Source organism: Tachyglossus aculeatus, chromosome X5 (assembly GCF_015852505.1).
Source record: "Tachyglossus aculeatus isolate mTacAcu1 chromosome X5, mTacAcu1.pri, whole genome shotgun sequence".
NCBI classification, from domain to species: Eukaryota; Metazoa; Chordata; class Mammalia; order Monotremata; family Tachyglossidae; genus Tachyglossus; species Tachyglossus aculeatus.
In genome coordinates, this window is record NC_052097.1 from 15,242,214 (window position 1) to 15,314,302 (window position 72,089).

A 72,089-nucleotide genomic window follows, 5' to 3' on the forward strand; every position below is an offset into this window, starting at 1 on the left:
TCTAAAAAAACCTTTCATACGATGTCTCCCCATTCTTCAAGAACTGCCGGTGTTTACCCAAATACTTCCACATCAAACAGAAAGTCCTTTCTGTCATCTTAAAAGTGCTCCATCAGCTGGGGCCTTCCTACCTCATCTCCCTAATACCCTACTACAGCCCAGCATACACACTCCACTTCTCTAGCAGCAGTTTACTCCCTGTGCCATGATCTCATTTAATCTCTCTGCTGACCTCTTTCCTATATCCTCCCTCTGGCCTGGAACTCCGCCCACCCCCGATATGTGCCATACCTCCATTCGTTCCACCTTAAAAGGTTTACTAAAGTGACATCATCCTCCAAGAGGCCTTTCCCCACTTTGAGCCCCTTTTTTCTCTGACTCCCTCTCCCTTCTGTATCATCCACGCACTTGGATCTGTACCCTTTAGACTTTTGGTTTTCACCCCACTCTCGGCCCCGCACCACTTGGGTATATATCTATAAATTATCTATTTAAATTAATGTCTGTGTCCCCCTCTAGACTGTAAAATCGTTTGGGGCAGGGAACAAGTTTGCCAACTTTGCTGTATTCTCCCAAGCGCTTAGTATGCACTCAATAAATATCACTGATGATGATGAAGATAATAACATCTTATCTCCATTTCACAGATGAGGAGCCCAAGTGACTTGGTCAAATCACACAGTAGGCCAGTGTTACTCAACCCTGGATCTTGCCTCTTTTCCAGTGCTCTATCCTCTAGCCCACATTGCCTCCCTGAAATCTTTTCACCGAATCCCAAGGTGGGGTGGGGGTGTGGACTCACTGAGGACTTTAGGTAGTTGATAGGTTTAAATGAAACAAATGTCAATCACTCCTGCACCCAGAGGATGGTGGTGAACTATTGACGTCTCCCTTACCTCCCCTCACGAAGCTTTTGATATCTGTTTTTATCATTTCTGATATTGAGCAACCATTCAGAGCCTCAGATTTTTATGGTCAAAATAGGGTTGATCTCTAGGGTCCCCGCTAGTGTATGTCACAATTGAACTTGTAATTCACTACCTCTATTCCATGATGCTGAAGGTTTGCACTCCAGGAGAGTGGAACGCCCTCCTTCCTCATATCTGACAGACAATTACTCTCCCCCTCGTTCAAAGACTTATTGAAGGCACATCTCCTCCAAGAGACCTTCCCTGACTAAACCCTCCTTTCCTCTTCTCCCATTCGCTTCTGTGTCACCCTGATTTGCTCTCTTCATTCAACCCCCTTCCCAGCCACATAGTACTTATGTCCAGATCTGTAATGTATTTATTTATATTAATGTCTGTCTCCCCCTCTAGACTGTAAGCTCACGGTGGGTAAGGAATGTGTCTGTTCATTGTTACATTGCACTCTCCCAAGTGCTTAGTACAGTGTTCTGCACAGAGTAAGCGCTCAATAAATGCGACTGATTGACTAGTGAAGCCCCCAGGGTTCAGCGAGACAGTCCTGCTGCCTGGGTGCTGGGGACAGAAGAAGAAGGAAGAAAAGAAGAAGAAGAAAAGAAGAAGAAGAGGAAGAGGAAGAAGAAGAAGAAGAAGAAGAAGAAGAAGAAGAAGAAGAAGAAGAAGAAGAAGAAGAAGAAGAAGAAGAAGAAGAAGAAGAAGAAGAAGAAAGAAGAAGAAGAAGGAGGAGGAGGAGGAGAAGAGGAGGGAGGAGGAGAAGAGAAGAAGAAGAAGAAGAAGAAGAAGAAGAAGAAGAAGAAGAAGAAGAAGAAGAAGAAGAAGAAGAAGAAGAAGAAGAAGAAGAAGAAGAAGAAGAAGAAGAAGAAGAAGAAGAAGAAGAAAGAAGAAGAAGAAGGAGGAGGAGGAGGAGGAGAAGAGGAGGGAGGAGGAGAAGAAGAAGAAGAAGAAGAAGAAGAAGAAGAAGAAGAAGAAAACGAGGAAGAAGAAGAAACCACTGAGAGTTAAATTCACCTATAAATGCATGTAGGAATAACAGTTTTGGTGGCACTGTGCACACATAAATGCTGTCCTCTATTTTTTTAAATGATACTTATTAAATGCTTACTATATGTCAAGCACTGTGCTAAGGCAGAAGCAAGCTAATCAGGTGGAACACAGTCCCTGTTCCATATGGGTCTCACATTCTGAGGAGGAGGAAGTAGGATTTAATTCTAATTTTAAAGATGAGGAAACTAAGGCCCAGAGAAAGTATGTGACATGCCCGAAGGTCACACAGGTGAAAGGTGGCAGAGCCGGGACTAGAGCCCAGGTCCTTCTGAAGCCCAAGCCAGTGTACTATCCACTAGACCATACTGCTTCCCTTGTTTTGTTCCACTTAATATTTGCATTGTCTCTCACTCTTTATGGAGCTTGAGCTTGAAAAGGGCCATTCCTTTCTTGATTGCAATATGCTATGTTGATCTCTCCACAACAACTGACTTCCAGTTTTGAGATGGGATGTAGACTTGTCTGAGGCTTTACCTTTTTTATGGTATTTGAAAAGTACTTACTACGTACCAGACACTGTAATAAGTGCTGGGGTAAGTAATTAGATTCAGCCCATGTCTCAAGGCTCATAGTCTTACAGATGAGGCAACTGAGACCCAAAGACGTTGAGTGACTTGACCAAGTTCACACAGCAGACAAGCAACAGAGTCAGGATTAGAACCCAGGTCCTTCTGATTCTCAGGACCAGTCTCTATCCACTAGACTAGGCTGTTTCTCGTCCTTTTCCTTACTATGGCCTTGAAATTCTTCACCTGCCCTTCTCGCTTTTGATTTTCCAATTTCACTCTCCAGAAAGCAGCTGTTTGTATCTCCTGCTGACCCTCGAATGATCACTTCTGGACTCCCCTTCATTGGAGCTGCGGGAAGATGAGCATAGTATGAGGTTAGGAGACTGACTGTGATTCATAAATTCATTACCCATGATCTGCTCTTACCATTTGCCATTGTGTCGTCCCCATAGGTGGAGGTAATGGAAAGGCTCAGGGAGTCGGACATGCCAGATTGCTGTTTCAGTGGGGGGCACTGGGCCTGACAGAGAGGTGATTCTGACCATGTGCCTCCCTCTAATCTTCCACGAGACCTAATGGGAAAGCATGTAGCTTCCCTAGGGATCCTCTTTCGAAAGAGGAGATTCCCTTTTCCACAATGTCCTTATTCTCTGGTCACTGGAAAATCATCAGGAATGGACTCATGTCTGAGAAGGTAATCGAAAAAGCCACATGGCTATTCACCAGCCATGCAGAATTTTCTTTTCTGTTTAGCAAAACACTGAACATGATGGTCTGTCGTCCATACAGCAGGATGTAGAATACTACCAGGACAATGACCCTCTTGGTTGCCCTGACCTCAGGCATCACCCCGGGGGACCGTCTAGGCACCTGGAGGTGCCGGATCTGCTGGTGGTGTCTGTGCAGGACAAACACCATGTGGCCACTGGCCGAGCTCATGAGCCCTAAGAAGAACAGATACCAGGCACAGAGCACAACTGCATTTATCAGGGTGGTTGCCTCACTGACAGGGACCTCTGCAAAATTTAAATACAGCATAATTCAAACCCTAGAGCCATTCCGGGGACCGGCCACGAACATCGGTGCACCAAAACCTAAGAGGAGATTGAATATCCAGAAGAGGAGACAGGAGGAGAGAATAAATTTTGATAACTACATCTTAAGCCAAGCCCACCAGGAGGTCCCGGGGCCGATGGTGATGACCTGGTAGACGCTCAAGAGGCATGTATTGTAGATGGACAGGCCGCGCGCCACTCAATAGAAGTATGTGGCCATCCTGCATCCGACGTCATCTAGGAAATTCCCTAGGCTCCAAATTTCCAGAGCATTTGTAGTGAGAAAAACGATGATGTGGGCTAAGGCCAGGTGAGCAAGAATGAAGTCAAAGGAACTCAGCTGGTGACTGGCATAGATCTTGTGGGTATAAAACAGGAAGAGGAATCCATTCACTGATATCCCAGTGAGAACCTGTATAAGAATTGCAATTCCAAAGGTGATGTCCATTCACCCAAATTCTCAGGCTGAATTAGAGAGGACCTCCTGCACGGCAACTTCGGGAGAGAGAGCGACTTAGCGTGAAATGAGAGAGACAGAGAAAGAGTGACAATGAAAGAGGGTGCCCTATAATGTCACTGTGATATAAATACATACATGCACCCCTTAAATTTGACCAGCCGTCAAAAAAGAAGATAAATGCACATACTTTTTGTTTCTTAATGCTTCTGACATAATCCCATCATTTTTCCCCAATTCTGCAAATAAAAGATGGAAAACACTAGTTGGAGCTCAGTGCTGAAGGTAGCTCTGGGTTTGGAGTGTTTACTTATAATAGTAATAATAATAACAATAATTGATCAATTGATTGATTGACAGTGCTCAAGACACCTTGGGTGGGTTAAAGGCTAATAATGTCCATATTCCCAAATTTAATTCTGGTGTGCTACCAGGCTGGGCCATCAGCTGAACTAGGCTTTTCCTCTGAAGATTTGTAATGAGAAGGTCATCTTCTACCAAAATTAAAATCCAATGAAAAGCCAACTCGTTTCACACAGGCTTCAATTCGGTTTTGGGCCTTTACCCAACCTGTTCCTATAGCAATGTGTTTGATTCTCAGCATCTCTGAACAACAGTCTGTGCCTTGTGCCTTTTTTTAAGTGGTATTTGTTACGTAGGTAGAGATTGTCTCTGTTGCCAAATTGTACTTTCCAAGCATTTAGTACACTGCTGTGCACACAGTAAGCACACAATAAATACGATTGAATGAATGAATGAATGTGCCAGGCACTGTACTAAGTGCTGGGGGGGATAGAAGATAAGGCTGGACACAGTCCCTGTCCCTGTCCCACATGGGGCTCAAAAGTCTTAATCCCCATTTTATAGAACAGGGAACTGAGGCCAAGAAAAGTGAAGTGATTTGTCCAAAGTTACACAGCAGAAAAGTGGCAGAGTCAGGATTAGAACCCAGGCCCTTCAGACTCCCATGCCCGGGCTCTATCCACTAGGCAATGATGTTTCTCTTAGTATTTCAAGGCTAATCATGGGAATCATTACTGACAATGACACTGATTCTTCAGGCCCCAGGATCAGCAGTCTGAGGGGTCATTTGCTGGAGATGGTGGGAGATCCTCACTCTTGAATAGGTACCTTTGTGAGAGAGGACCGTGACTAGTGTAAAAAGAAGCAGCATGGCCTAGTAGATAGATCACCTGCCTAGGAGTAAGAGGTTCTAGGTTACTATCCCGTATCCGCCACCTGTTTGCTGTGGGACTTTGGGCAATTCATTTCACTTCCCTGTACCTCAGTTACCTCATCTGTAAAATGGGGATTTTTATACCTGTTCTCCTTCCCTCTTAGACTTTGAGCCCAATGTGGAACATTAAATGGGTCCAACCTGATTATCTTGTGTTGACCGCAGTACTTACTACAGCATCTGACACATAGTAAGTGCTTAACAAATACCATAAAAAATATGTAGCCAGGAAATGTTCCTATGTCAATCACCAGGGGAGCCCAGATGAATGTATTCTGTCAGAGGATTGAGGTGGAAGAGGAAGAGCTAATAAAAGATGGAAGCTATGTACATACCTGTAATTTATTTATTTATATTAATGCCTGTACCTCCTCCCCTCTCCCCCGCCCCCCCAGACTGTATGCTCGTTATGGGCAGGGAATATGTCAATTGATTGTTATATTGTACTCTCCCAATTGCTTAGTACAGTGCTCTGCACACAGTAAGTGTTCAATAAATATGACTGACTGAATGAATGAATTAAATGGAGAAGGAAGTTAGCGTGGCAATGGAGGTGATTTGGGATGAGAATATTTAAATCACTCGCTCAGTCAACTCTGCCTTATTGATAATAATAATCATAATCGTGGTGTTGGCTAACAACCTAGGTGCTGAACACTCTGCTAAATGCTGACGTAGATTCAAATCATCAGGTCGGACCAAGTCCCACATGAGGTTCACTAAGGGGGAGGGAGAACACGTATTTAATCTTTGTTTTACAGATGAGGAAAGTGAGGCACAGAGAAGTTAAGTTACTTGGCCAAGGTCACCCAACATGCAATTGTTGGAACTGAGTGGAAACCTCTAGTCTCCTGACTCCCAGTCTTCTGCTCTTTCCAATAAAGGGTTACCCAGAAATTGATTAGAACAGAGAGCTAGGGCATTCATATGCTTGACCTAAATCCTCCTCTTTCATCCCCCATCCTCATCCCTCTTGACCCCTCCAAGCCAACCATGGTACAGAGACAAAGGTCCCCAGCTAACTTCCATCCTTCCTATGTCCATCTGCTCCCAAACACACCCCAGGCCCAGCAAACAGTTTCTGTCTCGGGGGAAACTTCCCCTTCCAGCCTCCTGTCCCTGAAACCCCGTTGTCACTAGACAGAAAGATGGCTCTGTCCTACTCAACTGCCTCCATTTTCTCCGCAGATGAAGGGGTCAGCTTTCTGACACCCCAGCTCTGGTGGAAAAAGGAGGAGGCAAGTATTTATCAAACATTTTTCCTCCTCATCGCTCTCCCTCTGGAGTTGGTTAGTGTGCGGGGTTCAGTGAGTTTGTCATTGAGCATTATCTGCAGTGACACCCTGCCTGGGACATCTATGATTATGATTCCCATCCCTGTTGCGCCTTGATCTGAGACGTTATGATCCCGGAGCTTTCTGCACAATGCAACGAGGTTAATTGACTTAACAGACACGTCCCAGAAGAGACGGGACATGGCCAAACCCTGTAGACCTTAGAAATGAGTTAAATAAAAAAAATCAAAGCTCTTAACAGGCTATTAGCAGCTAGAAACAATACAATATCTAGCCTGACCTGGAGCCTTTGTTTTTTGACTGACTGAACTTGGATTGACTGCTGTAGATACTGTCATATCACAAATATCAGTCCCTTCACATCTGGCCAAAAAGAGCGGTGGGTGAAGGTGGCACTTAGCACATAGTAAGCACTTAACACATACTATAATTATTATTATCATTATTAGCACAAGGCTCAAAAGCTGACTGATCGAAACCCCTCTTTGATTCCTGTCTACGGAATACAAATGTTTTGGTTCACCGCTGGTTGTGGTCCCTTCAGAGGGGAGGCGAAGGGATTGGACTGGTTGTTTGTTTGCAGTGGCATTTGTTAAGTACTTACTAAGTGTCAGGCACTGTACTAAGCGCTAGTATAGATATGAGCTAATTAGGTTGGAAACAGTCCCTGTCCCTCATGAGGCTCACTGTCTGAATCCCCATTTTACAGATGAAGAAACTGAATCCCAGAGACGTGACTCCCAAAGTCACACAGCAGACAAGTGGTGGAGACGGGAATAGAATCCAGGTCCTTCTGACTCCCGGGCTCTTACCACTAAACCACGCTGCGTTTTTGGAGTTTAATGGGGGGCTGAACCCTCAGGTGTACTGTTGGATGTGGAGTACTTGGGTAAGTGGCTTTAGACTTGGGGTGATCTCACCAGGGCTCCAAGGAGACATGGGGCCGATTTACCGAGTTGCCGCTTGTGGGATTTATTATTATTAGTGAATTTATAATTCATTAATTATAAATTTCCAAAGGATTATAAATTTGCTACTAGTTGTAAAACTGATTTTATCCTATAATGAACTTGCTATAACATTTACCCAGCAAAATACCTCCTCGTCTTTTCAACATGAATTTATCAATCAATGGTATTTATTGAGCCTTTCCTGAGTGCAGAGAACTATGCTAAGCCCTTGGGATAGTACCAATAAAACAGAGTTCCCTGTCCACAACAAGCTTACAGTCTGCAGAAGTTATAGGAGATCACTTCTTTCTTCACCATTTCTTTAGCTTGATGTTCACACTGAGACGCACATAACCTCTAGCAGATAGGACTAAAACCAAGAGAGGATAGTGTCAGTGAAGCCAAGGCTGAATAAAATTTCAAGGAAAAAGGGGTGGTCCACCGTGTTAAAAGGAGCTGAGAGGTTTAGGAGGATCAAGAGAAAGTAGAGGCCATCAGATTTTACAAGAAGAAGGGGCACTGGTTATCTTAAAGAGGGCTGTGCCCGTGGAGTGAAGGGGGCATGAACCATATTGGAGGGGATCAAGGTGAGGATTGGAGAAGAGGAAGTGGAGACAGCAGGTGAAAACAACTCTTTCAAAGAGTTGGAGAGGAATGGTAGAATGGAGATGGGACAATAACTGGAGGGAGCCGTGGGGTCAAGGGTGGGCTTTTCAAAAGAACATGGAAGACAAGATTGTGCTTGAAAACAATAGGAAAAAAGCCACTGGGGAGTGAACAGTTGAAGACAGTGGTCAGGGAGGGAAGAAGGGAGGGGGCAAGGTGCTTTGATAAGGTGAGATGGGATGGGGTCAGAGTTCAGACTGAAAACCCCATATGGGACAGGAACTGTGTCCAACATGGTTACCTTGTATCTACCCCAGTGCTTAAATAGTACGTGTCACATTGTAACTGCTCAACAAATACTTCAATTAGTTAATTAATTAATTAGTTAATCAACCTCCAGGACCAATCTATGGGGCAGAAATATCGATCAATCTCCACAACTCTTGCCCGAGTTAGGCTGCTCTCCTTGTATTTCGGCTGTGACTCCCATGTGGGAACTGATTATTAGATATCTCAGTGCACAGTATAGTGCTCGACGCCTAGCACGTGTTTAAAAAACTATTTTTATTGTTGCTAAAATCGTTCCTATCATTATTATTATTACTTAAACCATGAGCCCCAAGTGGTACCTGATTAGTTTGTATCTACCCCAGCACTTAGTAGTGCTTGACACACAGTAAACACTTAATCAAAACCATTATTATTATTATTACTCTCAGATTGATACCAGTTTACTATGTGACAGACACTGTACTAAGCGCTGGGGTAGATATAAACTAATCTGGTTGGACACAGTCCCTGTCCCTCATGGGGCTCACAGTCTTAATCTTCATTTTACGGATGAGGGAACTGAACCCCAGAGAAGTGAAGTTACTTGCCCAAGGCCACAGAGCAGAGACGTGGCAGAACTGGGATTAGAACCCATGACCTTCTGACTCCCAGGCTTGGGCTCTAACCACTATACCATGCTGCTTCCCATACTCTCCCAAACAGTACAATTCTCTGCACATAGTAAACACCCCATAAATATCCTTGGTTGATTGATTGAATAATTCTGGGCTCTGAGCTCATGACACCGCTTAACTCTCCTTATCTCCATCCCTCCCTTTCCTATCTCTTATCTTTATCCTTCCCTGAACCCAGGTTCCCAGGAAGGCCAATCACACTGTCTTTTCCAGTGGGATTAATTAGACTCTGAAAACCCAAGTCCATCACTAGGGCTACTTCCTTGGAACCCTGAGATTAAAGTCTCCAGAAACACCAGGTAAGAGGTCTGATCCTCAGCCACTAAAGTCTTCACCCATGTGATCTTCAAAGGCAAAACAACTGGGTTCATCTGTAGCGCGATCCAGTCGTCCATCTCTTCGAAGTGTTTCCATCTTAGCAAGAGGATGGAGAAGGACGGCCTCCATTCCCAGTGATTTTCATCCTCCCTGCACCGACGGCTTAAAATCAACTGTATTTTCCAGCCTCATCGCTATCCCGATGAGGCTGATAGGATCACTGGGGCAAAGGGAGAGGAAGGGACCTGTGAATTGAAGATCTTGGTACCCAGGAAGGTATAAGGGGGTTAGAAAAAGATTCTGATTCACCACTGCTACTAGTTTTTCAGAGCTGTAGGCGTCAGCACGTCCTATCAAATAAGGTCACCACTACTTGTTTCCAGATGGGGCTTTATGATGTGCAGACAGGTGGGGAGCAAAACGGGAAATTTCCTGATTATTTGTTTGGTTATGAGGTGGTCCAGAGAGTCTTTCAGATCCAAGGATGAAGGTGAGGGGAGACATGAGTCCATAAGAAGTGCCATCACCGGGTCAGACAATTGCTCATCCAGCCCAGATTTATGTCTCTGGATTTTAATTTTTTTAGCATTCTGTTAATCAATCAATCAGTGGTCTTTTTGATAGCTTACTACGTGAAGAGAGCACTTATTATGTGTCAGACACTGTACTAAGAACTAGGATAGATACAAGCTAATCGCGTTGGACACAGTCCATGTCCCACATGGTCTCAGTCCATGTCCCACATGGTCTCACAGTCTTAACCCCCATTTCGCAGATGAGGTAACTGAGACATAGAGAGGTGAAGTGACTTGCCCTAGGTCATAGAGCAGATAAGTGGAGGAACTGGGATTAGAACACAGGTCCTCTGACTCCCAGGCCAGTGGTCTTTCCACTAAGCCATATCGCCTCCACTGGATGTAGCAACAAGAGGCTTTGGGGAACAATAGGAATGTGGAATCCTATCCCACCTGGATTACTTCCTGCTGACCTCCCAGCCTCTTGCATTTCCCCACTCCAGTCCATACTTCACTCTGCTGCCCTGATCATTTTTCTGTAAAAACGTTCAGGACACGTCCCCCTGCTCCTCAAAAAACTCCAATGGTTGCCCATTCACCTCCACATCAAAAAGAAACCTCCTCTCCATTGGCTTTAAAGCATTCAGTCACCTCACCCCCTCCTACCTTATCTCGCTTTTCTCCTTCTACAACCCAGCCCGCACACTTTGCTCCTCTAGTGCTAACCTTCTCATTGTGCCTCCATCTTGCCTGTTTCACTGCCACTCCTTAGCCCACGTCCTGCCTCTGGCCTGGAACACCCTCCCTTATCAAATCTGACAGCAACTCTCCCCCACTTCAAAGACTTACCGAAGACACATATCCTCCAAGAGGCTTTCCAGACTTAGCCCCGATTTTCCTTATCTTCCACCCACTTCAGAGTCGCCCTTTGCTCTTCCACCCTCCCAGTCCCAAAACACTTATGTACATATCTGTAATTTTATTTATTTGTATTGATGTCTATCCCCCGACTCTAGACTGAGCTCACTATGGGCGGAGAGTGTCACTGTTTATTGCTGTATTGTATTTTCCCAAGCACTTAGTACAATGCTCTGTGCAAAATAATAATTGCAATAATAATAATAATAATAGTATTTGTTAAATGCTTACCATGTGCCAAACACTATTCTAAGCGCTGGGGTAGATACAAGGTAATCAGTTTGCCCCATGTGGGGCTCACAGTCTTAATCCCCATTTTAGAGATGAAGTAACTGAGGCACAGGGAAGTCAAGTGGCTTGCCCAAGGTCACACAGCAGACGAGTGGCAGAGCCAGGATTAGTACCCATGTCCTCTGACTCCCAAGCCCGGGCTCTTTCCACTAAGCCACGCTGCTACTCCAAGTGTTCAGTAAGTGCTCAATAAATGTAATTGAATGAATGAATGCATGAATGAATGGACCTCTTTGCGTCTATTCTACACTTTGGGATAGTGGAAGAAGCATGGCTTAGTGGAAAGTCCAGGCTTGGGAATCAGAGGACCTGGGTTCTCATCTCGGCTCCAGTACTTATCGCTGTGTGACCTTGGACAAGTCATTAAACTCCTCTGTGCCTCAGTTTCCTCAGTTGTAAAATGGAGATTCCGTGCTTATCCTCCCACCTACTTAGACTTTGAGCCTATGTGGGACAGGGACTGTGTTTGACCTGATTAATTTGTATCTAAATGCTTGACACATAGTAAACACTTAACTGATACCCTAATTTTTATCATTATTATGCACTGAGAAATTAGGTTAGTTGCTGCTAATATTCTTTGGCCTGTCCCCATAGGAAGGGAGACTTGTTATGCTGAAGGGTCTTCAAGGCTGATGTTCTAACTTAGCATTTTTGAAAATGGTATTAAGAACTTACTATGTGCTAAGCACTGTGCTAAGTCCTGAGATAGATACAAGTTAATCAGGTTGGACACATTCCCTTTGCACATAGTGCTCACAGCCTAGTTCGTGGGAGAACATGTATTAAATATCCATTTTGCAGGTGAGGGAACTGAGGCACAGAGAATTTAAATGACTTGTCCAAGGTCACACAGTAGACAAGTAGTGGTACTGAGATTAGAATCCAGGTTCTTTTCTGCCTAGGACCCTTTAGGCCATGCTGCTTCTCATCAATGAACTAGGTGTTAGCCTAACTCAGATGACAAATATGGTAGGCAGCAGAGTGGGTGAAGTTGCTTCAAACTCTTTAGCTGCCAGAAGAGATTAAAAGTGAATGCGCAATTACTAGGTCACTCTGGAAGAGCCAAAAGCTGATGTTTAATGCTTATTTGCTTTCCTTGTTCAGGACCCTAACATACATGCTCAGAATTGTTTATTTCAAGGAGGACCCTTTGTGCTACAAGACTCTCCGTGAGTTTCCTAGGAACTTCAAGAGTCTCGAGGAGCAGCATGGCTTAATGGAAAGAGCACGTATCAGGGGGTCATAGGGCTTGGGTTCCAATCCATATGCCTGCTGTGTGATCTTCGGCAAGTCACTTCAATTCTCTTCGCCTCATTTCCATCATCTGCAAAAGTGGGGATTCAATACCTGTTCTCCATCCTACTTAGTCTGTGAAACCAATGTGGAACAGGGACTGCATCTGATTTGATTAACTTGTATCCTCCCCAGAGCCTAAAAGAGTGCTTGACAAATAGTAAGTTCTTAACAAATACTACAATTCTTTATCTCTACTCAACTGACCTGTTCTTGGTAGTCTTTGAGGTTCCTGCTCATATTTGTTTGCAGTTTCACAGCGAAAGAAAAGCGAAAAGATTGTTCTCTACAATGCATGCATATGGACTGTAAACTCACTGTGGACAGTGAATGTGTCTACCAACTTTGTTATATTGTATTCTCTCAAGCGCTTGGTATAGTGCTCTGTGTATAGCATGTGCTAAATAAATATCATTGAATGAATGAATGAACATGTTATCTGCCCATAAAAATCTTAAACTCTTAAGCCACTCTCAGGGTCACACCTGGAGAGTTTGCAGTACCCTACCGGTCTTGACTACGGGAGGGATAGTCAAGCAGAGGCACACCCATTCCATTCCTAGCTTGCGAGTGGAATGCAAGTCAAAACTTACCCATGCTGGGCAGCAGCAGCATGGGAGAGAGTAGAGGGCGGAAACCCAAGTTAACTGCGTGGGAAGAGGCAATGATAAACCACTTGCTGAGAAAAATATCTGGATATACTACCAGAATGACTGCAGATGGAGGTGGGCCATTCGGGGAAAGGTTCATTCATTCATTCAATCAATCGTATTTATTCAAGGCTTACTGTGTGCAGAGCAGTGTACTAAATGCTTGGGAAGTACAAGTCGACAACATACAGAGATGGTCCCTACCCACAAACGGGCTCACATTCTAGAAGGGGGAGACAAACAAAAAAAAATGTAGACAGGTGTCAAAACCATCAAAATAAATAGAATTATAGCTATACGAACATCATTAACAAAATAAATTAATTAATTCATTCAATCGTATTTATTGAGCACTTACTGTGTGCAGAGCACTGAACTAAGCTCTTGGGAAGTACAAGTCGGCAACATGTAGAGACGGTTCCTACCAAACAACGGGCTCACAGTCTACAATGGGGAGACAGACAACAAAACAAAACAAGTAGATAGGTGTCAAAATCGTCAGAACAAATAGAATTAAAGTTATATGAAAATCATTAATAAAATAAATAAAATAGTAAGTATGTACAAGTAAAATAAATAGAGTAATAAATCTGTACAAATATATGTACAAGTGCTGTGGGGAAGGGAAGGAGGTTGGGCGGGGTGTGGGGAGGAGGAGACGAAAAAGGGGGCTCAGTCTGGGAAGGCCTTCTGGAGGAGCTGAGCTCTCAGTAGGGCTTTGAAGGGAGGGAGAGAGCTAGCTTGGCAGATGTATGGAGGGAGGGCATTCCAGGCCAGGGGAAGGACGTGGGCCGGGGGTCAACTGTGGAACAGGCGAGAACGAGGAGGTTAGCGGCAGAGGAGTAGAGTGTGCGAGCTGGGCTGTAGAAGGAGAGAAGGGAGGTGAGGTAGGAGGGGGCGAGGTGATGGAGAGCCTTGAAGCCGAATGTGAGGAGTTTTTACTTGATTCGTAGGTTGACAGGCAGCCACTGGAGATTTTTGAGGAGGGGAGTAACATGCCCAGAGTGTTTCTTCACAAAGATGATCCGGGCAGCAGAGTGAAGTACAGACTGAAGTGGGGAGAGACAGGAGGATGGAGATCAGAGAGGAGGCTGATGCAGTATTCCCGTCGGGATAGGATGAGCGATTGAACCAGCAAAGTAGCAGTTTGGATAGAGAGGAAAGGGCGGATCTTGGAGATGTCGTGGACGTGAGACCGGCAGCTTTTGGTGATGGATTGGATGTGTGGGGTGAACTAGAGAGTGGAGTCGAGCATGACACCAAGGTTGCGCGCTTGTGAGACAGGAGGGATGGTAGTGCCGTCTACAGTGACGGGAAAGTCAGGGAGAGGGCAGGATTTGGGAGGGAAGATAAGGAGTTCAGTCTTTGACATATTGAGTTTTAGATGGCGGGCAGACATCCAGATGGAGATGTTCTGAAGGAAGGAGGAGATATAATCCTGGAGGGAGGGAGAAAGAGCAGGGGCAGAGATGTAGATTTGGGTTTCATCAGTGTAGAGATGATAGATGAAGCTGTGGGAGCGAATGAGTTCAACAAGGGAGTAAGTGTAGATAAAGAACAGAAGAGGACCAAGAACTGACTCTTGAGGAACCCCTACAGTAAGGGGATGTGAGGGGGAGGAGGAGCCCGCAAAAGAGAATGAGAATGAACGGCCAGAGAGATAAGAGGAGAACCAGAATAAGATGGAGTCTGTGAAGCCAAGGTGGGATAGCGTGTTGAGGAGAAGGTGGTGGTCCACAGTGTCGAAGGCAGCTGAGAGGTCGAGGAGGATTAGGATAGAGTAGGAGCCATTGGATCTGGCAAAAAGGAGGTCATTGGTGACCTTTGAGAAGGCAGTTTCAGTGGAGTGTAGGGGACGGAAGCCAGATTGGAGGGGGTCAAGGAGGAAGCTGGCGTTGAGGAATTCGAGGCAGCGGGTGTAGACGACTCATTCTAGGAGTTTGGAAAGGAAGGGTAGGAGGCAGATAGGGTGGTAACTAGAGATGGGGTCAAGAGAGGGTACTTTTTAGGATGGGGGAGACGTGGGCATTTTTGAAGGTAGAGGGGAAAGACCTAGTGGAGACTGAGCAGTTGAAGATGGTAGTTAAGGAGGGGAGGAGGAAAGGGGCGAGAGATTTCGTGAGATGAGAGGAAATGGAGTCTGAAGCACAGGTGGATGGAGTAGCACTTGAGAGGAGGGAGGAGATCTCATCTAAAGATACTTCTGTGAAGGATGGGTGAATAGCGGAGAGGGTTGACAGCGGGGGTGTTGGAGAAGGGGGAGGAGTGACTTTGGAGAGCTCAGACCTGATGGAGTTAATTTTACTAATGAAGCACAAGGCCAAATGGTTGGGAGTGAGGGATGGAGGAGGAGAAGGGACAGGGGGCCTGAGAAGGGAGTTAAGCGCTTAATAAATGCCATCAAAAAATGTACAGAAGAGCTGACAGGGATGATGGGCATGAGTTTCAATAAGGGGGGGGGGGAGAAATAGTTTTGCCTGGCAGAGGAGAGGGCAGAGTTAAGGCAGGAAAGGATAAACGTGAAGTGAGAAAGTTTGGCTTGGTGTTTAGACTTTCGCCAGCAGTGTTCAGCAGCTCGATCATAAGAGCGAAGGAGGCGGACAGTGGCAGTGATACAAGGCTGTGTGTTAGTGGTACGACAGCGGCGAAAGGAAAGGGGTGCGAGCTAGTTGAATTGAGTAGAGAGAGTGGAGTTGAGAGCAGTAATCTGGTCATAGAGAAGATAGGGAAGCGAGGTGGAGTGTGAACCACTGAGAGCGATGGATGGGGTCGAAATAGCAGAGGTCTCTGTAAGGTAGTAATATAGATTTACGGGGGAGGAGTATGAGTCAGGAGGCAGGTGAGAAGGTTATGACCAGAGAGAGGGATTTCAGAGTTGGTGAGGGTGCAGATAGTGCAGCGGTAGGAGATGGTAAGGTAGAGGGTGTGACCAAGATGGTGGTGGGCGAGGTGGGGTGGAAGAGGGGGCTGGCAGCGCCAAGGAGAGATAGAAGGCGGGCGGTAGAGGAGTCACCAGGGACATCCATGTGAATGTTGAATTATCTGAGGATTGGAGTGGGCACGGAAAAGAAGAAAAGGAAGTGGGAAAGGGGTGAAAATCGTTATAGAAGTTGGAGGTGGGGTCGGGGGGGGGGGCGGTAGATGACGGCTCCAAGAATCTGGAGGGAGTGGTAGAAGCGAATAATATGGGCTTCCAAGGAGGGGAAGATAAGGAGGCCTCTTCTCCCACTCCCCCAGACTCACCGGAAAAGGAGGCGTCGGTTTTCTTCTCGCCCCCAAATGTCGCTTATGCACTAGCGCTCCTCCCGCTTGCCTTTCCTTCCCTTCCTTTGAAGCCCGCATTATTCGCCTCTACTACCCCCTCCAGATTCTTGTAGCCGTCATCTACTGCCTCGCGCGGCCCGAACTCCATCTTCTTTAACGATTTTGACCCCTTCTTCACCTTCCTTCACTCCTTTTCCATGCCCACTCTGACTCTCCGAGACTTCGACATCCACATGGATATCCCTGGTGACTCCTCTGCTGCACGCCTTCTACCTCTCCTTGGCGCTGCCAACCCCCTCTTCCACCCCTCCTCGCCCACCACCAACTTGGTCACACCCTCTACCTTATCTCCTACCGCTGCACTATCTGCACCCTCATCAACTCTGAAATCCCTCTCTCTGATCATACCGTTCTCACCTGCCTCGTCACTCACACTCCTCTCCCCTGCAAATCTATATTACTACCTCACAGAGACCTCCGCTCTCTCGACCCCATCCATCTTTCTGAGTGCCTCACACCCCACCTCTCCTACAATTCCTCTCTACCCAATCTTGATGATCAGATTACCGCTCTCAATTCTACCCTCTCTTCTCAGCTCCACTTCTTCGCTCCCCTTTCCCTTCGCCGCTCTAGCACCACTAACCCACAGCCCTGGATCACTGCCACTGTCCTCCTCCTTCGCTCTTGTGCTCGAGCTGCTGAACGCTGCTGGCGTAAGTCTAAACAACATGCCAACCTCATTGACTTTACGTTTATCCTTTCCTGCCTTAAATCTGCCCTCTCCTCTGCCAGACAAAACTATTTCTCTCCCTTATTGACACCCATGCCGATCATCCCCGTCAGCTCTTCCGTATATTTAACTCCCTTCTCAGGCCCTCTGTTCCTACCCCTCCTCCTTCCCTCACCCCCAACGATCTGGCCTCCTACTTCATTAGCAAAATTAAATCCATCAGGTCCGACCTCCCCAAAGTCACTCCCCACTCTTCTCCAACCCCCCGGCTCTCAACCCTCTCCACTACTCTCCCGTCCTTCTCAGCAGTATCCTCAGAGGAGATCTCCTCCATCCTCTCAAGTGCTACTCCGGCCAACTATGCTTCTGACCCCATTCCCTCTCATCTTATGAAATCTCTCGTCCCTTCCCTCCTCCCCTCCTTAACTTCCATCTTCAACCACTCACTCTCCACTGGTTCCTTCCCCTCTGCATTAAAACATGCCCACGTCTCCCCAACCTAAAAAAAACCTCTCTTGACCCCACCTCCCTTTCTAGTTATCACCCTATCTCCCTCCTACCATTTCTTTCCAAACTCCTAGAACGAGTCGTCTACACGTGCTGCCTCGAATTCTGCAACGCCAACTCTCTCCTCGACCCCCTTCAATCTGGCTTCCGTCCCCTACATTCCACGGAAACTGCCCTCTCAAAGGTCACCAATGACCTCCTGCTTGCCAAATGCAAGGACCCCTATTCTATTCTAATCCTCCTCGACCTCTCAGCTGCCTTTGAGACTGTGGACCACCCCTTCTCCTCAACACGCTATCCAACCTTGGCTTCACAGACTTTGTCCTCTCCTGGTTCTCCTTTTAGCTCTCCGGCCGTTCATTCTCAGTCTCTTTCGCGGGCTCCTCCTCCCCATCCCATCCCCTTACTGTGTGGGTTCCTCAAGGGTCAGTTCTTGGTCCCCTTCTGTTCGCTATCTACACTCACTCCCTTGGTGAACTCATTCGCTCCCACGGCTTCAACTATCATCTCTACACTGATGACACCCAAATCTACATCTCTGCCCCTGCTCTCTCTCCCTCCCTTCAGGCTCGTGACTCCTCCTGCCTTGAAGACATCTCCATCTGGATGTCTGCCCGCCATCTAAAACTCAATATGTCCAAGACTGAACTCCTTATCTTCCCTCCCAAACCCTGCCCTCTCCTTGAATTTCCCATCACTGTAGAGGGCACTACCATCCTTACCGTCTCACAAGCCCACAACCTTGGTGTCATCCTCGACTCCGCTCTCTCGTTCACCCCTCACATCCAATCTGTCACCAAAACCTACCGGTCTCACCTCCACAACATCGCCAAGATCCGCCCTTTCGTCTCCATCCAAACTGCTACCCTGCTGGTTCAATCTCTCATCCTATCCCGACTGGGTTACTGTATTAGCCTCCTCTCTGATCTCCCATCCTCCTGTCTTTCCCCACTTCAATCTATACTTCACTCTGCTGCCCGGATCGTCTTTGTGCAGAAACGCTCTGGGCATGTTACTCTCCTCCTCAAAAATTTCCTGTGGCTGCCTGTCAACCTATGCATCAAGCAAAACTCCTCACTCTCGGCTTCAAGGTTCTCAATCACCTCGCCCCCTCCTACCTCACTTCCCTTCTCTCCTTCTACAGCCCAGCCCGCACCCTCCTCTCCTCTGCCGCTAACCTCCTCACTGTGCCGTTTTCTCTCCTGTCCCACAGTCGATCCCTGACCCACGTCCTCTCCCTGGCCTGGAATGCCCTCCCTCTGCACATCCACCAAGCTAGCTCTCTTCCCCCCTTCAAAGCCCTACTGAGAGCTCACCTCCTCCAGGAGGCCTTCCCAGACTGATCCCCCTCGTTCCTCTCCCCCTCCCCATCCCTCCGCCTTATCTCCTTCCCCTCATCACAGCACCTGTATTTATGTTTGTACATATTTATTACTCTATTCATTTTAGTTGTACTTATTTACTATTCTATTTATATTATTTTGTTAATATGTTTTGTTGTCTGTCTCCCCCTCCTAGACTGTGAGCCCGCTGTTGGGTAGGGACCGTCTCTATATGTTGCCAACTTTACTTCCCAATGCTTAGTACAGTGCTCTGCACACAGTAAGCTCTCAATAAATAAGATTGAATGAAAGGGAAGGGGGATGAGAGATAATGCAAAAGCAACATTGGGAAGCGAGAAGGAAACCAACACCTCCTCCTTTCTGGTAAGTCTTGGAGAGTGGGAGAAGAAAAGGTCTCCACTGTAGAGAGCAGCAGAAGAGACCGTGTCATCCGGAGTGAGCCATGTTTCGATTAGGGAGAGGAGGAATAGAGAGCTGGAAAGGAATAGGTCCAGGATTTAAGGGAGCCTACCTATAATGGGGGTTCCAAAGTCCACACTTGGCAGCAGCTGTGGAGGGAGGTGAGGGAGGGGTAAGTGTGCGAGGGCTGGGGAGAGTGTGGATTGAGATGAGTTGGCGGGGTCCAGGGCGGGGAGGGGGGAGGAGGGGCGTCCATGAGAAAGGGAACTGAGATTAGGTGGGGGTGGGGAGGAGGGGAGCGAAGGTGTTGGAAGGGAGGAGTTGAGGGTTGGCGCTGGCACAGAGGGATTTTGGGGAGGGGGTGAGGGGGAACGGTTGGGGCCGGGGAAAGGGAGGGAAAGAGCTGGGTGGGAGAGGGGAAGGGGAAGGTGAGAAATGGGAAAGGCAGTTGGGAGAAGGGGAATTGATAGTTCATGATGAGGTCAGCAAGGTAAATGACAGCACAGCGGGTAGTTAATTGACATGCATCAGCAATAATGCAGTAGCAATAATAAAATAAGTAGATGATGACATCACAGAGAGTAGTTAACAACTAACACGCGATGGCAGTAAAATAAGCAGGTGATGACATCATCGAGAGACGTTAACAATTAACATTCTGTGGGAATAATAAAATAAGCAGATGATGACATCACAGAGAGCAGTTAATAAGTAACATGCAGAAGCAACCATAAAATAGGCAGATGATGCCCAAAGCAGAAGGATGAATTGTCCATGGGTCAGTCAAATCAAATCAAAAAGGCTAATGGCAAGGGGAGTCCAGGGGCTCTTGGCAAAAATGTCTCTGAGGTGGTGGAGGATGGAGTCCTATAGATGGCAGTTCTGGAGTAGGGCGGAACTGTTAAGGGGGCTCATGGGAAAGGAGAAGCCTGGGAAAAGGAGTAAACAGCCAAATAGCATGGGTGGGCTGACTAGGTGCGAATGGGTTTGTTTTTAAAATAACTCGGTGTTAGCAAAGGCCTTTTTCCCTGGGGAGGGGAGCGGAGGGGGGGCGGGGCGGGGGAAAATCAGTCTGGTCCGGACCGGGAAGGTGTGTGTTGGGGGGCTCCTCAAAGAAGGTCGCTTATGGGGTGGGGGGATGGATGCAGGGGGACACAGTGTCCCACGATCAAGCAGGGGAAAATAATCTCCCACGATTAAGCAGGGGGACACAATGTCCCACGATCCCAGTTGGCTACTTGGACAGAGTGGAGGTGACTTCGAGGGGTGAGTGTAGTGATGATAGCGGGGTGGGGGGCCAGACCAAGGGCCTCTGTGTCCTCGGGCGGAGATGCAGATGTCTGGGAGGGGATGGCCAGGAGCTCGGCCGCCGGTCATGGGTGCCCGATAGCAAGCTACTCGGGGACGAAGGGAGGGAGGGGATCCCCGGTCCTCGCGGCGGGGCGTCCGGAGGAGAGGATCCTTCCGGGAGCAGCAGGGGCCACGCGGTGTGATGGCGGGTGGGCCTTTCAGGATCGGGATCCCGAGTACCTATGGTGGCGCTCTGCTGGAAGCTGACTTTTGAATCTGCAACAGATCTGACTGGAAGCAATTCATTCATTCATTCATTCAATCGTATTTATTGAGCAATTACTTTGTGCAGAATACTGTACCAAGCGCTTGGAAAGTACAATTTAGGGATGAATCGTGATGATCCCTCAATTTACTTTCCCAATCTCGTAGTATAGTGCTCTGCATATAGTAAGTGCTCAAAAAAACTATTTATGATGTCCCTAGATTGTAAGCTCTTTGAGAGCAGGGATGTGTTCACTTACTGTACTCTGCCCTCCCAAGCACTTACTGCAATGTTCTGTACACATCTGGTGCGCAATAAATACCATACGTTGGTTGAAATCGGGGCTTAGAATGGATTGGGGAGGTGACAAAGGTTAGAAGCCCAGAATGTGAGGTGCACATGGAGAGGGAGAGACAGAGGGAGAAGGGGGGGAAAAGAAATACACAAGAGCTGTCTGCCGGTAAAGAGGACAGCGGTGTCAGGAAGGTAAATCAAGCAGCCAATCAATCAATATTTATTGAACATTTATTGTGTGCAGAGCACTGAACTAAGAGCTTGGAAAAGCACAGTGCAATAGAGTGGCTAGACAATTCCTGACCACAAGGAGGTTACAGTCTAGAGAGGGAGACAGACATTAACATCAATAAAGGATAAGGGAAATGGCAGGGTATAAGGATTTGTTCATAAGTGAGAAGAAGTGCGTGATTTAGTGGAAAGAATACGGGCTTGGGTTCTAATCGTGGCTCTGCCACATGTCTAATGTGTGGCCTTGGGCAAGTCACTTAAATTTTCTGTGCACCAGTTACCTCCTCTGTAAAATGGGGATTAAGTCCTATCCCTCCTACTTAGACCGGGAGCCCCATGTGGGACAGGGGCTGTGTCCAACCTGATTAACATGTACCTACCCCAGATCTTAAAATAGTACTTGGTAAACAATAAGCACTTAATGAATACCATAATTAAGTGCCGAGGGACTGGGGGTGGGGTGACCCTAAGGGATGGTGATCCAACTCCATAGGTGACACAGAAGGAGGAGTGAATAGGGAAATGAGGGCTAGACAGCGATGAACCCTTACACACATAGATCCGTGGGTGAGAAGGCAAAGCTACCAATGATGACATTTGATCAGCATGTGGATTTGACTGATTGATTCCTGGGAATCATGGAGAGAGGGATTTAATCAATCAATCACATTTATTGAGGGTTTACTGAGTGCAAAACACTGCACTAAGCGCTTGGGAGAGTACAGCATAACAGAGCTGTACAGTCTAGAGCGGGAGACAGACATCACAATAGATTACAGATAGGGCTAATGGCAGAGTATAATGAAATGTACTCTGGGGGTCGGGTGACTATCACGGTTTTAAGGGATGCTAATCCAAATTCATTCATTCAGTCTTATTCATTGAGCTCTTACTGTGTACAGAACACTGTACTAAGCGCTGGGGAGTGTTCAATACAACACTAAGCAGACACGTTCCCTGCTCACAACGAGCTTACAGTCTAGAGGAAAATTTCAGTTTTTTCACCCAGTTTCAAACTGGGGACCTTTCACATGTTAGGCAGACATGAGAACCACTACACTACAGGAACTGTATACTAAATATATAGGCTTTGGAGCAGGTAGGGAAAATAGGGAAAATGTAGGCTTAGACAGCGATATATCCCCCCCATACACGTAGCCACACACTTAGAGCCCGTGGGTGAAAAGGTGAAGCTACCAATGATGATATTTGATCAGAATGTGGGTGTGACTAGTTGATCCCTGGGATTCACAGAGATAGAGGGCTCTGTCCCCTTCCCTTGCCTACACTGGACCTTGAGAAGTAGAGTTCTCTTCATATCTGCACCAAGGGGCAGATTTGGAAGAGTAACAGGCAGAGAAAACGGTTGAGTTGTTCGGCATCTTATTATCGTATTCCTCCAGGAAACGTATGTAAAAGATGATGCAGCTGTCAATACAATAGAAGCAAATGAAGCAGCTGACGAAGATCAGGATGGTGTGAATGGCTCTGGTCTTGGTGGAGTATTTCGGGGAGCCGCTGGTGCTGTGGATGTACTGGTCTTGTTTGTGATTTTGGTGTAGCACGATCACCATGTGATCACCATGAGATCACACGAGACCACCACAATCACCATGAGAAGCAGCGTTGCTTAATGGAAAGGACACGGGCTTGGGAGTCAGAGGTCGTAAGCTCCAATCCTGGCTCCACCACGTGTCAGCTGTGTGACTTTGGGCGAATCACTTAACTTCTCTGTGCCTCAGTTACCTCATCTGTTAAATGAGTGTTAAGACTGTGAGCCCCACGTGGGAAAACCTGATAAACGTATACTATCCCAGCGCTTAAAACAGTGCTTGGCATATAGGAAACGCTTAACAAATACCATCATTATCATCTTCATCATGTAAATCCTGGCCCCGCTCATGAGTAACACGAAGAAGAGATCTCATATCACGTTGGCAGTTACAGTGAACAAGACACTAAATTCATTGGTGTTGGGTATAGATTCGCAGTATTTTGAAGCGTGTTGGTTGTGGAAGTGGTGGCTTGAGTGGATTTGATCAAGTTGATGTAGTTCATCAAATTGAGGCTCCAGAAGAAGAGGAGGAAGTGAGGATGTATTTGAAGGCTCTGGGCTTGAACCGGGACCACCAGGGGGTGCTGGGACTGGTGGCGATGGCCTGGAACACACTGAGGAGACACGTGGTACAGATGGACTGGCCCACGGTTACTTTCCTCAAGTACACTAGCATTTTGCTCCCAATTTCATCCAGGATTTACTTCATACCAAAGTCCATCATTGTCTCTGGAACGCCCCACGTGAGAAGGATCACCGTGTTGGTCATGGTCAGATAGGTGAGAATCAGGTCCGTTGGCTTCTTCTGCTGGGGCTGAGCCACAAAGACGTGGGAGTATACCAAGAACATCACCATGTTGCCCAGCATGCCGAGCACAGTCTGAACGAGAGGAAATTCCAAATATCTGGTCACTCATAAGCACTGCCTTAATGGCTTCCGAACTGCATAATCCTTGAGAATCCTACATAAAAGCCAGAAGGTATCATCATTGAGACCCGATTAGGAGACTCTGGGTTTTAGGGATGAGGGAATGGCCTGGGAAAGATTTCTATGTAACAATGATAATGATAAGAAGAATAATCACACTTACTATGTGACAGACACTGTTATCATTTCTAACAATAATCATAATAATAACAATAGTATTTGCTAAGCACATGCTGTGTGCCAAGCACTGTTCTAAGCTGTGGAGTAGATACCAAGTAAACAGCATGTCCCACGTGGGGCTCAAAGTCTTAACCTCCATTTTACTGATGAGGAAACTGAGGCACAGAAAGGTTAAGTGGCTTACCCAAGGTCACGTAGCAGAGAAGTGGCGAAGCCAGGATTAGAACTCACGTCTTCTAACTCCCAAGCCCTTACTCTTTCCACTAAGCCACCCTGCTTCCCACTGGGGCTACTAGTTGGCATAGAGTGGGAAGAGAATTTGAAGGAGAGAAAGAATCTGGCTAAAGGAGAATTCTGGGGTAAAAGAATACATTTTTTCATTTCTTAGGTATGATCCATTGAATTCAAATAACCTGTTTTAATGGCCTTTCCTCTTGTTCTTGAGGGGTGGTTCTCTCTTCTCTAATCAACTATATGGTGCTATTTCTTAAATATGAACTGCATAAGGAGTATTGTACCAAGCATTTGGAATAGTATAATAGAATTAGAATCTCTCCCTGAATGTCTTGCCCGACACTTCCAACTAAATATTTCCCAAACGGAACTCGTTAATTTCCCACCCAAGACCTAACCTTCCCCTGTCTTTATCATTACTGTAGACAACATCATTATTCTCCTTATCTCAGAAGTCTGTAACCTTGGCACTATCCTCAACTTATCACCCTCATTCAATCTGTCAGTTTTACCTTCACAATATTGCTAAAATCTACTCTCTTTTTCCTATATCCAAACTGATACTACGCTGATCAAAGCACTTATCATTCCCCACCATGACTACTGCATCAGGCTCCTCCTTGACTTCCCTGCCTCCTTTTTATGATATTTGTTAAGCACTCACTATGTAGCAGGCACTGTACTAAGCGCTGTTTTAGACACAAGCTAATCAGGTTGGACACAGTCCATTTCCCACATGGGACTCACAGTTTTAATCCCCATTTTACAGATGAGGTAACTGAGGCCCAGAGAAGTAAAGTGACTTGCCCAAGATCACACAGCAGACAGGTGGCAGAGCTGGGATTAGAACCCAGGTCCTTCTGACTCCCAGGCCTGTGCTTTATACAATAGGCAAGGCTGCTCCAGAAGCCTCCAATGCCTTCTGTCTCTCCACTCCAGTCCACACTTCTTTCTTCTGATTGGATCATTTTTCTAAAAATAGTTCAGTCCACATCTCCCCACTTCCCAAGAAACTTCAGTGATTGCCCAACCAAGCTATGCATCAAACAGACTCTTCACTATCAACTTTGAAGCATTTAATCAGCATTCCCCTTCCTACCTTAACTAGCTGATTTCCTTATTGTCAGGGAACGTGTGTACCAACTCTGTTGTATTGTTCTCTCCTAAGTGCTTAGTATAGTGCTCTGCAAGAAGGAAATGCTCATTAAGCACCACTTATTGAATAGAATCAGAAGACAACATTCCTGCCCTCAAGGAGTTTATAATCTAACAGAGGAGAGAGATGTAGTAATAAATTTACATGGGAATACATTTTTAAAGAGGCTATAGACATGAGTTAGAAGGGAGAGGGTGTAGGGGAAAAGATGGATTAATCAGGGAAGGCCTCTTGGAGGAGATGTAAGTTGTGGGCAAGGGAATGTGTCTGTTTAAGGTTATATCAAAGTGCTTAATACCATGCTCTGAAAAAGTAAGTGATCAATAAATAATAATAATAATAATAGTATTTGTTAAGCGCTTACTATGTGCAAAGCTCTGTTCTAAACGCTGGGGAGGTTGCAAGATGATCAGGTTGTCCCACAGGGGGCTCACAGTTTTAAGCCCCATTTTACAGATGAGGTAACTGAGACACAGAGAAGTTAAGTGACTTGCCCAAAGTCACACAGCTGACAGTTGGCGGAGGCGGGATTTGAACCCATGACCTCTGACTCCAAAGCCCGTGCTCTTTCCACTGAGCCAAGCTGCTTCTCAAACATGATTGAGATAAATATGATTGAGTGAATGAATTAGTGAATTATAATAAGGCTTTGCATGTGGGAAGAGTGGTAGTCCATCGTATATGAAGTGGGAGGGAGTTCCAGGTCAGAGGTAAGACATGGACAAGGGCTCAGGGATGAGATGGTCGACATCAAGGTACAGTGAGTAGGTTGGTGCTGTTCATTCATTCAGTCGTATTTATTGAGTGCTTACTTTATACCAAGCACTGCACTAAGCACTTGGGAGAGTACAATACAACAATAAAGAAGATTGTAGGCGTGAAGTGTATGTGTTAGATTTCAGTGGGCGAAGAGCAGGATAGAAAGGAAGGAGAGACCTGATTGATAGTCTTGGAGGAGTTTTTCGTTCATGTGACGATGGATAAGTAACCACAGAAGTGTCTTAGGAAGTGTGGATATGTGTGGGACATGCATCAATGCTGAAAGAGAGAGAACCAAGAGCAAGAGAGAGTACTAAGCGCTGGGGTAGGTTCAAGCTAATCAGGTTGGACTCAGTCCACCTTCCACATATGGCTCACGGTCTTATACCTCATTTTACAGATGAGGTAACTGAGGCATAGAGAAGTTAAATTACTTGCTGGGATCCTTCTGACTCCCAGGCCTGTGCTCCATCATTAATTAATTAATTCAATCGTATTTATTGAGCGCTTACTGTGTGTAAAGCACGATACTAAGCGCTTGGGAAGTACAAGTTGGCAACATATAGAGACGATCCACACCCAACAACGGGCTCACAGTCTAGAGGGGGGAGGCAGACAACAAAACAAAACATGTGTCATTAGAATAAATAGAAATAAAGGTAGATGCACAGCATTAACAAAATAAATAGAATAGTAAATATGTACAAGTTAAGTTAATAGAGTAATAAAGCTGTACAAACATATGTACAGGTGCTGTGGGGAGGGGAAGGAGGTAGTGCAGGGGGGGATGGGGAGGAGGAGAGGAAAAAGGGGCTCACTAGACGCTATCCACTAGACAATGCTCGTTCTAAACTCCTTCCCTTAATGCATCAGCCCACAGCCCTCCCCACTTTCAAAGCCCTCCTATAGTCTCACGTATCAATATCAATCAGTGGAATTTATTAAGCACTAACATAAGCAGATCACTGTGCTAAGTGCTTGGGAGAGTACAATACAACAGAGTTGGTAAACATGTTCCTGCTCACGATGAGATTACAGCCAAGAGGGTGAGACAGACATTTATCAATCAATCAATGGTATTCATTGAGCACTGTATTCAGAGCACCATACTAAGCGCTTGGGAACGTGTATTACTCCCTACACTCAGCTTTAGGAAGGGTAAAGTGATTCAGCTGCGTTTGAAAATGAGTTACAGCCAATAAACAGCGGAAATTCTTTACAAAGACAATTGGTAAGAAACACTGGAATGGGTTTCAATCAATCAGTTGGATTTATTGAGTGATTGCTGTGCCGAAAGCACTGTACTATGTGCTGAGGAGAGTACAATATAATAGAGTTGGTATAGAGTTCCCTATGCACCGTGAGCTTAGAGTCTAGAGGAGGAGACAGACATTATTATTATATATTATATTATATTAATATATTTATATTATATATTTATTTATTATATTATATTATTATAAATAAATCACATATCAGGGTGACAGAGGGGAGTGGGAGAAGAGGAAAGGAGAGCTTAGTTTGGGAAGGCCTCTCGGAGGAGTTGTGCCTTCAATAAGACTTTGCAGCAAAGAAGAGTCATTGTCTGTTGGATTTGAGGAGGGAGGGCATTCCACGCCAGAGGCCAGATATGGGCTAGAGGTTCGTGGAGAGATAGGTGAGATCGTGGGGTTGAGGTCGGGGTGAAAAATAGAAGCAAATCCAAGTGCAGAAAAAGGTAATTGCACCTCCTACCCAAGATGCCTCCGTTGTTGGGTAGGCATTGTCTCTATCCGTTGCAAAATTGTACTTTCCAAGCGCTTAGTACAGGGCTGTGCACACAATAAGCGCTCAATAAATCTGACTGAATGAATATGCTCTGATGCTGTTTTCACATATAGTCTTTACCGTTAAAGAAGTGTTGGATTGCTGTGGAAACTGTAAACTCATTGTGAACAGGGAATGTGCCTACCCACTCTGTTATAGTGTAGTCTCCCAAGCATTTAGCACAGTGCTCTCACACAGTAAGCACTCAATAATTACTGTTGATTGATTAAAATATTAGGAGTTTTGCTTACTCTGGTGGGAATTCTTTTTTATATTTTATGACATTTGTTAAGAGTATTGGCTTCACAGCTCTCCATCCTTCTCTCCTTCTACAGCCCAGCCCACACATTCTGCTCCTCTGCAGCATGCTGCTCCTCAATGTGCCTCATTCTTGCCTGTCCCGCCGTCGCCTCCTGGCCCACGTCCTACCTCTGGCCTGGAATGTCCTCCCTCCTCACATGTGCCAAACTAGCACACTTCCCCCCTTCAAAGCCCTACTGAAAATTCACCACCGCCAGGAGGCCTTCCCAGACTGTGCACCCATTTTCTTCTTTTCCTCCTCCTCTCCCCTTCGCCTTGACTCCCTCCCTCTGTTCTATCCCACTCCCCGCCCTCCAGAACGTGTGTATATATGTACTCATTTATTATTCTGTTTGTTTTAGTAATGATGTGTTTATATCTACAATTCTACTTATTTATATTGATGCTATTGATGCCTGTCTACTTGGTTTATTTGTTTTTGTTGTCTGCCTCCCCCCTTCTATACTGTGATCCCGCTGTTGGGTAGGGATTGCCTCTGTATGTTGCAAACTTGTACTTCCCAAGCGCTTAGTACAGTGTTCTGCACACAGTAAGCTCTCAATAAATACGATTGAATTCATTCATTCATTCATTCATTCAATCGTATTTACTGAGTACTTACTGTGTGCAGAGCACTGTATTAAGCCCTTGGAAAATGCAATTCAGCAACAAATAGAGACAATCCCTTCCCAACAGCGGGCTCACAGTCTAGAAGGGGGAGACAGACAACAAAGCAAAACATATAAACCAAATAAAGTGAATAGAATAAATGTGTTCAAGTGAAATAGAGTAATAAATATGTACAAACATATATACATATATACAGGTGCTGTGGAGAGGGGAAGGAGGTAAGGCAGGTGGGATGGGGAGGGGGAGAAAGGGGAGAGGAAGGAGGGGCTCAGTTTGGGAAGGTCTCCTGGAGGAGGTAAGCCCTCAGTAGGGCTTTGAAGGGAGGAAGAGAGCTAACTTGGCGGATGTGCGGAGGGAGGGCATTACAGGCCAGGGGGAGGACGTGGGCTGGGGGTCGACGGCGGGACAGGCGAGAACGAGGCACAGTTAGGAGATTAGCGGCAGGAGAGAGGGTGCGGGCTGGGCTGTAGAAGGAGAGAAGGGAGGTGAGGTAGGAGGGGGCGAGGTGATGGAGAGCCTTGAAGTCGAGGGTGAGGAGTTTCTGCCTGATGCGTAGGTTGATTGGTAGCCACTGGAGAGTTTTGAGGAGGGGAGTAACATGCCCAGAGCGTTTCTGCGCAAAGGCGATCCCGGCAGCAGCGTGAAGTATGGATTGAAGTGGGGAGAGACAGGAGGATGGGAGATCGGACAGGAGGCTGATGCAGTAATCCAGTCGGGATAAAATGAGAGATTGAACGAGTAGTGTAGCGATTTGGATGGAGAGAAAAGGGCGGATCTTGGCGATGTTGCGGATGTGGGACTGGCAGGATTTGGTGACGGTGAATGAATGAGTAGATACAAGATAACCAGCTTGGACATAGTCCTTGTACCAAATAAGGCTCACAGTCTTGATCCCCATTTTACAGATGAGGTAACTGAAACATAAAGTTAAGTAACTTGTCCAACGTCACACAACGGACAAGTTGTGGGGCTTTGATTAGACCTCAGGACCTCTGACTGCCAGGACCGTGCTGTATCCGATAGGCTACGCTGCTTCTCTCACATATGATGTCTTCATAGATCATTGTATGGTAACTGATGATGTCATCAAGTGTCCAAAATCCTACACTCAGAATTCGGTTCAAATGAATTCTATCACATAAATTTGTTCAGTCTGTTGGCCAAGAGCAATCTGAGCCTGGGGATATTGAAAGAATCAATGGGAGCTGGCCACTGGGTTCTTCCTCTGTTCCAGAGATATCCACCCCGCAGTGGCTGGGCATTGCTCTATTCATTCAATTGTATTTATTGAGTGCTTACTGTGTGCAGAGCACTGTACTAAGACATTGGGAATTAAAAGTTGGCAACATATAGTGACGGTCCCTACCCACAGTCTAGAAGGGGGAGACAGACAACAAAACAAAGCATGTAGACAGGTGTCAAAATCGTCAGAACAAATAGAATTATGGCTATATGCACATAACAAAATAAATGGAATAGTAAATATATACAAATAAAATAAATACAGTAATAAATCTGTTCAAATGTATACAAGTGCTGTGGGGAGGGGAAGGAGGTAGGGCAGGGGGGATGGGGAGGAGGAGAGTAAAAAGGGGGCTGAGTCTGGGAAGGCCTCCTGGAGGAGGTGAGCTCTCAGTAGGGCTTTGCATTGAGGAAGAGAGCTAGCTTGGAGAAGGTGTGGAGGGAGGGCATTCCAGGCCAGGGGAAGGACGTGAGCCAGGGGTCGACTGCACTACAGGCGAGAACGAGGCACAGTGAGGAGGTTATTGGCAGAGGAGCAGAGGGTGTGATCTGGGCTGTAGAAGGAGAGAAGGGAGGTGAGGTAGGAGGGGGCGAGGTGATGGAGAGCCTTGAAGCAGAGAGTAAGGTGCATCATTGGGCTTCACCACCCAAAGAGGTTCATTCATTATTTCAGTTATATTTATTGAGCACTTATTGTGTGCAAAGCACTGTACTAAGCGAAGCGATTAGGGCTCAGGTCCTTTTCACTCCCAGGCCCGTGCTCCATTCACTAGGCCACGCTGCTTCTCTTTCCCATCGTTATAGACAGTACCACTTTTCATCCTATCTCACAATCCTGAACCCTTGGTGTTGTCCTGTGCTCAATCAATTGTATTTATCGAGCGCTTAATGCATGCACTGTATTAAGCACTTGGGGGAGTACAACCTGACAATTTAACAGACACATTCCTTGCTCAAAACGAGCTGACAGTCTAGCGTTGATGACAGAAACCATGATAAATAAATTACGGCTATACACATAAGTGCAGTAGGGCTGAGCACGGGGTGGGCTCAGAGCCCCTCAGTGAAGCCGCAATGCTACCCTTCGCCAGTCACAACCACCCCCAATCTCGGCGCCTTCTGCGCTCTGCCCAACTGCCGCGAGGCCCTCTGCGGTGCACGACGGGAGAGAAAGTTCGGTGGGCAGAGGCAAACGGCATCCAAAGCGGCCATCGGACTACGACTCCCAGAGGGCTTTGTGCCCCGAGCCGCAAAGGTCCCCTTGGGACATTCATTCAATCGCATTTATTGATCGCTTACTGTGTGCAGAGCACCGTACTAAGCTCTTGAAAAGTACAGTTCGGCAACAGATAGCGACAGTCCCTACCCAACAATGTGCTCATAGTCTAGAAGGGGTAGACAGACAACAAAACAAAACAAGTAAACAGGTGTCAATATCATCAGAATAGATAAATAGGGTCCGATTTTGGCTGTGTCCGTGACTGGCCTAGGCTATATTAGTGCGAGCATCGCACACGGCGCTCCCAGGCTAAGGAAGAGGGAGAACAGAGAGTTACCTCATCTGTTAAAGGCGGGTAAGACTGTGAGCCTCAGGGACTGTGCACAACCTGATTAGTTTGAGTCTATTCCAGCGCTCAGTACAGTGCTTTTACACATAGTAATCCCTTATTAACGAATACCAGAAAAAAAGACAGGTGCACAGACAAGGTCTGAGTGGGAAGAGCAGGCGCTCTGTTTCAGACATGACTATTTTGAGTTGTTGGCAGGATATAGTAAACATAATCCCCATAATATTCATGACTAGGGTTATGGATAGGGTTATGTTCAGAGCTAAGGATAGACCTAAGGATGGAGTTATGGCTAGGGTTAGGGTTGGGGTCCGGGTTAATGGTACAGCTAGGATGAAGGTTAGGGTAAGGGTTAGGGTTCAAGTTAGGGTTAGTCTTGGTTTTAAGGTTAGGTTTCATGACCGTTTAAAGACGAGATCTGGGGCTACAGTTTGGGTTTGGGTTACATCCCCCTCCAAGTCCCACGGCACATATGTACATATCTCTAATTGATTTATTTGTATTAATGTCTGCCTCTCCCCTAGACTGTAAACTCGTTGTGTGCAGGGAATGTGTCTATTTATTTTTATACGGTACTCTCCCAAGACTTTAGTACAGTGTTCTGCACACCGTAAGCGCTCAGTAAATATAACTGAATGAATGAATGAATGAATGTTTAGGGTTAGGGCTAGGTTAAGATTCATCATTCATTAAATCGTATTTATTGGGGGCTTACTTTGTGCACAGCACTGTATTAAGCGCTTGGGAAGTACAGGTTGGCAACATATAGGGACGGTCATATAGGGGGAGACAGACAACAAAACAAAACATGTGGACAAGTGTCAAGTCGTCAGAACAAATAGAATTAAAGATAAATGCACATCATTAACAAAATAAATAGAATAGTAAATATTATGAGAGATTGAACAAGCAAGGTAGCAGTTTGGATGGAGAGGAAAGGGTGGATTTTGGCGAGCTCCTTGTCTTCCCTCCCAAACCTTGTCCTCTCCCTGACTTTCGCATCTCTGTTGACGGCACTACCATCCTTCCCGTCTCACAAGCCCGCAACCTTGGTGTCATCCTCGACTCCGCTCTCTCATTCACCCCTCACATCCAAGCCGTCACCAAAACCTGCCGGTCTCAGCTCCGCAACATTGTCAAGATCCGCCCTTTCCTCTCCATCCAAACTGCTACCCTGCTCATTCAAGCTCTCATCCTATCCCGTCTGGACTACTGCATCAGCCTTCTCTCTGATCTCCCATCCTCGTGTCTCTCTCCACTTCAATCCATACTTCATGCTGCTGCCCGGATTATCTTTGTCCAGAAACTCTCTGGGCATATTACTCCCCTCCTCAAAAATCTCCAGTGGCTACCAATCAATCTGCGCATCAGGCAGAAACTCCTCACCCTGGGCTTCAAGGCTCTCCATCACCTCGCCCCCTCCTACCTCACCTCCCTTCTCTCCTTCTACTGCCCAGCCTGCAACCTCCGCTCCTCCACCGCTAATCTCCTCACTGTACCTCGTTCTCGCCTGTCCCGCCGTCGACCCCCGGCCCACGTCATCCCCCGGGCCTGGAATGCCCTCCCGCTGCCCCTCCGCCAAGCTAGCTCTCTTCCTCCCTTCAAGGCCCTGCTGAGAGCTCACCTCCTCCAGGAGGCCTTCCCAGACTGAGCCCCTTCCTTCCTCTCCCCCTCGTCCCCCTCTCCATCCCCCCATCTTACCTCCTTCCCTTCCCCATAGCACCTGTATATATGTATATATGGTTGTACATATTTATTACTCTATTTATTTATTTATTTATTTATTTTACTTGTACATTTCTATCCTATTTTATTTTGTTGGTATGTTTGGTTCTGTTCTCTGTCTCCCCCTTTTAGACTGTGAGCCCACTGTTGGGTAGGGACTGTCTCCATATGTTGCCAATTTGTACTTCCCAAGCGCTTAGTACAGTGCTCTGCACATAGTAAGCGCTCAATAAATACGATTGATTGATTGATTGATTGATTGATGTTATAGAGGTGAGACTGGTAGGTTTTGGTGACAGATTGGATGTGAGGGGTGAACGAGAGAGCGGAGTCGATCATGATACCGAAGTTGCGGGCTTGTGAGACGGGGAGGATGGTAGTGCCGTCTACAGTGACGGGAAAGTCAGGGAGAGGGCAGGGTTTGGGAGGGAAGATAAGGAGTCAGTCCTGAACATAATGAGTTTTAGATGGCGTGCAGACATCCAGATGGAGATGTCCTGGAGGTAGGAAGAGACATGAGCCTGAAGGGAGGGAGAGAGAGCAGGGGCAGAGATGTAGATTTGAGTGTCATTGGCGTAGAGATGACAGTTGAAGCCACGGGAGCGAATGAGTTCACCAAGGGAGTCAGTGTAGATAGAGAGCAGAAGGGGACCAAGAACTGAACCTTGAGGAACCCCTACAGTAAGGGAATGGGGGGGGGAAGGAGCCCGCGAAAGAGACTGAGAATGAACGGCCGGAGAGATAAGAGGAGAACCAGGAGAGGACGGAGTCTGTGAAACCAAGGTTGGATAGCGTGTTGAGAAGGGGGTGGTCCACAGTGTCGAAGGCAGCTGAGAGGTCGAGGAGGATTAGGATAGAGTGGGAACCGTTGGATTTGGCAAGAAGGAGGTCATTAGTGACCTTTGAGAGGGCAGGTTCGGTGGAGTGTAGGCAGTGGAAGCCAGATTGTAGCGGGTCAAGGAGAGAGCTGGCGTTGAGTAATTCGAGGCAGTGGGTGTAGACGACTCATTCTAGGATTTTGGAAAGGAATGGTAGGCGGGAGATAGGGCGATAACTAGAAGGGGAGGTGGGGTCAAGAGAGTGTTTTTTTAGGATGGGGGAGACGTGGGCGTGTTTGAAGGCAGTGTGGAAGCAACCAGTGGAGAGTGAACAGTTGAAGGTGGAAGTTAAAGAGGGGAGGAGGGAAGGGGCCAGAGATTTCATAAGAATGGGAATGGGGTCAGATGCACAGGTGGATGGAGTAGCACTTGAGAAGAGGGAGGAGATCTCATCTGAAGATACTGCTGGGAAAGATGGGAGCGTAGCAGAGAGGGTTGAGAGCTGGCGGGGGTTGGAGAAGAGGGAGGAGTGACCTTGGGGAGCTCAGACCTGATGGAGTTCATTTTACTAATGAAGTAGTAGGCCAGATCGTTGGGGGCGAGAGATAGAGGAGGGGGAGGAACAGGGGGCCTGAGAAGGGAGTTAAATGTGTGGAAGAGCTGACAGGGATGATGGGCATAGGTGTCAATAAGGGAGGAGAAATAGTTTTGCCTGGCAGAGGAGAGGGCAGAGCTAAGGCAGGAAAGGATAAACTTGAAGTGAACAAGGTTGGCTTGGTGTTTAGACTTTTGCCAGCAGCGTTCAGCAGCTCGAACATTATAGCGAAGAGGGCAGACAGTGGCAGTGATCCAAGGCCGTGGGTTAGTGGTACAAGAGCGGCGAAGGGAAAGGGGAGAGAGCGAGTTGAGTTGAGTGGAGTTGAGAGCAGTAATCTGGCCATCAATATTGGGTAGAGAGGAAAGGGAGGCGAGGTGGGGTGTGATGCGCTGAGGAAGATGGATGGGGTCGAGAGAGCGGAAGTCTCTGTAAGGTAGTAATACATATTTACAGGGGAGAGGAGTTTGAGTGAGGAGGCAGGTGAGAAGGTTATGATCAGAGAGAGGGATTTCAGAGTTGGTGAAGGAGGAGATAGTGCATCGGTAGGAGATGATGAGGTCGAGGGTGTGACCACGTTTGTGAGTGGGCGATGTGGGTTGGAGCAGGAGGTTGGCAGAGTCAAGGAGAGATAGAATGCGGGCGGCAGAGGAGTCAACCAGGGACATCCATGAGGATGTTGAAGTCTCCGAGGATCAGAGTGGGCATGGAAAAGGAGGGAAGGAAGGTGGGAAAGGGGTCAAAATCTCTAAAGAAGTTGAAGGTGGGGCCGGGGGGGGCGGTAGATGACGGCTACAAGAATCTGGAAGGGGTGGTAGAGGCGAATAATGTGGGCTTCAAATGAGGGGAAGGAAAGGGAAGGGGGAGGAGGGATAGTGCAAAAGCGACATTGGGGAGCGAGAAGGAAACCGACACCTCCTCCTTTTCCAGTGAGTCTGGGAGAGTGGGAGAAGAAGAGCCCTCCACTGGAGAGAGCAGCAGAAGAGACCGTGTCATCCGGAGAGAGCCATGTTTCGGTTAGGGCGAGGAGGAGAAGAGAGCTGGAAAGGAATAGGTCCAGGATGAAAGAGAGCTTACATATAATGGATCGGGGATTCCAAATGCCACACTTGGCAGCAGCTGTGGAGGAAGGGGAGGGAGGGGGAAGGGTGCGAGAGGTGGGAAGGGTTTGGATTGGGATGAGTTTGTGGGGGCACTGGGCAGGGAGAGTGGGAAGAGGGGTGGCGATGAGAAAGGAGAACTGGGATGGGGTGGGGGCGGGATGAAGGGGAGGGGGAGGGCTGGAAGGGAGGTGTTGAGGGTTGGCGCTGGTACAGAGGGATTCTGTGGAGGGGGTGAGGGTGAGGGGTGGGGGTGGCTGAAAGGGAGGGAAAGAGCTGGGTGGGAGAGGGGAAGGGGAAGGTGAGGGAAGGGCAGTTGGGAGCAGGGGACTTGATAGTTCATGGTGAGATCAGCAAGGTAAATGACAGCGCAGCAGGTAGTTAACAATTAACACGCGGTAGCAATAATGATTAGTGCTAGAGATAAGTGTTAGGTTGAAGTTAGGGTTATGGTTAGGGTCAGGGTTAGGATTAAGGTTAGAGTTAGTTTTATGGTGAGGGTTAGGGTTAGAATTAAGGTTAGGGTTAGGATTAGAGTTAGTGTTAGGTTTATGGAAGGGTAAAGTTTATGCCTAGGGCTAAGGTTCGGACTTGGTCTTCGCTTAGTGTTAGGGTTAGGGTTAAGGTTTAATATAGGTTTAGGATTAGGTATTGGGACAGGGCTGTGGCTATGCCTAGGTTTTTGGTTATAGTTAGGGCTAGACCTGGAAGAGTGTAGTTGCACGATTTAGGAAAACAAGCTAGATAAATGATAACTGGAGACTGAAAACAAAATAGAGTAAGGTTGGTTAAAAGTTGGTTTCCATATTCCAGCCTCCTACATTGTATACACACTAACAGGAGGAGGGCCTTCATCCCAATATATTCATGCAATCCTTTCAATATTTAATAACAAAACACTTCACACACTCCCATTCTTATACTAACATGAAGGTGCACCCAAACTCAACTCATTCACACCATCTTTTCAGCACTTAGAATGGAGATGTTTTCACGTCATACTTGGACTCTGGGAGGACAGGAGTCCAAGCGGGAGAAATGCAAAGGAAGATTCTCCAGCCAGTTTGGTTATTATTTGCTCCGAGGTTTCACTAAGCCCCTCTCCTTCTAACACCTAACACTGATCTAAGCCATCTGGTAGGTTTAGATCAGAACTTACTTACTTAGATTAGAACTTACTGAGCAGTGAGTTTCTTCCAGATGAACATCTAGAATAAACTGGAAAGACGTTTGGGGTAGAATCAGATGTGCGAATAGAATGAATCATCCAAGTTTTGGGGGGTCTTTTTTGCAGCTTGTACATGGAGGGTCACGAAGCCTAGGGAACATGGAGCAAAGCAGAATGCACTAACTGGGGGGAGAGGAAATATGATGAAGTTTTTTGTTTTGTTTTTTATGGTCGTTGTTAAACGTTTACTCTGTGCCAGGTACTATATTAAGCCCTGGGGATTAGTAAATTAACAAGATGATCACTTTGAACACAGCCCATGTCCTACATGGGGCTCACTGTCTTATTCCCCATTTTACAGATGAGGGAACTGAGGCACCGAGAAGTTAAGCGATTTGCCCAAGGCACCACAGCAGGCAAATGGCAGAGCTGGGAGTAGAACTCAGGTCCTCTGATTCCTAGGCCCAGGCTCTATCCAGTAGGCCATGCTATTTCTTAGTTTCTTAAAGAAGCTCCAAAACTAGGACAGAGAGCCAAGGTCCACGGCTCACCTGAGTCCTGGCTTCCTCAAGAGCACTGGCCATTTTCTCATCTCCCTGACTCTTTTCCTGGGGAAGGGCAAGCCCCCGTGAAGCCGGCACAGCCGACGGAGCAGAAAATTACCACAAGCTAATTCATTCAAACACTTTTATTGAGCTCTTACTGTGTGAGGGGCATTGTACTAAGCTCTTGGGAGAGTACAATACAACAGTAAACAAACACATTCCCTGCCCACAACAAGCTTACAGTCTAGAGGAGAGACCCCCATTATCCTCTGAACCCATAAGTAACCAGACCAGGAATTCCTTCCTCCCTTGGGAAGTGTTTAATTTGAGCTGGCAAAATCCAACCAAGAGGGGATGACTGAGAGGCAGGGAGATATACGGGACTTGATTAACAGATAATCAATCAGTCAATCAATCAATCAACTAATGACACTGACTGAGCGCTTACTGTGTGCGGAGACTGCACTGAGCACTTGGGAGAGTACAAAAGAGTTGGTAGACTTCCTCACCTTCAAAGTCTTACTAAGGTCACATGTCTTCCGAGGGGCCTTTCCTGATTAAGCCCTCCTGTTCCCCTATTCCCTCCCCTCCCCTTTCTTCCTGCGTAGCCTATTCACTTGGATCGGTACCTTTTAAGCACTTGATAATCAACCCACCCGAAGTTCCTCAGCCCTACATACATAACTGCACATTATTTATATTAATGTCATTCTCCCCATCTAGACTGCAAACTCTTTGTGGAAAGGGAATACGCCTACCAACTCTGTTGCATTGTACTTTTCCAAGTGCTCAGTACAGTGTTCTGCACAGAGTAAGTGATCAAGAAATACCACGGATGGTTTGAGTTGTAAGAGTTCTGTCACATCATGGAACCAAAGTGTGGCAGTACCCAAAAGCCAAACAAAATGCTGAAGGTTATCAGAAAGACTATTGAAAACAAAAAAAAATTCATCATGAAAACAGTAACAGTCTGTCCATACAAGGATATGTGGTGTCATTTCAGAGAGGTAACTAAAATGTTTTTTTGTAATGCATTTATTAAACACTTTTAAAGTGCCAGGCACTGTACTAAGAGGTGGGGTAGATACAAGATAATCAGTTTGGACACAGTTCTTGTCCGACGTGGGACTCACGGTCTAAATCCTCATTTTACAAATGAGGAAACTGAGGCACAGAAAGGTGAAGTGATTTGCCCAAGATCAAACATCAGACAAATGGTGAAGCTGGGATTAGAACTTAGGACCTCTGATTCCCAGGCCCATGATTTAGCCACTAGGCCATGCTACTTCTCATTCCCCTAGGTTCCCCTAGGTTCAAAGGAGCTGCTGCAGGAGGATATATGATTTTGAAGGTGGGGACGGGAGGCTATGGCCTAAGAAAGGGGCTCAAGGCCCTTGAGGGGCTCAAGATGGCAGTGGGAAAATGGAGATGGAGCAGTAGAAGGAAAAAGTCGGAAGGCAACAAACACCCATAGGTGTGGTGGTGAGTACCTTAATGGTCATCATGGTAGAGGACTCGCACTTTGGACTGAAGGAAATCAAACTCCATACCTTGTGACGAAGAGCTGACACAGGGAGCTGGAAGTGACTTTTGGGCTCCTCCCGGCAGGGGGGCTGTATTCTCCATAACCACTTCCTAGTTGGGAGTGGAGGTCGGGACCTGGGGAAAATCAAAATCATATACCATAAATTGCATTAATGCCTGCCTCCCATGCTAGGCGGTAAGTTTGTTATGGGCAGGGAGTATGTCTACCAACTCTGTTGGATTGGATTCTTCCAAACACCTAGTACACTCACTACACTCAATTACCACTGGTTGATGGATTCCTCTAGACTCTAGGCTCCTTGTGGACAAGGACTGTGTCTACCAACTCGAATTGCACTCTCTCTAGCACCTAGTACAGTGCTCTTCACACAGTAAGGGCTCAATAAATACCATCGATGATGATAATTAACAGTAACCACAAAGGGCAGCGTGGCTCAGTGGAAAGAGCACGGGCTTTGGAGTCAGAAGTCAGGGGTTCAAATACCGGCTCTGCCAATTGTCAGCTGTGTGACTTTGGGCAAGTCACTTAACTTCTCTGTGCCTCAGTTACCTCATCTGTAAAATGGGATTAAGACCGTGAGCCCCACGTGGGACAACCGGATCACCTTGTATCCCCCAGAGCATAGAACAGTGCTTTGCACATAGTAAGTGCTTAACAAATACTATTATTATTATTATTTTTTTTTTTTTAGACTGTGAGCCCACTGTTGGGTAGGGACTGTATATGTTGCCAATTTGTACTTCCCAAGCTTTTAGTACAGTGCTCTGCACACAGTAAGCGCTCAATAAATGCGATTGATGATGATGATGATGATTATTAAAGGGGATGAGATGATGATAGAAGAGCTCAGGCAAAACCACACCCAACAACCACCCAATCAATGGTATTTATTGAGCAGTTACATTTTATTTTAATGGTATTTATTATGTGCTTACTACATGCCAAGGACTATACTAAGCAATGGAATAGATATGAGATAATGAGGTTGGACATAGTCCCTGTCCCTGTAAGCCCTATGTGGGCTTCAGTCAATCAGTGGTATTTATTGAGTACTTACTGTGTGCCTCTGTGCACAGCACTGTACTAAGCGTTTGGAAAAGGACAACAGAATTGGTGGACATGTTCCCTGATCCCAGCTCAGATATGGTACATAAGTTCTGTGGGGCCAAGGGTAGGCTGAATATCAAGTGCCCAAAAGGTATGGATCCAAATGCATAGACGAGGCAGAAGGGATCCTGTAACACAAATCAGCAGGAGAGAATCAGAAACCCACTCCTGAGAGCAGCAGGACAGAGACTAGAGGAAAATAGAGAAAAAGTTGAGGCTGGACACTCACCTGGACACTCACATGACAGGACATTTGTTCTGCGACTCCTGACAATAATCCTTGGTAGTGCCCTGAATCTGCATTTTTCCCACTCCCCTCATCAACTATTTTCTCCTGGCCTTTACTGAGCATGGGGAGTCTTTGCAGCAACGTGGTCCAATGTAAAGAGCCCAGGTCTGGGAGTTAGAGGACCCGGGTTCTAATTCTGGCTCCACGACCTGATTGCTGTGTGACCTTGGGCAAGTTAATCAATCAATCAATGGTAATTATTGAGTGCTTACTGGGGGTATAGCACTGGGCAAAGTGCTTGGGGAAGTACAATACAACAGAACTGGCAGACACGTTCCTGGCCTACAACGAACTTGTAGCATAGAGGGGAGGATGCTTCACGTCTCTGTGCCTCAGTTTCCTCATTTGCAAAAGGGGGATTCAATACTTGCTCTTCCTCCTACTTAGACTGTGTGGGACAGGGCCTCTGTCCTACCTGATTAACTTCTAGTTACACCAGCTCTTAGTCCACAGTAAACAAATGCCATAAAAAATAACTTCAGAAAATCTAAATCTGTCATATGAGGATTAGGGACCATAGGAGGCTCTCCAGTGTGGACAAAGGGGAAACCTGGACACCTCCAAGCCCATTACGGGAAAGGTGAAACTCGGCTCCCTTTTCAGGAGGAGAATTCCAGGGCCAATACTGTCACACTGTATTTGGTTAGCACCAGGAAAGAAAGCCTCCCCTCATCTTTAGAGGCGCGGCCCAGACGCAGCCAGGAGAAGAAAGGAACCAGATTGGGCCCCAGAAAAAGACTCACCGGTCCTTTATGTTCCGTCATCTAAGACCCCCTCAAATCCACTTGCGGGACGCCCCGCCCACTCCCGTACATCCGTCCCCTCTTTCACTCACTGACATCTCCCTGTAAATCTTACACCGTGGCCACGGCCTCATCCCCTCTCTCAGGGAGCTAGATCCGCACCTAGGCCTGGTTGTCGGGGGGCAGAATGGTCAGGAACTAGTCCAACACCAGAAGTTCCAGTTCCTCCCTCAGCTACAGATGGCACAGCTCCCGCAGCTGCCCCAGGGCTTCGCGGGGCCCGGACACCTCCCAGTAGCGGAACCATGGGAAGCGCCAGCGGAAGGTCTCGCCGTTATCCTGTTTTTCCGTTCTCTGGATTTACTCCCGTCCCCCTGGGGGCTCCTCATCTGGGGCCCCTCGTTCCGGTGGGGAGCCCGGGCGCAGGACTCCAGGTAGGGTTCCCTCCTTGATTATGCAATCATGGTCCACGTTCCATGGAAGGGGTCACTCCTACACGTGCAAATCAACCCTGGAGCTTCCTCCGGTGCGTCTCTTCGAGGCCGTGTCCAAGAGAATGGAGCCTCCTTTCAGAAATCAGAGAAAAAGGCAGGGAAGAGATAACACCCAAACCCTCCAGTAGGGGGGCGATTTTCTAAAGTGAAGCAGATCTGGTTTCAGGAAGAAGACCCAGGCCACAATGTGGAGAAAGAAGGGTCGTCCAAACTACCCAAGGACGGGGGCAGTAAGTAGGGAAAAGAGGAAAGAGAGGGAGCAGGATCAAGCCTCTGAATGAGGGGGCCAGGTGTCCCCCATCCTTCGGAGGAGCAGACGTAGTCACACGGTCGAGCACACTGCCTTCCACTGACACAAATTCAAACCCAATAATGCCCAGACAGATAGCATTCATTCTCACCCACCCTCGCCGACAGCTGGCTGGTCTACCCTGCCTGTCTCCAGCCCAGTACCCAGGCCTCCAGTGTTCTGGACAGGGGATTGGAAGCTGGCGGTTTTCAGGGCAGCGCGGTCAATCTGGGCAGAACTGCTTCTGTCTCCACCCTGTCCCTGCCCTGCCCAAGGAACTGGACCAAGAGGGTAGGACTTATTTACCAATCAGTGCCACGGAAACAGAAGGATCCAGAGGAAGATCAGTGAAATGGAGGTGTTACATCTGCTGGAAGGATCTAAAAGGGAGCCAAGGCAGCAGATGGTTATTCAGCAGGGCCCGCTGGGTGTTGGCAGCGGTATTCCGAAAGAATATATCTGATTTCCCTCCATAACATCTACCCAAATCTCCTGCCCTCCGTGGTAACGCCAATTTGCCGCCTTTTGTTCAGATCATACAAACGTCCACCCTTCTGCCTCTAGAACTCCTCTTCCCTCCCACCACGTCAGGATTATTGAGCATTGACTGTATGCAAAGCACTGTGCTAAGTGTTGAAAGCATTCAATACAGCAGAGGTGTAACCTGTTGAAGTAGGCAGGTTGGGTCAGAGTGAACACATTAGAGAGAGACAGAGAGAGAGCTCAGCGCTGCTCGTGGACTTCGGTGACCCCAGCTCAAGACTGGAGAAGAGGCCTGGCCTAGTTGGAAGAGCCTAAGCCTGGGAATCAGGGGACCTGGGTTCTAGTCCCGGCTCTTCAACCTCTCTGCTGTGTGACCTTGGGCCTGTCACTCTGGTTCTCTGGGCCTCAGTTTCCACGTCAGTAAAATGGGGATTCAATTAGCCTTTTTATTTTTTTCGTGGTGTTTGTTAAGTGCATACTATGTGCCAGGCACTGTAATATGCCCTGGGGAAGATACAAACTAATCATTCATTCATTCATTCTATCTTATTTATTGAGTGCTTATTGTGTGCAGAGCACTATACCAAGGCCTTGGAAAGTACAATTCAACAATGAAGAGAGGCAATCTCTGCCCACAACAGCCTTACAATCAAGAAGGAGAGAGAGAGACATCAAAACAAGTAAAACAGGCATCAATCGCATCAATATAAATAAATAGAACTGTAGAAATATGCACATCAAAACAAGTAAACAGCCATTAATATAAATAAATAGAATAATAGATATGCACATATATACACAAGTGTTGTGGGTTGGGGGTAGAGCAAAGGGAGCAAGTTGGGGTGATTGGGAGGGGAAGGGAGCTAAGGAAAAGTGAGGCTTAGCCAGGGAAGTCCTCTTGCTGGAGGTGAGCCTTCAGTAGGGCTTTGAATGGCAGGAGTATGATTGTTCGGCGGATGTGAGGAGGGAGGGCATTCCAGACCAGAGGTAGGACGTGGACCAGGGCTCAAAGCGAGACAGGAGAGAACGAGGCCCAGTGAGGAGGTTAGGGCAGAGGAGCAGAATGTGCGGGCTGGGCTGTAGAAGGAGAGAAGGGAGGTGAGGGGGCAAGGTGATGGAGAGCTTTGAAGCCAATAGTGAGGAGTTTGATACGGACGTTGATAGGCAACCACTGAGGATTTTTGAGGAGGGGATGACATGCTCAGGACGTTTCTGTAGAAAGATAATCCGGGCAGAAGAGTGAAGTGTAGACTGAAGTGGGGAGAGACAGGAGGCTGGGAGGTCGGAAAGGATGCTGATGCAGTAATCCAGTCATGATAAATTGAGTGATTGTACTAACATGGTAGCGGTTTGGATGGCGAGGAAAGGGTGGATCTTGGCGAGGTGCTGAAAGTGAGACCGGCAGGCTTTGGTGACAGATTGGATATGTGGGGTTAATGAGAGAGCAGAGTTAAGGATGACACCAAGGATGACACTCATCACTTTGGACACAATCTCTGTTCCACAGAGGACTCACAGTCTCAATCCCCATTTTACAGAAGAGGTGTCTGAGGCCCAGAGAAGTTAAATCACTTACCCAAGGTTACACAGCAGACAAGTGGCAGAATGGGGATTAGAATCCCGGTCCATGCTCAATCCACTAGAGCATGCTGCTTCTCGAAAGAAACAGATATGATCTGAGAAGGGACGAAAATGTGGAAAACCAAATAACTGACACCACAAAGAAAAGCTCAATAGTAGTTGTGCCTCAACTTTTCATTTTGAAAACTGGGTGTGTGCGCCCTGGGGAATTATGGGGGAAAAGGAAAGAAAAATGCTCCAGTGGGAAAGGATGATAGAGGAGGAGAATAGTAGCCAAAGAGGAATTACCATTAAGGGGTAGAAAAACTGTAGGAGGGGTGGGGATGTTTTAGGGAAAGAGGGAATGGGGAGAAGAGACTTTTCCTTCACAAAGCCGGAAGATTTGAAACACAGTCAGTTGCCCGGTAAGTCTGAAGCAGCCTCGGACTCAATCAATGGTATTGGTTGAGGGCTTACTATGTGTAGGGTACTTTAGTAAGCGCTTGGGAAAGCACAATACAATAATTAGAAGACCGGTTCCCTATCCACAACTATCTTACAGCCTAGAGGAGAGGAAAGACATTAATATAAATAACTAAACTACAGAAAAGAACATAAGTGCTATAGGGCTGAGGGAGGAGTGAATAAAGGATACAAATCCAAGATCAAGGGCAACACAGGACTGGGAGAAGAGGAAATGAGGGTTTAGTCGGGGAAGGCTTCTTGGAGGAGATGTGGTTTTAATAAGGTTTGGAAGGTGGGGATAGACCCTGCTCCCGAAAGGATCCTTCTGCTCCGGTCGCCGCCGCGAGGACCGGGGATCTCCCTCCCCGAGCAGCCTGCTATCGGGCTCCCATGACCCGCAGCTGGGCTCGTGGCCGTCCCCCTCCAGGACATCTGCATCCCCGCCCGAGGACACCGAGGCCACTGGACTGGGCCCCCACCCCCGCATCATCACTAGATTCACCCCTCGAAGCGATATCTACTCCATCCAAGTAGGCAACTGGGACGAAGGGACACTGAGTCCCACTGCTTCCACCATCCCCAACCATAAGCCACCTTCTTTGAGGAGCCCCACTCCTTCCTTCCCTGGGTTAGGACCGGATCGGACATGACTGATTCCCCCTGCCCCCCTCGCCGGGGAAAAAAGCCCTTGTTCTCACCGAGTTACTTTAACAACAATCCCGTTAGCATGTACTCAGCCCACGCATGCTACTTGTCTGTTTACTCAATCAATCAATCAATCAATCAATCATATTTATTGAGAGCTCATTGTGTGCAGAGCACAGTACTAAGCGCTTGGGGGGTACAAGTTGGCAACATATAGAGACAGTCCCTACCCAACAGTGGGATCACAGTCTAGAAGGGGGAGACAGAGAACAAAACAAAACATATTAACAAAATAAAATAGACTAGATATGTACAAGTAAAATAAATAAATGGACTAATAAATATGTACAAACATATATACATACATACAGCTGCTGTGGGGAAAGGAAGGAGGTAAGACGGGGGGATGGAGAGAGGAACAACGGGGAGAGGAAGGAGGGGGTTCAGTCTGGGAAGGCCTCCTGGAGGAGGTGAGCTCTCAGTAGGGCATTGAAGGGAGGAAGAGAGCTAGCTTGGCGGATGTTGGGAGGGAGCGCATTCCAGGCCAGGGGGATGACGTGGGACGGGGGTCGATGGCGGGACAGGCGAGAACGAGCCACGGTGAGGATATAAGCGGCAGAAGAGTGGAGGGTGAGGGCTGGGCTGGAGAAGGAGAGAAGGGAGGTGAGGTAGGAGGGGGCGAGGTGATGGAGAGCCTTGAAGCAGAGGGTGAGGAGTTTCTGCCTGATGCGCAGATTGATTGGTAGCCACTGGAGATTTTTGAGGTGGGGAGTAACATGCCCAGAGCGTTTCTGGACAAAGACAATCCGGGCAGAGGCATGAAGTATGGATTGAAGTGGGGAGAGACAGGAGGATGGGAGATCGGAGAGGAGGCTGATACAGTAGTCCAGACGGGATAGGATGAGAGCTTGAACGAGCAGGGTAGCGGTTTGGATGGAGAGGAAAGGGCGGATATTGGCAATGTTGTGGAGCTGAGACCGGCAGGTTTTGTTGACAGCTTGGATGTGAGGGGTGAACGAGAGACCGGAGTCGAGGATGACACCACGGTTGCGGGCCTATGAGACGGGAAGGATGGTAGTGCTGTCAACAGTGATGGGAAAGCCAGGTAGAGGGCAGGATTTCGGGGGGAAGACAAGGAGTTCAGTGTTGGACATGTTGAGTTTCAGGTGTCGGGCAGACATCCAGATGGAGATGTCCTGAAGGCAGCAGGAGATGCGAGCCGGGAGGAATGGGGAGAGAGCAGGGGCAGAGATATAGATTTGGGTGTCATCAGCGTAGAGATGATAGTTGAAGCCGTGGGAGCGAATGAGGTCACCAAGGGAGTGAGTGTAGATCGAGAACAGAAGGGGACCAAACACCGAACCTTGAGGAACCCCCACAGTAAGGGGATTTGACAGGGACGGAAGCCAGACTGGAGTGGGTCGAGGAGAGAGTTGGTGCTGAGGAATTCGAGGCAGCGCGTGTAGACGACTCGTTCAAGGAGTTTGGAAAGGAATGGTAGGAGGGAGATGGGGCGATAACTAGAAGGTGAGGTGGGGTCGAGAGGGTTTTTTAGGATGGGAGAGACATGGGCATGTTTGAAGGCAGAGAGGAAGGAACCAGTGGAGACTGAGCGGTTGCAGATGGAAGTTAAGGAGGGGAGAAGGGACGGAGCGAGATATTTCATGAGATGAGAGGGAATGGGTTCAGAAGCACAGGTGGCCGGAGTAGCACTTGAGAGGAGGGAGGAGAGCTCCTTTGAGGATACTGCTAGGAAGGGTGGGAGAGTAGCAGAGAGTGTTGAGAGCCTGGGGGTTGGAGAAGGGGGGGCAGTGACTTTGGGGAGGTCGGACCAGATGGATTTAATTTTATTAATGAAGTAGGAGGCCAGATCGTTGGGGGTGAGGGAAGGAGGAGGGGGAGGAACCGGGCTCCTGAGAAAGGAGTTGAATGTACTCCTCTTCACAGGCATTTCCTTTTCCATGAACCCCCATAACAGTTCTGCCCTACGCCAGAACTGCCATCCATAGGACTCCATCCTCCTCCACCTCAGCGACATTTCTGCCAAGAGCCCCTGGACTCTCCTTTCCATTAGCATTTTTGATATGATTTGACTGACCCATGGACAATTCATCCTTCTGCTCGGGGCATCATCTGCCTATTTAAAATGGTTGCTTCTGCCTGTTAATTTTTAACTGCTCTTTATGATGTCATCATCTGTTTATTTTATTATTGCTATCGCATGTTAATTGTATACTCTGAGGTGTCATCAGTTGCTTATTTCATCATTGCAATTGCATGTTAATTGTTAACTGCTCGCTGTGCTGGCATTTACTTTGCATGAACTATCAATTCCCCTGCTCCCATCTGCCATTCTCAGTTCTCACCTTCCCCTTCCCTTCTCTCACCCAGATCTTTCCTTCCCTTTCCCCCGCTCCCAGCCCCTCCCCAGAATCCCTCTGTACCAGAGCCAGTCTTCATCCACTCCCTTCCAACCCTTCCCTCCTCCCCTTCCCGCGTCCGCCCCATGTCAGTTCTTTTTTCTCATCGCCACCCCTCTTCCCCTTCTCCCCGCCCAGGTACCCGCCAACTCATTCCAATCTAAACCCTCCCCTCCCCTCACACCCTTCCCCGTTCCTCCCCTCCCCCCACAGTTGCCGCTAAGTGTGGCCTATGGAACCTCCGCTCCATTATAGGTAAGCTCCCTTTCTTCTTGGACCTGTTACTTTCCCTCTCACTCCCCCTCCTCGCCCTTACCGAAACATGGCTCACCCCGTATGACATGGTATCTTCTGCTGCTCTCTCCAGTGGAGGCCTCTTCTTCTCCCACTCCCCTAGACTCACCAGAAAAGCAGGAGGTGCCGGTTTCCTTCTCGCACCACAATGTCGCTTTCGCACTATCCCTCCTCCCCCTTCCCTTTCCTTCCCCTCCTTTGAAGCCCATATTATTCGCCTCTGCCACCCACTCCAGATTCTTGTAGCGGTCATCTACCAACCCCCTGGCCCCACCGTCACATTTTTTAACAATTTTGACCCCTTTCTCACCTTCCCTATCTCATTTTCCATGCTCACTGATCCTCAGAGACTTCAACATCCACACGGATATCCCCGGTGACTCCTCTGCCGCCTGCTTTCTATCTCTCCTTAACCTGCCAACCTCCTGCTCCACCCCACCTCGCTCACTCACTAACTTGGTCACACCTCTGACCGCATCATCTCCTACTGCTGCACTATCTCCACTCTCACCAACTCTGAAATCCTTCTCTCTGATCATAACCTTCTCACTTGCCTCCTCACTCAAACTCATCGCCTGTAAATCTATATTACTACTCCACAGAGACCTCCACTCTCTTGACCCCATCCAGCTCCCTCATCTCATCACACCCCACCTCGCCTCCCTATCCTCTCTACCCACTCTTGATGACCAGATTACTGCTCTCAACTACACTCTTCCTACTCAACTCAACTCACTCGCTTCACTAACCCACAGCCTTGGATCACTGCCACTGTCCGCCTTCTTCAGTCTTATGCTTGAGCTGCTGAACGCTGATGGCGAAAGTCTAAACACCAAGCCAACCTTGTTCACTTTAAATTTATCCTTTTCTATCTTAACTCTGCCCTCTTCTCTGCCAGGCCAAACTATTTTTCCTCCCTTATTGACACCCATGCCCATCACCCCTGTCAGCTGCTTCGGACATTTAACTACCTCCTCAGGCCCTCTTTTCCTCCCCCTTCTTCATCCTTCACCCTCAACGATCTGACCTCCTACTTCATTAGTAAAATTAACACCATCAGGTCTGAGCTCCCCAAAGTCACCCTTCCCCCTTCTCCATCACCCCCGCTCTCAACGCTCTCTGCTACTCTCCCATCCTTCCCAGCAGTATCTTCAGATGAGATCTCCTCCCTCCTCTCAAGTGCTACTCCATCCACCTGTGCTTCAGACCCCATTCCCTCTCATCTTATAAAATCTCTCGCCCCTTCCCTCCTCCCCTTCTTAACTTACATCTTCAACTGCTCACTCTCCACTGGTTCCGGCCCCTCTGCCTTCAATCATGCCCAAGTCTCAACCATCCAAAAAACCCCTCTCTTGACCCCACTGCCCCTTCTAGTTATTGCCCTATCTCCCTCCTACCCTTCCTTTCGAAAATGCTAGTACGAGGTGTCTACACTCGCTGCCTCGAATCCCTCAGCGCCAAACCTCTCATCGACCACGTCCAAGCTGGCTTCCGTCCCTTACACTCCACCGAAACTGACCTCTCAAATGACCTCCTTCTTGCCAGCTCCAATGGCTCCTACTCTATCTTAATCCCCCACAACCTTTCAGCTGCCTTCGAACCTGTGGACCACCCCCTTCTCCTCAACACTCTATCCAACCTTGACTTCACACACTCCGTTCTCTCCTGGTTCTCCCCTTATCTCTCTGGCCATTCATTCTCAGTCTCTTTCGAGGGCTCCTCCTCACTCTCCCATCCCCTTATTGTAGGGGTTCCTCAAGGGTCAGTTCTTGGTCCCCTTCTGTTCTCTATCTACACTCACTCCCTTGGTAAACTCATTCGCTCCCACGGCTTCAACTATCATCTCTATGCTGATGACAACCAAATCTACATCTCTGCCCCTTCTCTCTCTCCCTCCCTTCAGGCTCGTATCTCCTCCTACCTTCAGGACATCTCCATCTGGATGTCTGCCGGCCATCTAAAACTCAATATGTCCAAGACTGAGCTCCTTATCTTCCCTCCCAAACCCTGTCCTCTCCCTGATATTTCCGTTACTTTTGACGGCACTACCATCCTTCTCGTCTCAAAAGCCTGCAACCTTGGTGTCATCCTCGACTCTGCTCTCTCGTTCACCCCTCACATCCAATCCGTCACCAAAACCTGCCTGTCTCACCTCCACAACATCGCCACGATCCGCCCTTTCCTCTCCATTCAAACCGCTACCTTGCTGGTTCAATCTCTCATTCTATCCCGATTGGATTACTGCATCAACCTCCTCTCTGATCTACCATCCTCCTATCTCTCTCCACTTCAGTCTATACTTCACTCTGTGCCTGGATTTTATTTGTACAGAAGCGCTCTGGGCGTGTCACTCCCCTCCTCAGAAATTTCCAGTGGTTGCCTGTCAATTTACGATTCAAGCAAAAGCTTCTCACTCTCGGCTTCAAGGCTCTCCATCACCTCGCCACCTCCTACCTCACCTCCCTTCTTTCCTTCTACAGCCCAGACCGCACCCTTCGCTCCTCTGCCACTAACCTCCTCACTGTACCTCTTTCTCGCCTGTCCCACCATCGACTCCTGTCCCACGTCCTTCCCCTAGTCTGGAATGCCCTCCCTCTACATATCTGCCAAACTAGCTTCAAAACCCTGCTGAGAGCTCTCCTCCTCCAGGAGGCCTTCCCAGGCTGAGCCCCCTTTTTCCTCTCCTCCTCGCCATCCCCCTCTTCCCTACCCCCTTCCCCTCCCCACAAAACATGTATATATTTGTACAGATTTATTGCACTATTTATTTTACTTGTATATATTTACTATTCCATTTATTTTGTTAATGATGTGCATATAACTATAATTCTATTTATTCCTTGTTTGTATACCAAGCATTTATTACAGTGTGCTGTTCAAAATAGGAAAATAAACTTTAAGGACTCACAAAGCGTTGAATTCAGAGCGCTAGATTGAGAGTCCAGAGTGTTCACCATTAAGGCACAGAGCCTTCAATGCCAAGTTTTCACCACAGAGCATATCTGAATGCTACCTGGTATTCAAACTGTGACAAAGGTATTAGGGTCCTGAAATTCACTGGGGGTTACCTATAAAAAAAGCGTTCTGAGACTGCATTCAGTGGTTCACTCCAGGATCCCAGGCTAAGACCTTGCCCACCATTTGATGGCTGATCTTTCCTCTATTGGAGGCCTCAGCCCCATCTGGAGCCTCCAAACCTCTGAACGTTCTTGGATTTCCACCGAGCTTAACGACGGGAGTCCTCAGGACCTGAATGGAGAAACCAGGTAGTCTACAGGATTGGAAAATTCACTGAAATCTCTTTTCTGAATGGGCACAGAAGCAAAAAAAAAGAAATGCTGTATTTCCTAAACCCATATGTACCAATGCTGTGAAATAGTATTCTCCCTCGGGTTCTGTGGCAAAATGGCTAGCACAGTGGATTTTTAGCCTGGAAAGGAAAGCATTCAAAGGTTGTCGGTTCAAGTCCCACTGGAATTATTATTATTATTTTCTAAAAATTGGGGAAGGTCCCATTGTAGCCATCGGGTTCGTTTGCTGCCACACCAGTGATTTGGGTGTTTGCTTCCCCAGAGGAAGGGGTAGAGGTCATTCCTGGGAGATTATTCAGCCATAGTAATAGATGTATTAGCATTGTTACATTAGTATCATTATTATCAATGAATCAGTCATATTTATGGAGTGCTTACTATGTGCAGAGCACTTTACTAAGCGCTGGGGGCAGCAGAATTAGCAGACACGTTCCCCACCCATAACGAGCTTACAGTATAGAGTACTGTTATTATTATAACACTTCCGTCACATCTGCTGTGTGACCTTGGGCAAGTTACTTCACTGTGCTTCAGTTCCCTCACCTGTCAAAAGGGGAAATTAGCCAAACTAATTTCCAAACTAACTCTCTTCCTGTATTCAAAGCCCTACTGAGAGCTCACCTCCTCCAGGAGGCCTTCCCAGACTGAGCCCCCCCATTTCCTCTGCTCCTCTGCCCCTCCCCATCTCCCCTACTCCCTCCCTGAGTGCTACACCCTATCCCTCCCCACAGCACTTGTTTATATTTGTACATATTTATTACTCTATTTTATTAATGATGTGTTTATATCTATAATTCTATTTATCTATTTTGATGGTATTGATGCATGTCTACTTGTTTTGTTGTCTATCTCCCCCCTTCTAGTCTGTGAGCCTGTTGTTGCGGAGGGATTGTCTCTATCTGTTGCCAAATTGTACTTTCCTAGCACCTAGTACATTGCTTTGCACACAGTAAGCACTCAATAAATACGATTCAATAAATGAATGAATTTGATTATCCTTTCTTGATAGATATGCTTACTTTTCTTCAGGTGTCTTTCCTTCGAGTCACAAGACAGTATAGGTTATGTGAACACAAAACATTCTTATTGTCATAGGTAAGAGGAAATATTTTCTCCACTAGATAGGCTATAAGATCCTTCTAGTGCAGGGATCATCTAAATCTACAATATTCTTCTAAACTCTTTGTACAGTGGTCCTACTGAGCTGCAGCGCTACTATTCAACTACTGAGGTACTACTGGGCTACTACTAAGCACTACTGAGAGCTCACCTCCTCCAGGAGGCCTTCCCAGACTAAGCCCCATTTTTCCTCTCCTCCTTCCCATGCCCCCCTCTGTCCTACCTCCTTCCCCTCCCCACAGCACTTGTATATGTTTGTACATATTTATTACTCCATTTGTTTTACTTGTACATATTTACTACTCTATTTTATAATAATATGCATTTAGCTATAATTCTATTTGTTCTGACGGTTTTGACACCTTTCTACATGTTTTGTTTTGTTGTCTGTGTCCCCATTCTGGACTGTGAGCCCATTGTTTGGTATGGACAGTTTCTATATGTTGCCGACTCGTACTTCCCAAGTGCTTAGTACAGTGTTCTGCACACAGTAAGAACTCAATGAATACGAATGAATGAATGAATGAATGTCAGATATGAAGAAGAAGGGAGTTCCAGTCCAGACTCAATGACTCCAGCCATATGAGGCAAAGGAAACAAAGCATATCTTCCAGATTCTTGCAGACCTCTACCTCAAGCAGTTCATCCTTGTCCCTAAATTTGCCACTGTCTTTACTTGAAAAAAGACCAAAATGGCTTTAAAGTACTCAGTCACCTTAATACTAATGGAACTCATAGTGCTTACTATGTGCCAAGCATTATTCTAAACGCTGGAAAAGATACAAGTCAATCATGTTGGACACATTCCCTGTCTAACACATGTGTCTCACATGGGGCTCACACTCTTAATCCCTATTTTAAATATGTAGAAACTGAGGCCTAGAGAAGTTGAGTGACTTGCCCAAGGTCACGCAGAAGACATTCATTCATTCAATGACTTTGGAGAAGTCACTTCACTTCTCTGGGCTTGTTCCCTCATCTGTAAAATGGGGATTAAGACTGTGAGCCCCACGTGGGACAACCTGATCACCTTATATCCCCCCAGTGCTTAGATCAGAGCTTTGCACGTAGTAAGCGCGTAACAAATGCCATCATTATTATTACTATTGTTCATCCCACCCTGGAGCCTGGGCTCTGGAGAGGCGGGATGGACCAAGGTGCCCAGATGGGAGGCTGATGAAATTGTTCATTTAAAAAGGGCTGATCGTTATCCCGGCTTTGCCAATTGTCAGCTGGGTGACTTTGGGCAAGTCACTTCACTTCTCTGGGCTTGTTACCTCATCTGTAGAATGGGGATTAAGACTGTGAGCCCCATGTGGGACAACCTGATCACCTTATATCCCCCCAGCGCTTAGAACAGCGCTTTGCACGTAGTAAGCGCTTAACAAATGCCACTATTATTACTATTATTCATCTCACCCTGGGGCCTGGGCTCTGGAGAGGCGGGATGGACCAAGGTGCCCAGATAGGGGGCTGATGGAATTGTTCATTTAAAAAGGGTTGATCATTAAGGACGGGGTCCCAAAGCAAAAGCCGACAGAGAGCGAAATTGTCCAGCCAGAGCAGAAATCAGCACCGATTATTGCCTCGATTCTTTATTTCGGCTTTGAAGCTTGAATAAATGAGGCTTAAACGGTCTCCAGCTAGGCCGTATTCTTGCTCTCCCCTATCTACCCAGCCTCACAGGACAGGACTGGAAGCCCCCGGCGGAGAAGGTCGCGGTGAAAAACGGGTAGGCCGGAGAAAAAAGCTGAAAAGAATGGCCTTAAAAAAAACTGACCTACTAAAAATCCGGAGGCTGCCCCAAGTAAAGCATGTTCTACAGAACAAAGGGCCAGATGACCAAACAGAAACTCTGCAGGATTAACCGGAAGAGTTAAAGTTCATCAGAGGGAGGAAGCAGTCTTTAAAAAAAAGGTCTTCTAGCAGGGAAGCCTAAAAAGAGCGACGGGATGAGGACAAATGGGAAATTAAATAGGCCAAAAGGGAGTTTGAAGAGGTGATTCAAGTGTTCCGAAAGCAGAAAGCTAGCTTGGCGTTCTTGGCATTGGCAGCCTTAAAGATGTACTCGATGAAACAAATTATTTCGTGCAGCATTTACTGAAGAAGATATTAGAGAGATGGATAGTAGATGGAGATTGCCATCTAATTGGGATTTTTTTTTGAGCAAACAGGCCCAAGTACTGGTTCTAATTGTGGAGACCACACAACAGGTTTTACGTCAAATTGACAAACGAGAGATTCCTTAGACCCAGATGGCATCCACTCCAAAGCTCTGAAGGAGGAGGAACACAGAGGGGCCGGTTTTGAGCCTGCAGAACCCATCTTGGAACCAAGGCATGGGCAAACTACTAATGTAACTCATTTATAAGAAGGGTAGCAGAGGGTGGTCTGGGGAATCTCGATTCTAGGCCAGGCAAATTGGTAGAATCTATAATTATGTTCAGGGTCATTAAGCTCTTAGGGGGACACAGTCTGTTGGGAGAAAGGTAATGCAGTTTCTGTAAGGGGATGTATCTCACTGTTTTTCCGAACCCCTATAAAGGGGTAAATAAATGTGGATAGAGGGAAACCAGTAGACAGCCCAAAAGCTTAGTTTTTTCTAAAGCTATTGTAGGGTTGGAGGGGAAACTATCATGGATGGAAGATGGGCTCAAAGGAAAGAAAAGAGAGGAGTGAACAGCCATTTCAGGGTGAAGTGTGGATAGTGGATCTGCTCAGAGAACTATGCTAGAATCCCGTTATGTTTTAAGTGATCTGAATGAGCAGTGAAATCTCTTTAGTCTTCAAAATGCACTGCTGAAGTGGAGAGACTGGTAGTAAATCTCATCTTTTCAGCGCTTAGTACAGTGCTCAGCGCTTGGAACAGTGCTTTGCACATAGTAAGCGCTTAATAAATGCCATCATTATTATTATTTTATTATTTATTCAAGGCCCTACTGAGAGCTCACCCCCTCCAGGAGGCCTTCCCAGACTGAGCTCCTTCCTTCCTCTCCTCCTCGTCCCCCTCTCCATCCCCCCATCTTACCTCCTTCCCTTCCCCACAGCACCTGTATATATGTATATATGTTTGTACATATTTATTACTCTATTTTACTTGTACATATCTATTCTATTTATTTTGTTAGTATGTTTGGTTTTGTTCTCTGTCTTCCCCTTCTAGACTGTGAGCCCATTGTTGGGTAGGGACTGTATATGTTGCCAACTTGTACTTCCCAAGCGCTTAGTACAGTGCTCTGCACACAGTAAGCGCTAAATAAATACGATTGATTGATTCAATAGTATTTACTGAACGCTTACTGTGTGCAAAGCATTATACTAAGCACTTGGGAAAGTAGAATATAATCACAAACAGACACATTCCTACCCACAACGAGCCCACTGTCTAGAGGGGGAGATAGACATTAATATAAATAAGTGAATAGAAAAATACATAAATAAATAAATTATATATATCAGTGTGCACATATGTATATATATATATATACATATATATATATATATACATATAAATATGTGTGCTGGGGGGATCAGAGGGAGGATGAATAAAGAAGTAAGTAAGAGCAGATTGGAGTGGGAGAAGAGGAGAGGAGGGCTTAGTCAGAGAAGGCGTTTTGGAGGAGATGTGCCTTCAATAAGGTTTTGAAGTTGGGGAGAGCAATTATCTGTCTGATATAAGGAGGGAGGGCATTCCAGACCAGAGGTAGGATGAGGGGGAGACGTCGGTGGTGAGATAGACAAGCTGGAGGTACATTGAGAAGGTTAACAAAGGAAAAAAGTGTGTGGGCTGGGTTGTAGTAGGAGAATGGCGAGGTGAGGTGATTGAGAGCTTTAGAGCCAATGGTGAGGAGACATATGGCAGATTTGGGATTAGAATCCAGGTCCTTCTGACTCCCAGGCTTGTGTTCTATCCACTAAGCAACGTTACTCTATGCCATCTCCTACTTCACCTTGCTTCTCTCCTACTACAACCCAGCCCACACACTTTGCTCCTCTAATGCCCCGCACATCCTCTAGATAGCTCATTGAGGGCAGGGAATGTATCTGTTATATTGTTCTATTGTTAACTCCTGAGGGCTTAGTACAGTGCTCTGCACACAGTAAGCACTCAATTACTACGATTGACTGACTGTCTCCAGCACATCCCCCGCCTATAATGGCGACTCACCTCTCAGGCTGCACGGCCCCTCATTCATTCATTCGTTAGTATTTATTGAGCGCTTACTGTGTGCAGATTACTGTAACAAGTGCTTGGAAGGTACAATTCAGCCTCCGTGCCCTGCTATCTAAGGAGCGGGGACGCCAACAGGACGCCCAGACAGGTGTCTGCTCCTCACCTCACCACATCACGTGGTGGCAGTCAGAGGCTTCCCAATCTCAGTGGTACTTCCTACTCGGCCCTGCACTCCTCCTGCCTCCCGGAGTCAGTCAGCCAGTCAATCATATTCTTCTAGACTGTGAGCCCACTGTTGGGTAGGGACCGTCTCTATATGTTGCCAACTTGTACTTCCCAAGCGCTTAGTACAGTGCTCTGCACACAGTAAGCGCTCACTAAATATGATTGATTGATTGAGCGCTTGCTGTGGATGGAGCATTTTAATAAGCTCTTGGGAGCATAAAGTATAACAATAAACAGCTGCAATCCCTGCCCACAATGAGCTTACCGTCTAGAGGGAGAGACAGACATTATTATAAATAAATGACAGACATGGACGCAAGTGCTCTAGGACTGGGAGGAAGGATGAATTAAGGCGGCCGGTTAGGGGTGGGATGCCGGGCTGGAAGGCCAGAGATCTGGGGTTCCCCGGCCTCTGCGGCCCACAGCTGCACAAACCACCTTCATCGGCCTTTTCTCAACCAGTCACTCACACACTCACTCACTCAATCAGTCAGTCAATCGTATTTATTGAGCTCTTTCCGTGTGCACAGCACTGTACTAAGCGATTGGACAAGTACAGCAGAGTAGAATTAGCAGACACGTTCCCTGCCCATGATGAGGTAAGTGCTTACAAAGTGCCAGGCACTATACTAAGCACTGGGGAAGATACAAGCTACTCAGGTTGGATACAGTCCCTGTCCCACATGGGGCTAACAGTCTTAATCCCTATTTTACAGATGAGGGAACCGAAGCCCAGAGAAGTGAAGTGATTTGCCCAAGGTCACTCAGCAGACAAATGAGGAGCCAAATTTGGAAACCAGGTCCTCTGACTCAGTTTCTTGTGGGCAGGAAATGTGTCTACCAACTCTGTTGTATTCTCCCCCGCATTTTGCACAGTGGTCTGCATAAATGAAGTGATCAATAAATACAATTGATTGATTGATTGATTGACCTGTCTCACCCTGCCCACATACTTCCTTTGGCCTGGAACTTCTTCCCTTTTCATATTCGACAGAACACCATCCTCCCCATCTTCAAAGCCTTATTAAAATCAGATCATTTTAATAAAGCGCTCATTTCCCCGGCACACCATCCCCCTTTTATTACCTATGCATTTTGATCTGTATCCCCTAAGCACTTGATATTCACCCCATAACAATTTTATACATACTCTCACACTCCATAATTTACTTTAATGTCTGTCTCACCCTGTAGACTGTAAACTCCTTGCCGCAGGCACTGTAGCTACAATCTTTACTGTATAGTACTTCCCAAGTGCTCAGAAGAATGCAGCACGGGCCCAGGAGTCAGGTGACCTGGGTTCTAATCCCAGTTTTCTGTTGTATGACCTTTATTTGTTTGCTTTATGGTATTTGTTAAGCACTATGTGCCAGGCACTATACTAAGCACTGTAGTAGATCGAAGGGAATCAGGTCAGACACAGTCCCTGTCCCACATGGGACAGTCCTAATCCCCATTTTACAGATGTGGTAACTGAGGAACAGAGAAGTGAAGTTACTTGCCCAAGGTCACATCGCAGACAAGTGGCAGATCCGAGATTAGAACCCAGGTCCTTCTGACTCCCAGGCCTGGACTCTATCCACTAAGCAACAATGCTTCATGATTGCAGCTTGGTAAAGACACTTCTCTGTGCCTCAGTTACCTCATCTACTAAATGGGGATTCAATAGCTGTTCTGTCTCCTACTTAGACTGAGAACTCCATCTAGACCTGATTATCTTTTACATTAATAATAATAATAATAATAATAATAGCGTTTGTTATAACACTCACAACTAAGACCACTGCTCTAACCCCTGACTGACCAAACCCTGCTTACTATATCTGCTTTGAGTCTATTTCAACATTTACCACGCCCACAAAACCCTGCAAGTGGATACTCTTGCATAGTTAGATCCACAGGGCAGGGGGTGGCATGTAGGGTTATAGAAATCAGATTTTCTACCCTGGCTCTAGAAGGTCAGAGACTTCTCCTGCAAAACACATCCCTTCCCACACCAAGAGAGCTGCTGCTGGGGAAAACTAATCAATCAATCAATAAATAGTATTTATTGAATGCTTACTGTGTGCAGAACATTGTACCAAGTGCTTGGGGGAGTACAATACATCAGAGCTGGTACACATATTCCCTGTCCACAAGGAAATTACAGTCTAGAGAGGAAAATCAGACATTAAGCAATCCATTAATGATATTTATCACTTTCTGTGTGCAAAGCATAGTACTAAGGGCTCAGAGTTGGTGGACATGTTCCCTGCACACAGTGAGCTTCCCAGTCTAGAGGGGGACACAGACATGAATCTAAATAAATATCGAAGGAGAGTCCTGGCCAAAGCAGCCCAGCCAAAGAATGGGATCTATGCCGACTAGGATGGGGAAAAGTTCACGTGACATAATTTTTCTTTTCCAACATTTTCCTTCCCAAGAAGCTTACGCATAGCAGCTTTCATGTCCCGGTTTCTCAGGCTGTAGATGAGGGGGTTTAGGGTCGGGGGAACCACGGCATAGAACACGGACACCAGTAGGTCCAGTGCCGAGGGGGTGTCCGATATTGGCTTCAGGTAGGCGAAGAATCCAGAAGAGGTGAAAAGAGTGACGACGAAGAGGTGGGGCAGGCAGGTGGAGAAGGCTTTGGCCCGGCCCTCGGCCGCCGGAATTCTCAGCACGGCCCGGAAGATGCGCACATATGAGACGATGATGAGCACGAAGCAGAGGAAACTTAAGCAGATGGCCATGGCTAAACTCACATGTTCAGGGATATGGCTAGCGGAACAGGCGAGCCTCAGCAACTGGGGGGCCTCACAGAAGAACTGGTGGACGTCGTTGGGGCCGCAGAAGGACAGGGAGAAAGTACTGGCAGTGTACAACACAGCGATCCAACTGCCGCTGAGCCAGGAGGCGGCCAGCATGGAGGCACAAGCTCCACGGTGCATGATGATGTCATAGCGCAGGGGGCGGCAGATGGCCACATAACGGTCGTGGGACATGACGGTGAGCAGGGCCAACTCAGATCCTGCCAAGAAAATCACAAGAAAGACCTGGGCCGCGCAAGCCGGTAGGGAGATGGAGTTGACGTTTGTGAGGGAGTTGAGGGTGGACTTGGGGACGGTGATGGAGATGTAGCAGACGTCGATGAGGGACAGGTTCCTGAGGAAGAAGTACATTGGGGTATGGAGGCGCCGGTCGAGGATGGTGACGGTGACGATAAGGAGATTCCCTGTTAGGGCCGCCAGGTATACCAGCAGGAACAGTATGGCATGGACCAGCTGCAGCTCCCGGACCTCCGAGAACCCCAGGAGCAGGAATTTAGTCACTGTGGTGGCATTGACCATTGGCTGGGAAATGCCATGAGCTGCCTTAGGGAGAGAAGGAGTCATCAGGAAAGGAACAGGCTCCAATCAAGTGTGTCCGCTAAGACTGTTGGGAAGTTTCTGGAGCAGCAGCGTGGCCTGGGTGAAAAAGCACGGGCTAGGAAGTCAAGAGGACCTGGGTTCTAGTCTTAGCTCTGCCACTTGTCTGCTGTGTGACCTTGGGCAAGTAATTTCATTTCTCTGGGGCTCAGTTACCTCATCTGTAAAATAGAAATGAAGACTGTAAGCCCAGTGTGACAGGGACTGTGTCCAGCCCGATTAGCTTGATGATGATGGAGGTATTTGGAACAGTTCTAAGAGCTGGAGTACATACAAGGTAATCAGGTTGTCCCACGTGGGGCTCACAGTCTTAATCCTCATTTTACAGGTGAGGTAACAGGCACACAGAAGTGAAGTGATTTGCCCAAGGTCACACAGCTGACAAGTGGAGGAGGTGGGATTAGAACCCATGACCTCTGACTCCCAAGCCTGGGCTCTTTCCACTAAGCCATGTTCCTTCTCTTTATCTACCCTGCTTGTATCTAACCTCCTGATCAGTACAGTGCCTGGTACATAGCAAGCACTTAACAAATACCAGTATTAATATTATGGAGAAGATCCATCAATCAATCAATCATATAGATAGATAGATAGATAGATATCAATAATCAATCAGAGAAGAAGCGTGGCTCAGTGGAAAGAGCCCGGGCTTTGGAATAAGAGGTCATGGGTTCATGTCCCGGCTCCGCCATATGTCTGCTGCGTGACTTTGGGCAAGTCACTTAACTTCTCTATGCCTCAGTTACCTCATCTGGAAAATGGGGGTTAAGACTGTGAGCCCCCCGTGGGACAACCTGATCACCTTGTAACCTCCCCAGTGCTTAGGACAGTGCTCTGCACATAGTAAGCGCTTAATAAATGTCATTATCATTATATACTGAACTCTTACTGTATGCAGAATATTGTACTAAGTGCTTGGGAAAATACAAAATAACAGAGTTGGTAGACACGTTGGTAGACATAGAACAAATCCTGGATTGTAGGGACAGAATTCTGGAGCCTAGCCCCTGGTCCTTTCCCACCCAAGGGGGCTTACTATGCCCAGTAGTAAAAGGGTGCACCCCCGGGGCCAGAGCAGATACTGGCCCAACGCTTGAGGGATAGTGCCACGGGGTTACAAACCTGCAGCACCTTATCTAAAAGGGTCAACAGCGATTGGCCTCTGTGCCAGTCCGCTGAGATGCCAGTTGCCCGGCTTTTAGCAGCAGTAGTTGGGAAAGGCTTGGGGCCAAGGAGGACAATGTGGGCTGCTGCTAGGAAGGACACTCACTGACCCTCGTGGCCTGCCGGTACAGGGAGACTGAACTCGGGGCAAATGGCCATATGGCAGGTCCTAAAGGAGCAGAGTTTCCCTATGGAGGAAGCAGAGTAGCTTAGTGGAAAGAGCACGGGCTTGGGAGTCAGAGGTTGTTGGTTCTATTCCTGGTTCTGCCACTTGTCAGCTGTGTGACTTTGGGCAAGTCACTTAACTTCTCTGTGCCTCAGTTACCTCATCTGTAAAATGGGGATTAAGACTGTGAGTCCCACGTGGGACAGACTGATTATCTTGTACCTACCCTAGCACTTAAAACAGTGCTTGGCACATAGTAAGCGCTTGAATGAATGAAAATGCGTATTGTGCATTGTGAAGAGAAATTCCTAACTGAATTTAGGCAGCTCCACAGTTTGGGAGTCGTCTAACTGGTCTGGTGTTTTTAATCCTTTTCCCTTCCCTCAGCTTCTTGAAGTCACCCAGTTATTTGCAGGAAATCTACGGGGCTAGAGATACCAGTTTGGAAGATTCAGAAGGAATTTGTTTGAGAAAAGGCACCTCCCTCAAGCAAAGGACTGCCTCCCTCAAGTAAAGTGTTGCCACCCTCAGTCAAAATACACCTCCTTCAATCAAATAGTTAAGTGTGAAACTACATAGGAGGTAATTGGGAGATAATTTGCTTTCTATTCTGAAATTCTACTGCATTAGAATTTGCTTAAATTGATAAAAATCGTAAATAGGCAAATCAAATACAAACTGTACAGCAAGCTGCAAGGCCTAGTTGAAAGACCCTGGAACTGAGAATCAGAGGACCTGGGTTCTAATTCAAACTCCACCACTTGTCTGCTGTGTGACCTTGGCCAAGTCACTTGATTTCTCTGTGCCTCAGTTGCTTCATTTCTAAAATGGGGATTAAGACTGTGAGCCCCTTGTGGGACATGGGCTGTGCCCAACCCGATTTGTTTGTATCCACCCCAGCGCTTAGTACAGTTCCAGGTACACAGTGAGCACTTAACAAATTCCAAAATCTTGATTATGTTCTCTGCTCACAATGAGCTTACAGTCTAGAAGGTGAGACAGACATTAATATAAATAAATTACAGATATGGATATAACTACTATGAGGCTGAGGTTGGAGTGAATAAGGGGTGCAAATCCAAGTGCCAGGGCTATGCAGAAGAGAAAAGAAGAAGAAAATAGGGCTTAGTCAGAGAAGGCCTCTTATTATAATTAATAATAATTATAGTATTTGCTAAGCACTTACTATGTGCCAGGCATTTTCCTAAGCGTTGGGGTGGATACAAGCATATCGGACTGGACACGGTCCCTGTCACATGAGGGTCCCACAGTCTCAATATCCATTTTACAGATGAGGTAACTGAGGCACAGAGAAGTGAAGTGACTTTCCCAAGATCATACAGCAGATAAGTGGTGGAATGAGGATTAGAACCCATGACGTTCCAACTTCCAGGCCTGTGCTCTATCCACTACACCATCTGGTTTTAATAAGGCTTTGAAGGTGGGGAGACTGGTGTTCAGTTGGATATGAAGTGGGAGAGTGTTCCTAGCCAGAGGCAGAATGTGGGCAAGGGGTTGGTGGTGAGATAGATGAGATCAGGTTGCAGTGAGTAGGTTGGCACTATAGAAGCAAAGTGTGTGGGCTGCAATGTAGTAGATCAGTGAGGTGAGGTAGGAGGGGCAAGGTGATTGAGTACTTTCAAGCTGTATGGTAAGGAGTTGCTGTTTGATGCGGAGGTGGATGGGGAACGAATTGGGGTTCTTGAGGAGTGGGGAGATATGGGTAGAATGAATGAAGTGTGAACTGGAGTGGGGAGAGACAGGAGGCTAGGAAGTCAGTGAAGGACTGATGCAGTAGTTAAGGCAATGACTGATTGCAGAAAACTTTCTTTCATCATGGGGGAGATAGGAGGGAGATTGGCATGCCAGCACAGACACAACAGCAAATACAAAACCAGGTACAACCCAGGGATATTTCCATTCCATTCAGCCATTTGCACTCTACCGATGTGCTTAGAGCTATGCCATTGAGAGATACTCCCTTGCTAGGATTACCCAGAATGGGAAGGTCTAAGCTGAAGCATTAGATAAAGCTGATTCACCTGTGCTGGGCGTCATTGGCATGAGAAAGAGTCAGACTCAGGTTTTTACTGTGTGGAAAAAGTCAATGGTAAACCATTTCCCTATTTTTACCAGGAAAACTCTATGAAACTAAGAAAACATACCAGAATGACTTCAGATACAGTGAAAAGAGGACGTTCTGGAGAAAATATATTCATTGAGTCGCTATGAATCGGGAAGCGACTCGATGGCATTTGATGATGACTATGTTCCACCCTTTGTCCTCTGAGGATGGTGTTGATAGTAAAGAGGCCTGGGTCCTGGGCTGGAGTAGGGCAGGGTAAAATCAGTGAGCTCTGGGCAGAAGTGGGTGAGAGTGAATGCTGTCTGTTTGGCAAGATGGAGGTCACACAGTTGAGTAGGCTGCCTTCACTGTCTATCGAAACAGCAAGAGAAGTCAAGTGACCTAGTAGAAAGAGCCTGGGCTTGGGAGTCAGAGGACCTGGGTTCTGATCCTGGCTTTGCCACTTTTTTAATGGTATTAGTTAAGCAGTTACGATGTTCCAGCCACTGTGCTAAGCACTGAGGTAGATACAAGGTATTCATATCTGGGTTCCAATCCTGACTCTGCCACTTGTCTGCTGTGCGGCCCTGGACAAGTCACTTCACTTCTCTGGGTCTCAGTTTCCTCATTTGGATAATGGGGGACCCACTACCTATTCTCCCTCCCCCTCGCACTCTGAGCGCAATGTGGGACAGGGACTGTGTCTGACCTGCTAGTATTGCATCAACTCCAGTGTTTAGTTCAGTACTGGGAACATGGTAAGTGCTTAAAAAATATCACAGTTATCATTATTAATTCTCAGGTCATTTTATTTCACCCTACCCCAACAAAATAATCGTGGCACTTGTTAAGAACTTACTTAATGCCAACCACAGTATTAAGCACTGGGATAGATACGAGATAATCAGGTCAGACAGAGTCCCTGTCCCATATGGGGCTCAGAGTGTGAGAGGAAGGGAGTACAGGTAAGGAGTCTTCATTTTCCAGATGAGGAAACTGAGGCCCAGGGTAGTGAAGTGACTTGCCCAAGGTCACACTGCAGACAAATGGCAGAACTTGGATTAGAACCCCAGTCCTGAGACTCACAGGCCGGTCTCTTTCCACCAGGCCAAGCAGCTTCTCTCATCTCTTGCCTGGATAAAAAGGAGATCTGCTTATGGGAAGCAGCGTGGCTCAGTGGAAAGAACACGGGCTTGGGAGTCAGAGGTCATGGGTTCTAATCCCGGCTCTGCCACGTGTCCTCTGGGTGACTTTGGGCAATTCACTTAACTTCTGTGTGCCTCAGTTACCTCATCGGTAAAATGGGGTAAAATAAGCCCCATGTAGGACAACCTGATCACCTTTTATCCTCCCCAGCGCTTAGAACAGTGCTTTGCACAAAGTAAGTGCTTAACAAATGTCATTATCATTTATCTAATCATGTTGAGGGACTGCTCCGTTTCTAACTTCCCTCTAAACTGTAAGCTTAATGTGGGCAGGGAACATGTCTACCAACACTTTTAAACTTTACTTTCTCAAGTGCTTGTTACAGCACTCAACACACAGTAAGCACTCAAAAAATAGAAGCAGCATGGCCTAGTGGACAGAGCTGAGCCTGAGAGTCAGAGGACCTGGGTTCTAATCCCAGCTCTGGCAATTGCTTGCTATGTGACCATGAGCAAGTCATTTAACTTCCCCATGCATTACTTCTCTCAACTGAAAAATAGGGATTAAATTCTCCTTCCCTCCCACTTAGTCTGTGGGCCTCACATGGGACAGGGACTGTATCCACCCCGATAAACTTCTATCTACCTCAGCACTTAGAACAGTGCCTGACACATAGTAAGTGCTTAATAAATGCCATACAAAAGCCTCCTTAACTGATTAATTTTGTATTTAGATTTGAACCCTTTATTCACCCACCCCTTAGCCGTCCAGAGCTTAATATACATATCTGTAATTTATTTATTTCCATTATTGTCTATCTCAGTTTCTGGACTGTCAGCTTGTTGTGGGTAGGGTATGTGTCTACCAATTCTGTTGTATTGTACTCTCCCAAGTGCTTATTACAGTGCACTGCACCCTGCAAATTCTCAACAAATACCAGTGATTGATCGATTGATTGGTTTACGACAGAAAATCTGAGTTTCTGGCTGGAGAGTAATTGACATAAGGAGACAATTTCCTCATTCTGCCTAATTATCCACGCCTAATCAATCAGTCAATCAATCGTATTCATTGAGCATTTACTGCATGCAGAGCACTGTACTAAGTGCTTGGCAGAGTATAATACAGTATAACAGACACTTTTCCAGCCCACAGTGGATACCATTAATGAAAATAAATAAATTACAGATATAGACATTAGTGCAGTGGGGCTGGGAGGGGGGCGGTGGCAGATAAAGAGAACAAATCAGGGTGACACAAAAGGGAGTGGGAGAAGAGGAAATGAAGGCTTAGTCAGGAAAGGTCTCTTGGAGGAGATGTACCTTCAATAAGGCTTTGAAGGTGGGAAGGGCAACTGTCTGTTGGGTATGAAGAAGGATAGTGTTCCAGGCCAGAGGCAGGATGTGGGTGAGAGGTCAGCGGTGAGATAGACGAGACTGAGGTACAGTGAAGAGGCTGGCATAGATGAGCAAAGTGTGTGGGCTGGGTTATGATAGAGCAGCGAAGTGAGATATGAGGAGACGAGGTAATTTAGTGCTTTAAAGGAAGGTCTCTTGGAGAAGCTGTGCCTTCAGCTAGGCTCAGGGCCATAGACATTACTCTCCCTGGGCTCAGTGAAGATCTTGTTGTCATCCTAGTGCTAAGCAGAGTGTTTAGGTTAGCGTGAGCCCTTGATCTAGACCATACATTTCATAATTAACTCACTGACCTCAAGAGGACTGGTGATTATTGGTCCAGGCCAGGTTCTCTTGTTCTTCGCTTGTCTGTTGGCCTGGGGTGCATCACTCCCAACTCTCACTGAGGTTTGCGGACTGTGAAATAATTTTGATTTTAAGCCTGGGAGAAGCTCTCCCTGGGACTGAACTGTTCTCCACTTGGCCCCAGCCTGTCCACTGAGAGCAGCCCTGGATAGGGGCGGGGCAATGGGAACTTCTGCCACTAGGACTGGTCGAGAGCAGGGCCAAAGAGCCTCATTAGGCTTGAGAGTCATGACCATTTCCAGACGATCTGCCAAACTAGGCCTCTGGGACAATCATGCATGCTCAAGCGGTTTCAGACTCTGAGTTGCTTCCTCAGCAAAATCCAGGAGGAATTGTTTCTGGCCTTTCAATGCTCTGGAGTTAAAGGGATGGAGTAAGACAAAGAAAAAATGGGGAGAGGATAACATTGCTTATTGTAGGGCAGCTTCATACGTAGCCCACTCAGGCTCCTCCTGGATCTAGAGCCACTCTAGGGCATTGTGTCCAGGCCTGGATCCACTTCAGAGCATTGTGTCCAGAACGGGAGCCACTCTAAGGCATGGCTTCCAGAACAGGATCCATTCTAAAGTGTTGTGTCCTGAACTGGAGAAACTTTAGGGCATTGTGTCCAGAACATGGCTTCCAGAACCAGATCCACTCTATAGAATGGTGTCCAGAACTGGACCTTTTAAAATGGTGACTGGACCTTTTCAAATGGTATTTGTTAAGCTCTATATGCCAGGCACTGTACTGAGTGCTAGGGGTAGACAAAAGTTAATCAGGTTGGACACAGTCCCTGTCCCATAGGGCTCACAGTCTTAATCCCCATTTCACAGATGAGGGAACTGAATCTCAGAGAAATGAAATGACCTGCTGAAGGTCACACAGCAGGCAAGTGGTGGAGATGCAATTAGAACATAGGTCCTTCTGATTTCCAGGCCCATGCTCTGTCCATTAGGCCACACTTCTTCTCACATTGGAGAGTACAATGTAACATAGCTCATAGACACATTCACTGTCCTCAGTGAGCTTAAAGTCTAGAAGATAGGAGCTAGTCTAGAGAAGGAGTATGACTTAGTGGATAGAGCACAGGCCTGGGCCTCAGAAGGACCTGGGTTCTATTCCCAGCTCCAGCACATGTCAGCTGCGTGACGGTGGGCAGCAGGTCACTTAACTTTTCTGGACCTCAGTTACCTCATCTGCAAAATGGGAATTAAGAGTTTGACCCTCATGTGGGACAGGGACTCTGTCTAACCTGATTAACTTGTATCTACCCCAGTATTTAGAACAGTGCTTGGCATATAGTAAGCGCTTAAGAAGTACCATTATTATTATTATTATTAGTGGACTTGTGGGACACCACCATGGTTAGGTGGTTAGTATAGTGCTCTGCACTTAGTAAGCACTGAATAAATTCCATTGATATGATTAATTGATTGATTGGAAGGACCATCCAGGTGGGCAGCAATAGGGAGAGCTTTCTTGTATGGAGATTTCCTTAATCAACCTATGGCATTTATTAAGCACTAACTAACTGCAGAGCACTTTACTAAGCGCTCAGGAAAGTTCAATACAGCAGAATTAGTGGATACGTTCCCTGCCATACCGACCTTATGGTCTAGAGGATGAAGTTACAAGATCAAGATGCTGAGCAAGTCATTTCACTTCTTTGGGCCTCAGTTATCTCATTTCTGAAATGGGGATTAAGACTATGAACCCTATGTGGGACAGGGACTGTGTCCAACATAATTATCTAGTATCTGCCCCAGCTTTGGTAAAGTGCTTTGCAAACAAAGTATTCAGTGCTTATCACTGATGGATTGATAGTGGGGAAAGAGTTGATCGAAGGCTATAAAGCCGGTGGTCAAGAGATTTTGATAATGTCCATGTGGCCAAAATCCCTGACAGAGGCCAGGAATCCCTTACCCTCTTCTCTAGACTGTAAACTCGTTATGGACAGGGAATGTGTTTGTTTATTGTTATATCGTACTCTCCCAAGTGCTTAGTTCAGTGCTTTGTACGTAGTAAACACTGAATAAATACAATTGAATAAACAGGGGCTGCAGAGAGCTTTCCAGGCTCAGGGCACAACACTTGCCTCCTGGCCAATGACAGGGTTTTGGTTGTGCCATTTGGGCGTAAGAGTGGAGGCTTACTGGGCTGGAGTGACGGGTGTCTAAGAGCTGCCCTGACCCCTGCCCAGAGCACCTGGACTCTCTCCCTCCTTTCGAGCGTCAGAGAGCTGCTCAGCAGTAAGGCAGGAATCACACTACAGAAGGTGTGGGCACTTTGTCGAAATGGCAAAGGGTGGGCAGTGGTCTGGCCTCACCTACAGGACCCTGTTTCCCTGAACCTTCCCATTTCCCCTTTTGGTCTTGTGGGGGTGGACGCCCACCCGGCCCATTCAACAGAGGACCCCGGACCAGCTGCTTGTTGTGATCAGTGATTGGGTGAGGGTGGGTTTCTGACTCTCCCAGAGCTCCCAGCGGTGATGGTCCACATAGACAGAGAGATGACAGCAGCCCGCAGTCAACCAATCAATCGAAGGTATTTATTGAGTGCTTGCTGTGTGAAGAGCATTCTGTTAAGAGCTTGTAAGAGAGCAAGGGCTTGGGAGATGTGCAGAGCCTGGGACTGGGAATCAGAAGGATCAGCGTTCTAATCCCGGCTCTGCCTTAAGCAAATCACTTCGCTTCTTTGTTCCTCAGTTACCTCATCTGTAAAATGGGAATTAAGACTGTGATTCCCCACGTGGGACACGGACTGTGTCCATGCTGATTACCTTGTATCTACCCCAGGGCTTAGTATAGTGACAAGCACAAACTAAACACGTAACAGATACCATAAAAAATTGAGAGTTAGTAACAGTAATAACTGTGGTATTGGTTAAGTGTTTACTACGTGTCAAGCTCTGTACTAAGCACTGGGGTAGTAAGAATTATTGTGGTATTTGTGAATTACTGTGTACTAAGCATTGGAGAAGATACAAGGAAATCAGGTCTCACAGGGAACTCACATTTAAGTAGGAAGGAGAACTGGTTTGAATCCCCCAGAGACTGTGTACAACCTAGTAACCTTGTATCTAGCCCAGCTGTTACAATAAGTTCACTGTGGGCAGGGAATGTGTCTTTTATATTGCTAAATTGTACTCTCCCAAGTGCATAATACAGTGCTGTGCACATGGTAAGCGCTCAATAAACACGATTGACTGAGTGGCTGGCATAGTCATTGCTTAACAATAACATATTTATTTTAAATAACTCTTCCCTGGTTGGAGGGCCACATTTGATACCACGGGAAGTCAGATAGTGTTCCCAAACCCCAAGAGGTGCTTCTTGTCCTAGGCGAACCATTTCCGTGCTGTGACCCTGCTCAGAGCGGCCTTCATGTCCTTGTACCTCAGGCTGTAGATGAGGGAGTTCAGGGCTGGGGGGGACCATGGCGTAGAACACGGAAACCAGCAGGTGCAGCATCAAGGGGGAGTCGGACACGGGTTTAAGATAGGCCCCTCACTTGTGGAAATTAATGAATTGATGATGATGAGATGGGGCAGGTGGGTGGAGAAAGCTTAGGATTGGCTCCCTCCAGACAGCATTCTTAGCATGGCCCAGAAGATGTGAACGTAGGTGACAACGATGGACAAGAAACAGACCAAGCTCAGGCTTGCTGAAGTGATCATGGTTACAAATTCTCAAACCTTCCAGTTGGAAATCGGCGAGTCTAATAACCTGGGGGATCTCACAGAAGAATTGGTGTATCACACTGGCCCTCTCAGGGGAACCGAGAAGGTGGCAGAAATATGCAGGATGGCAGAAAAGACCCTGCATAGCCAGGAGGTGGCTACCATCTTCTCAAAGTTCCCTCAATCCATGATGACATCATAGCGCAGGGGGAGACAGATGGCCACATGACAGTCGAGGGAGATCGCCTTGAGGATGTAGAGCTCAGCACAAGCAAACAGCAGTAAGAAAAACACTTGAAAGATGCACTTCAGGAAGGAAATGGAACTGCAGTCGGTCCAGAAGTTGAGGATGGGCTTGGGGACGGTGATGGAGATGTAGCAGAGGTCAAGGTCAGACAGGTGCCTGAGGAAGAAGTACATGTGGTTGTGGAGGTGCCGGTCGAGGGCAGTGAAAGCAATGATCAGGAGATTCCCCATCAGCACTGCCAGGTAGACCAGGAGGAACAGTGTGGCATGGACCAGCTGCAGCTCCTGGATGTCCAAGAACTCCAGGAGGAGGAATTCTGTCACTACTGTGTGATTAGCCATTTCTTTCCTGCCGCTTGAAGGGAGAAGTTCCCGACCAGGAGTTCTAATGCAGAAAGGAGAAATTCAAAATGGCAGATCTTTACGGCAGCAACTAACCTCTCTGTGGGCAGGAAGATGTCTACTTCCTCGGTGGAGCAGAGACTGCCATTTCCTTAAAGAACTCCATGGGTGGAATCTCCTCCGTAGCAGCCTACACCAATTCCTTAACCCTGGTCTACTAAAGAAGTCTTCCTTTGCATCCCACCAAATCCTCTCCATGCTCTTTCATGCCCCCCCTCATTTGGGGTTCTCCCTGCTTGAGAAGCAGAGTGATCTAGTGGAGAGAGCACAGGCCTGGGAGTCAGAGACCCTGGGTTCTCATTCTGGTTCTGCCACATACTTGCTGTGTGACCTTAGGCAAGTCACTTAACTTCTCTGTTGCCTGAGTTCCCTCATCAGCAAAGCGGGGATTCAATTCTTATTCTCCCTCTTACATAGACGGTGAGCCCCATGTGGGACCTGATTATCTTGTATCCATCCCAGGGCTTAGTACAGTTCTTGGCAAATAATAAGAGCTTTTGAAGTACCATAATTAATTACAATACAGTAATTGATTGAGAACCCTCTCAGGGTCGCACCTGGAGAGTTTCCTGTACTCTACCAGTCTCAGCTATGAGAGGGAGAGTCAAGCAGAGGCCTACCCATTCCATTCCTAGTTTGGGCAGTGGCTAGCGAGTGGAAGACAATCTGCTACAAGTCAAAACTCCCTTGTGCTGGGAAGCAGCAGTATGGGAGAGAGTTGGTGATGGAGACTCTCGTTTACTGCACGTAAGGAGGCAATGGTAAAATACTTCCACATTTTTACCAAGAAAACTCTATGGATACACTACCAGAACGATTACAGATAGAGAGCAGGGTGTTCTGGGAGAGATGTGTCCATGGAGTCGCTATGGGTCAGAAACAACTCGATAACATAAGACATGACAAGACAATTAATTGAGTGATTAATTACAATAGATAAGATCTCTGACCACAAGGAGATTACGGTCTACAGTATCTCTCTCTTTCTGTCTCTCTCAATCAATCGATCGATATGGTTTATTGAGCATCTACTGTGTGCAGAGCACTGTACTAAGTTTTTAGGAAAGTATTAGTTAGGATGGGAACTGGGTCCAACTTGATTCATTTGTATCTACCCCAGAGCTTAGCCCAGTGCTTGGTATATAGGAAGTGTTTAACAAACACCATAATTAATCTAAGTTCAATAGAGTTGGTAGATTCATTCATTCATTCAATTGTATTTATTGAGAGATTACTGTGTGCAG

At 47.0% G+C, this 72,089-nt stretch overlaps 1 protein-coding gene, 1 non-coding gene and 1 pseudogene across 2 annotated transcripts; 1 reads left to right on the plus strand and 2 right to left on the minus strand.

Annotated features, from left to right (window-relative positions):
• Nucleotides 1-7,784: 7,784 nt before the first annotated feature.
• On the minus strand, nt 7,785-41,370 carry LOC119947627 (annotated as a pseudogene).
• A 17,821-nt stretch (nt 41,371-59,191) lies between these two features.
• LOC119947628 (olfactory receptor 14A16-like) lies at nt 59,192-60,157 on the minus strand. Its single transcript, XM_038769207.1, has one exon. The coding sequence runs from the start codon at nt 60,155-60,157 to the stop codon at nt 59,192-59,194; it is 966 nt and encodes a 321-aa protein (XP_038625135.1).
• Nucleotides 60,158-71,384: 11,227 nt separating this feature from the next.
• LOC119947742 lies at nt 71,385-71,522 on the plus strand. The gene has a single exon (XR_005456541.1). It is a non-coding gene; the product is annotated as a small nucleolar RNA SNORA7 (small nucleolar RNA).
• Nucleotides 71,523-72,089: the final 567 nt, after the last annotated feature.

Coding starts and splice junctions, on each gene's coding strand:
- LOC119947628 (XM_038769207.1), bottom strand. CDS start 60,157: ATGGTCAATGCCACCACAGTGACTAAATTCCTGCTCCTGGGGTTCTCG.